Consider the following 71,874-nt stretch of genomic DNA (forward strand, 5'->3'; position numbering starts at 1 on the left):
CTCACCAGCCCAACAGCAGCCTTTAATGGCTTCATCCTTCCCACCAAGAAGTAAGGATCTTTGTGTTCTCTTATTCCTCCTCTCCGCCGTCTCCACCCCCACCCTTGCACTGCTGCTGAGACAGGCTCTCACTCACTGAGTAGCCTAGGCCGGGAACTGAACTCTGATCCTCTGCAAGAGTGACAAGCATCCTTAAGCAAAGAGCCAACCCTACATGGCCTTCATCCCGGTTTTAAAGTGCAGTAATAGACCTAGGTGGTGTTCCGTTAGTATAAGCTCTCCACATTGTATGCTGGCAGCCTATCTCTGAGTCACAAATACTTTAAAAGCAAAAAAAAAACAAAACAGGAGCTTGCTATATCGATCAGGCTGGCCTAGAACTCACAACCATCCTGCCTCCACCTCTCAACTAATGTAATCACAGATGTGTGTTATCATGCCTGGCTTTCTTACCGAATTTTCACACACACGTGCGCGCACGCATACACACACACACACACCCCTCTGGAAGCAAAATCAAATGGATGTTTTCTGCTGCTGAGTTGCTGGGAAGTCCATTTTGTAACAATATCACTCATTTCTGTTAGAAGTAGAGGTTGAAAGTCCTGGTCGCCTTCAAAGGCCTAGCAAAGGCCTCCCCATCCTCCACTGCACACCCTGGACTCCAGATCTGATTTGGGTAATTTGTAGCCACGTGGTTCTCCAGCCCCTCCCAAACCCCCCACCCCGGTCCATTCTTAAGACCTAACAGCTGGTGTGCACCTCAGCTGATGGGCAAACCCCCACAGACTAGGACTTCAGATTTTTTTGGTAGTAACTCAGGTTAGCGTACAGTGGGAAGGTGCCTGCCTAGACGGAGGCCCTCACTTTCATCTCAACAGTGAAAGCAAGTTTGCTGAATCATATTTCTTAGTTTTATTAAGGTGCCCTCAGGAGAGGGCCACGGGCAAGGGTGAACGTGATGTAAGTATTCACTGTGTCACAGCACCTGCAGGATGCCAGGGCACACACCTGTGACTCTAGCACCCAGGAGGCAGAGGCAGGTGGATCTCTTCGAAGTTGAGGCCAAGTAGGGGTACACAGTGAGACCCTGTCTCCGTGGATGGATGGATGGATAGAATTTTTAAATTAGAAACTAACTTAACAATTGTAGATTTTTATTTTATTTATTTATTTATTTATTTATTTATTTTTTGGTTTTTCAAGACAGGGTTTCTCTGTGTAGCCCTGGCTGTCCTGGAACTCACTCTGTAGACCAGGCTGGCCTCGAACTCAGAAATCCATCTGCCTTTGTCTCCCAAGTGCTGGGATTAAAGGTATGCACTACCACTGCCCAGCTGCATTTTCTTTTCTTTTTCTACCTTTTGTAGACAGGATCTCACTATGGCACCCTGACTGGCCTGGATTTCCTTACTTATGTAGAACATCAGTGGTCTCTGCCTTCTAAGCACTGGGACTAGATGTGTGCACCACTATGCCTGGCTCTTCTTCTTAGCATTCTCAATGAAATCCACTTCTGTTAAAGTCACAGCTCTTCAGGCAGCTTGTGTGTGTGTGTGTGTGTGTGTGTGTGTGTGTGTGTGTGTGTGTGTAGGATGGGGACGAAAGAGGCCTTTCTTGTTCTGTGCCCAAGATTTAAAAAAAAAAAAAAGTAACTACTCTCCACCCCTCCACCCACTCAGTGAATACCACACATCAAATGGGTGGGGCATGGGACATGCTACTATCCTCAGAAGATCCCTTGTGCGTCTCACAAAGCCGAAACACTGTATGGCTACTCACCACACATGTCTCAGGCCGAGAGTCCAATACCCAATGCTGCAGGCCAGGGATGGTGGCCTATAATTCTAGCACATAGGAGGGAGAAGCAGGAGTTCAAGGCCAGTCTCGGCTACATAGCAAGTTTGAAGCCAATCTAGGCTACAGGAGACCACATTTCAAAACAAAACAAACAGTATAGAGATAGCTCAGCAAGGAAGAGTGCTTGCTGCACAAACATGAGGAGATGAGTTCAAATCCCCAGCACCCAGGTACAACGTGTGACCACATGCTCACATAACCTAGCACTGTAGAGGGCCTTGGGAGAATTGTTGGATATTGCTGGATACCAGCTTAGCTCTAAGAGAGCCTGTACTGGTTAGTTTTATATTAACTTAACACATGCTATAGTCATCCCAGAGGAGGGTACCCTGGTTAAGAAAATGCCTCCATAAGATCTGGCTGCAGGCAAGTCTGTAGAGTATTTTCTTTTCTTTTACTTTTGTGTTTGTTTGTTTGTTTTGTTTTTTGGTTTTGTTTGTTTGTTTGGTTGGTTGGTTGGTTTTTCGAGACAGGGTTTCTCTGTATAGCCCTGGCAGTCTGGAACTCACTCTGTAGACCAAGCTGGCCTGGAACTCAGAAATCCACCTGCCTCTGCCTCTCAAGTGCCGGGATTAAAGGGGTGTGCCACCACTGCCTGGCTACTTTTTTTTTTTTTTTAAGATTTGTTTATTTTGCCGGGCGGTGGTGGTGCACGCCTTTAATCCCAGCACTTAGGAGGCAGAGGCAGGCAGATTTCTGAGGTCGAGAGTTCAAGGCTAGCCTGGTCTACAGAGTGAGTTCCAGGACAGCCAGGGCTACACAGAGAAACCCTGTCTCAAAAAACAAAAAAACAAACAAACAAAAAGATTTGTTTATTTTATGTATGTGAGTACACTGTATGTCTTCAGACACATCAGAAGAGGGCATCAGATCCCATTACAGAAGGTTGTGAGCCACCATGTAGTTGCTAGGAATTGAACTCAGGACCACTGGAAGAGTAGTCAGTGCTCTTAACTGCTGAGCCATCTCTCCAGCCCCAAGCATTTTCTTGATTAGTGATTGATGGGGATGGGTCCAGCCCATTCCTGGTTGAGCCATCCCTGGGCTGGTGGTCCTAGGTTCTATAAGAAATCAGGCTGAGCAAGCCATAAGGGGATAGCCAGTAGGCAGCACTCCTCCATGGTCTCTGCATCAGCTCCTGCCTCCAGGTTCTTGTCCTGCTAGAATTCCTGTCCTGACTTCCTTCAGTAATGGGCTATGTTGTGCATGTGTAAGCTGAATAGATATTTTCCTTCCCAAGTTGTTTTTGGTCATGGTGTTTCATCATAGCAATAGTAGTAACCCTGACTAAGACAGACCCTGGTCTCCTCTGGCCTCCTTATGCACACTGCTGTATTCACACACATACACACGTACATACATACAATAATAATAATAAATTAAACATATACACATTTAACATAGAACTCCACTACGTGGCTAATGGCAGCAGTCACAAAGCTCTAAAGCACAATCAGTTCCTCTAAGTGTAACAAGTCTCCAGGCCTTAGCACAACTGACGCCATAATCAAAGTACCTTTCGGGCCTTAAAACTCAGCACCACCTGCTGAAACCAAAACAAAGGCCTGGTCCATCCAAGTCCATAGAGTTCTGGGAAAGTCTCTAAATGTACTAACCTTGTTTTTTTTTTTTTTTTTTTTTTTTTTTTAGCTTCTGAAATTCTGCTTCTGGCTAACTGATCTTGTTAACAGAAGTATGTCAACCCAGAATATGGAGTTTTGTACTTGAAAGCTTACCCTGAGAAAGGCTCAGGACTACACTGGGATATCCAATACTGTTAACGACTTTCTACTGCCTTAAACCTGTGTCCAAGCAGTCTTCTCTGGTCTGGTGGAAACTTCATAGCATAACCACCACACAGGGTGCTTCCAACTGACTTTCCCTTCTCCAGCCCGATTTCTCAACTCTCAGCCTCTGCTCTGACTGACTGAGACGTCAAAGGTCCAGAGTAGTTGTCACCCTGCATTTGTCGGTTACTTTCCTTGCTGTGGCCAAATGCCTGATGAGAAGCAATGTAACGGAGGAGGATGTCTTCGTGTGCACAGAGAGGGTCAGACACGTGGCTGGCACATGTGTCTCAAATCTAGGACCCGAAAACTACAACCTGTGAAAAGGACACAATCCATAGCCAAGATAATTGCTGGGGGTTTGGGGGTTTTGATTTTTTTTTTAGCTGTTTTGTAGTGATGGAACACTATTCAAATAGTTCATGGTGTCATTAGGAGGTTAAAACCAATGACATTCAAAACTCATCAGATAATGCTTTTCTAACTTTTTAAAAAATGTAATTATGATCATGTGTGCCAAGACACATGCGCAGAGGTCAGAGTACAGCTTAATGGCGGTGGTTCTCTCCTTCCAGCTCACGTGTGTTCTGAAGCTCAAACTCAGATCCTCAGGCTTGCTCGGCAAGTGTCTCTAACTGCTGAGCCGTCTTCCTGGCCCCTGAGAGCTTGGCACTTGAGGAGACCCTGAATCTTGTGTGGAATGCTAGCTATCTAAATATTAGCAAACTTTAAGGTCACTGGGGATGGACCCCTCCCTTGTAATCGTCTTGAAAATCAAGGATTGGAAACTAGAAGACTCTGATTGTCTGTCTGGAGCATGGGGTCTGAGTTGTGTCTCTGACCCTGGGTGAGGACATGACCTTCTGAATTGCCTGGAAATTTATTAAGAACTATGAAAAAAAAAAAAACCCTGATAAGATGGTGATCTAAGAACTGGAAGATACAAGTCTGATATGCAAGCATCTGACTGGAGTTCTATTCCCCGTAGCCACCAAGCCTCTACTCCTAGCTCTGAAGATGGATCAGACAGAAGGTCAGAAGTTTAAGGTCATTCTCAGCTACAAAGTGAATTTGAGGCCAGCCTGGTCTACAAGACCAACCGAACCATTGTAACTGCCGTATGTCTGACTTTATTTTCTGGATGGGGGATTTTATCCCACCTGTTTTGCTGTGAAGAAAAGGCGTCATCGCTCGGGGCCAGACGTCACAGTGAGGTCCTCACGTGGAGACACACTACCAAGAAACAAGGCCTTTGATATCTCTTTCCATAGGACAAGGAATCAATCTACAAGGCCTCTCCCCTCAGACTCTATTTCCTTCCAGATCTCCAAGCACCACCCGCTCAGGGAGCCCACCTTAGGAGTTCTAGGGCTCATCTGCCAAGACAGCAGTGGTGGCATTTATGTTAGTTTGTGTTTTGAGCCAGCTTCCTCCTGCTTTATCATCCAGGCTAGACTCGAACTCAGCCTCCCGGGGTTGAGATGGCAACTGTGCATTGCCATGCCAGGTTCCTGATTAATTCTCTTCATAACTGACACCAGCATGGTGCCGAACACTGCAGTCATGATTTATGGGCGCCATTAGTGTGGCTGGATGCCTGGGGACACACTAAGCATTTGCTGCCCGGTCCTTTCCATCTAGTTCCAGAGCAGAAGTGATATATGTCACTTCTTGTTGAAAACATCGAAGGGGCCAGTAACTGTGTTTTGTTGGGTGGGGAAGATGGCTCAGTGGGAAAGGGGGCTTGCCACCAAGCATAACAACCTGAGTTCAACCCCCACAAGCCACCTGGCGGAAGAACTGATTCTCGAAAGCTGTTCTCTGACTTCCACGTGTGCACCGTGACACAAACTGTTGATAAAATTCCTTCCCTGGGAGAGACATAAACAACGTCTACCCCTCTGCCTACGGTCTCAAGTCAAACAGAGGCAGGATCCCATCAACGGTGCATTCTGGTGAACCCAGGAGTTTATGGGGCTTCCTTACAGAGTGGGGGTGACCCTCACAAGAGGCCATGCCCAAGCAGAGATGATGATTTTCCTATGGCAGTATAGGTGGGGCCCCTCACCCTACAAGTGGCCTACACACGCTAGCCCCTCCCTGAGACCCTGAGCAGTTAGCTAGGCAGCGCTGCTTTTCAAGGGTGGGAGGGAGTGGCTGGAGACTGAATTGAGGGTGTCATGAACCATGAGGGACATAAATAGTCATCAAGTTCCCCTGGAATGTTCCTTTGCCAGTGAGCACAGCTGAATGACCCAAGGCGTTTGGCTGAGAGGATGGTCCTACCACACCATTCCTCAATAAAGAGTGTAATTTTTTAAAAAGTTTTATTGATTTGTCCTCCTCCCTCGACCCTTTCCCAGCATTGCAAAACCAAGTTTGCCGATCCTGGATGAGGGAAACCAAATCCACAGCAGCCTTCAATGCTTTGGTATCATGTGTCCTGGAGCAGCCATTAAAAACTCAGAAGCAGAGGGAGGGGCATCCCTGTGAGTTCCAGGCCAGCCAGAGCTACATAGTGAAAGACAGGAAGGAATGGAGGAAGGAAGGAAGGGAAGGAGGGAGGGAGGGAGGAAGGTTATCCTGCAAAGTAAAATATTTCATTATGATTCTTTTTAGTTGTTCTTGTTTCTTCTTTTTTGTTTTTTCGTGACAGAGTTTCTCTGTGTGGCCCTGGCTGTCCTGGAACTCACTCTACAGACCAGGCTGGCCTCGAACTCAGAGATCCACCCTGCCTCTGCCTCCTAATGCTGGGATTAAAGGCCATGGCACTACCACCCGGCTCTCATTATGACAAAAGTACGTGTATCAAGTACTTTTCTAATATGAAATACCCTCTGCTGCCATTAATCACCTTCTGTGTCACACCCCACCCCACCATGCCAGGACCACCACTCCCCCATTTGCTTTGCTTTAGATTTTGCAGCCCCGATTGGCTAGGAATTTATGGTCCTCTTGTGTCAGCATCCAAGATGCTAAGATTATAGGCTGGAGCCACCACCCCTGGCTTTAGGACTTTCTATTTGAAAACCTCCGAATGCATAGCCAAGTATATAGCATGCACCTATAATTCCAGCTTTCAGCTAACCGAGGCAGGAGAAGCATGAATTTAAGGGCAGCCTGGGCTACATAGTAAGAACTTGTCATAGGAATAATAATGACTATAGGAAATGTCAGGAGGATGGTTCAGCATCAACTTGGGGGGTTGCAGAAGCAGGAGCCAGCAGATTTCTGAGAGATGGAGGGAGTTGGGTCCCCTAGACTCAAGTTAGGGATGGTAGGTGATTGTGACCCACCATGTAGATGCTGAGAATCAAACCCTCTGCAAGAGCAACAAGTGCTCTTAACCACTGAGCATCTCTCAGTGGAGTCTAAATGCCTACTTCATGGCTAAGAAAACCTGTGTTCACAATTGTAATCCCAGCTCTTGGAAAGTAAAACCTGGAGGATCAGAAATTCAGGTCATCCTTCACTACTTCATGGGTTCCAGGCCACCCTAGGTAACAAGAGGTTCTGATAGATAGATAGATAGATAGATAGATAGATAGATAGATAGATAGATAGATAGATATTGTAATGGTAGATTGTTTTGTTGTTGCTTTTGTTGGTTACTGTGGTTTGTTTGTTTGTTTGTTTGTTTTGGTTGGTTGGTTGGTTGGTTGGTTTTTCGAGACAGGGTTTCTCTGTGTAGCCCTGGCTGTCCTGGAACTCACTCTGTAGACCAGGCTGGCCTCGAACTCAGAAATCTGCCTGCCTCTACCTCCCAAGTGCTGGGATTATAGGTGTGTGCCACCACTGTCTGGCTGTTTGTTTCTTAAGACAGAGTGTCACTGTATAGCCCTGGCTGACATGGAAATTACTATGTGAACACTCTGTAAACTCAGACTGCCTCTGCCTCCCAATGGTGGATTTTTAAAAGCGACTTATTTTATGATTATCTGTAGTAATGGGGACTGAACCTCGTGTCTCCCACTTGCTCTATCTTTGAGCTCTCTCCTCAGCCCTCAAGTTCGATTTTACTTATTATTATTTACATTTTTATTATGTTTATTTATTTCGTGGGGGGACACAAATATGCCATAGAACTCATGCGGAGTTCAAAGGACAACTCTCAGAAGTCCATTCTACCATGTAGGTCCTGGGGATTGAGCTCAGGTCATTAGGCTTAGCAGCAAGCCCCTTTCCCTCTGTGCCGTCTTGCCGGCCCCTGGCTTTTTATTTTGTGATCCAATCTCTTTAGATCTTTGTGCTAGCCTTGAACTCACTCTTTAGCCCAGGAAGCTCTTGGACTTGCCACTCTCCTGACACTCCTCCAAGTTGCTGGGATCCAGGCACTTCATTGGGCCTGGCTCATGTGAGGTTCTTTTTGATGCTTAGTTTCTCAAGATGTAAGTTTCTCTTACAGCCTGGGCTGGTGTCATAGCGCAAGCTGACCTTTAACTTTTTTTTTTTCTTCTTTTTTTCGAGACAGGGTTTCTCTGTGTAGCCCTGGCTGTCCTGGAACTCACTCTGTAGACCAGGCTGCCCTCGAACTCAGAAATCCGCCTGCCTCTGCCTCCCAAGTGCTAGGATTAAAGGCGTGCGCCACCACTGCCCGGCTAACTTTCTTTAAAAAAAAACAAAACTTATTTATGTTTATTTCATGTACGTTTGGTGTCCTGCTTCCATGTCTGTGTGAGGCTATCAGATCCCCTCCAACTCGAGCCACAGACAGCTGAGAGCCACCATGTGGGTGCGGGGAATTGAACCTAGTCCATTAGAAGAGCAGCCATGCTTTTAATGGCTGAGCCGTCTCTCTAGCCTCGACCTGGGATTTTCAATCCTCCTGCCCACATCTCCCAAATGCTGGAATTGCAGGCATGTGTCACCAGGACCCACGGTGTAATGGTATGGTTTTTACGTGAGTGTAGCTGTGGTGCATGTATGCATGCATGTGGGGCATGTACATACGTGTATGAATGCATGCTCAGAGTATGCCCATATGCATAGAGACTGGAGGTCAACATCCGGTGTCTTCCTGAATTGTATTCCACTTTTTGTTTATTTGTTTTGGGGGTTTTTTGTTTCGAGACAGGGTTTCTCTGTGTAGCCCTGGCTGTCCTGGAACTCACTCTGTAGACCAGGCTAGCCTCGAACTCTTGAACTCAGAAATCCTCCTGCCTCTGCCTCCCAAGTGCTGGGATTAAAGGTGTGTGCAACCACTGCCCGGCTGTATTCCACTTTATTATATTTTTAGACAGGATTTCTCACTGAACATGAGCTCACTGATTTGGCTAGAGTGGCCACTGACCTAGCCTGCTCTATCCTCAACGCTGGGGTACAGGCCATTGAGCAAGCCTGCTCTATCCCCCAACGCTGGGGCACAGGTGCACCTGACAGTTGTGCCTCATCTTTCACAGGTTGTAGGGATCTGAACTCAGGTCCAGATTCTTGTGCATCAGACACTTAACCCTCCTAGTCATGTCTTCAGCCTCAAGATATGAAATATTAGCTTTGTATTTTAAATCTCCCTCTCGTGTTAATGGATAAAACCCGAGACACAAACCACTTTGATAACTTAATGAATCTTGATGTCTGCAAACGAGAGTTGACACACTCTCCTGTTAAGTGTCCAAAGCTCTATTTGGTTCTCGTGCGTTGACAAAGCTACCTTTCATCCATTGCGTCTGTATTTCCCTCATGAAGAGAGATAAAAGCTCTTTAGATGTTTCTAGGCATTGTCGCTTCGGCCAAAAAGTATGTAATTGCTCATTGGACTGTCAAGAGCGATATTGAAGATGGCCAATTCCACATGTAGCCTGCTGTACCAAGAACGGAGATCATACCTCAGAGGCTGTACTATGGGGATGGGGGAAACACACTATGGCAAAAAGCGGTGGTGGGCTTGCAGCACTGAGAGTGCATCAAAGCTTCATAGTGAGACCTTGTCAGTCAGTCAATCAATCAATCAATCAATAAAAGTCAAGGGGTTGGACAGGTGCTCAGCAGCTAAGAGCACTTGCTGCTCTTTCACAGGATAGTTAGTTTCCTGTGCCCATGTCTGTAGGCCCACAACCACCTATAACTCCAGCTCCAGGGGATCTGTCGCCCTCTTCTGGTTTTCATGGATACTGCATGCGAATGAAGTATATACACACACACATAGACATAGACATGAGAATAATATAAACCTTAAAGGGGGAAAAATACTGCTAGGGCAATGGCTCAGTTGGTAAAGTGCTTGCTCTGCAAACCTGAGGACACAAGTTCAGATCCCCCACAGCCACTTAAAAAGCCAAAGGCCACAGCATGAGTCTGTAGTCCCTGTGCTTTGGAGTTCGAGGCAGGAAGTTCCTTACCAGCCAGCGAGCCTGATCAAACTCCAGGTTAAGTGAAAGACTTTGTCTCAAAACCTAGAGATGGAGAGAGGAAGGCACCTAATAACAACCTCAGGCCTGTACGTGCACATGCACAAGGGCACACACATGCACATACCCACATGCACACAAACACCAAAGCCAGAAAATAAATTAAAATAAGCAAATACTTTAGAGTGGGCTGAGAGCCTGGCATGATAGCACATGCCTGTATCCCTAACACCATGGAGACAGAGACAGAGGGGTCATGAATTCCAGGTCAGAGTGGGCTGTTTATGAAAGGCCCTAAGCGATTTATCAAGAGGTTGTCACAAAATAAGAAAGGGATGGCTACATAGCTAAGTGATAGAACTCCTATCTTCTAACACACAGACAGACAGGCAGACACACACACACACACACACACACACACACGGCCTAGCTAGGATGGAACCCCAACACCACTGAAAAACAAAGAAAGAGCCATGCTTCTAATAATTCTGACCTTATGAAGAGCCCTTCCCACTCTGCAGTTTGAGTCCCAGGGGCCAATCTCCCTTCTTTGCTGTCTCTTTATATCAACACCTTCTGGAAGCTAAACTCACACCCACTCCTGAACTGACAAGGAAATGGACCGAAATGAGCAACACGGAGGGCTGAGGCTAGCCCATACAGTGCTTTCTCCTCTCCATGACAATCCTTTTCATCTCTTAGAAAATGGTCACTTAGGTCACCAATGGTGCTGGCCTCCACAGTTGTTTGGGAAGCACCCTGAACCCAGTGGGGAGACCTCCTCTTCTATGGCCTCTGTTCTGTTTCAGTTATTTGTGGGTCCACTCTCCAGCTCCCCAGAAACCTTCCCTTCTCAATGCAGGGCCACCTTGCTGAGAGCTCCTTTCTCAACCACTGGAGCTGTGGGAGGAGGAATAGGGTCTCCTGTTCCCCCTTTTCCCCCTCCAGGCAGGTCTGGAACTCATTATGCAGCCGAGATGACCTTCTGACCTTCCTGCCTCCACATCCCAGCCACTGAGATTACAGTCTCTATGCACCACAAGTAACCTTTGAACTTTAAAAACTCTAAACTTACATCCCACCTGGTCCCTGGAGACTCTGATATAATTGGTTGGAGGTGTTGCCTAGACTCAGGATTAAAGGTTAACATGTAGCAGTTTGAGAATTCTAAGTTTGTTCTTCTATTTTTCTTTTCTTCTCTTTTCTTCCTTCCTTCCTTTCTTTCTTTTTCTTTCTTTCTTCCTTCTTTCTTTCCCGTTTTTAGGGCAGAACCTCACCGTGTAGTCAGGCTATACAGATCAGGATGGCCTCCAACTCACAGGGACCTGCTCATTTGGGGATTAAAGGCATACTTTACCACACACAGTTTGACTTGGATTTTTGAAATGATCCCACTGTTTGGCCTTGGCTGACCTGAAACTTGCTGTGTAGACCAGGTTGGCCTCATGACTCACAGAGACTAATTTGCCTCTGCCTTCAGGGTGCTAAAAATAAACCTATTCTACTTTTAAATTAAATTTATTTTAAGCCAAACATTAATTTAGTAAATTGAATTTAATCCAGGTAATTGCCTTTAATCTCAGCATGTGAGAGGCAGAGGCAGGCAGATCTCTTGCGAGTTTGAGGCCAGCCTGGTACTAAAATGAACTCTAGGCCAGCCTGGCTTTTAGCATGTTTCAGACTAGCCGGGGTTACACAGCCAGGGTTACATTGTGAGACCCTGTCTCAACAAACGAATGAATTAAAATGATTTTGCTTACTGTTGTTATGTTGTATGAGGCAGAGGGCACTTATATGAAACAGCACAGGTAGCCCGGGCAGTGGTGGTGCACGTCTTTAATCCCAGCACTTGGGAGGCAGAGACATGGCCAGTCTGGTCTACAGAGTGAGTTCCAGGACAGCCAGGGCTACACAGAGAAACTGTGCCTCAAAAAACCAAAAAAAAAAAAAAAAAGAAAAGAAAAGAAAGAAGAGAAGAGAAGAGAAGAGAAGAGAAGAGAAGAGAAGAGAAGAGAAGAGAAGAGAAGAGAAGAGAAACAGCACAGGTTGCTCTTCCGGGGACAGTACTTAGAGGCACTCAAGATGGTCCAGCGTTTGACATACCGTCTTAGGCTTTCCTACAACACAGCCTCTAACAAAACCAGGATGTCTCGAACCTCTGGCAACAGGATAGTTTACCTTTACACCAAGAAGGTTGGGAAGGCCCCTAAATCTGCATGTGGTGTGTGCCCAGGCAGACTTCGAGGGGTTCGTGCTGTGAGACCCAAAGTCCTCATGAGATTGTCTAAGATAAAGAAGCACGTCAGCAGGGCCTATGGTGATTCCGTGTGTGCCAAGTGTGTCCGCGACAGGATCAAGCGGGCTTTCCTTATTGAGGAGCAGAAAATCACTGTGAAAGTGTTGAAGGCACAAGCACAGAGTCAGAAAGCAAAATAAATATGCATTTTTTTAAGTAATAAAAAAAAAAGAAACAGCACCGGTAAGGTCTGAGGGCAACTGCTGAGAGTTGATTCTTTCCCTCCTCCCTGGGCTCTGAAGATCTGACCTCGGTTGTTACAATGACAGTTGTTAGGGTTACACATTTCCTTGCTAAACTAGCCCGCCCTCCCTATTCTTGCTTTGTGATGGGGTCTCATGTGACCCAGGTAGGCCTCAAACTCACTGTGTAGCTAAGGATGACTTTGAACCGCCGATCCTCCTGACTCTACCTCCTGGGCGCTGAGATTACAACACATTCCACCATCACTGTTTTCTGTAGCCTCGGCATGCCCACCAGCAGTACAACAGCTTGGATGGACATTTTGTGAGCAGAGGTCAGTGAAGCTCTGGCAGAGACAGAAAAGGGGCATGTCCTGCCCTATCAGTAACTATATGAGAGGACAGTTCAAGTTTCTGTTTTGTCCCTGTGTAGACAAGTTTTCCCTCCTGAAATGCAAGGGTGCTTGCTTGTTTGAGACAAGGCGACAAGGTGGCCTTCCATTTTTATGCGGCCAAGGATAACCAGGGACTTCAGATTCTCCTTCCTCTGTCTCCCAGGTGCTGTGATTACAGGCCAGAGCCATCATTCACGCAGAACTGAACGTCCTGTGTTCAATCTAGCCCTCTACCAACTGAACTACGAGGTCACACTTGTAGAGCAGATACTGCCAGATCAAAGGCAAAAGACATTCGATTAAAACTCCAAGATCGCTAGGAAATTCATGGGTGTCTGGACCTGTCCTGTTTATACGAATTTGGCAGCCGTTGTTAAAGTTAAAGCAGGCGCAGGCTCCGAGCCCAAATCTGGGTGAATTCACAGTCAACTACTTAGGCTGTCTGGGCTCCACCCTTAAGTGATAGCTGTCCCAGCGGACTCAGAGATCCACCTGCCTCTGCCTCCCAAGGGCTGGATTAAAGGCGTGCGCCGCCACCACCCGGTGAAAGCTTCTTAGTGTTTGGTTTGTTTTTTTTTTTGTTTTTGTTTTTGTTTATTTCGAGACAGGGTTTCTCTGTGTAGCCCTGGCTGTCCTGGAACTCACTCTGTAGACCAGGCTAGCCTCGAACTCAGAAATCCGCCCGTCTCTGGTGGATCCCAGAATCCCTCCCAAGTGCTGGGATTAAAGGTGTGTGCCACCACCGCCCGGCTGCTTAGGTGACACTTCTATAGGTTGGGTCGGGCTTGTTCTGTCTGGGATAGCGACACATAGCAGCAGGAGCTCGGAGCTCCAGTCAGCGCAATAACATTGGCCTGCACGTGGCGCGCCTGGAACTGAAAGGGACCCCGCAGGGAGGTGGACTACACATCCCAACATTCCTCGGGCAGGGGTGGGGCGACACCGGAGGCTGACCAGGCCACCAGCCCCGACCAGGCGTGCGCAGTGGTTCTTGGGAGTGGTGGGGCGGGTCCACCCGGCTGTCAGCTGTGGCCCTAGGCGCCTAGGCGGGGTGGCAGTGGCCATTGGCGGATAGGAGGGCGGGGCGGGCTCGCCGGGAGCGGCTATACTAGGCCGTTCCAGTGGAGGTGAGCAATCGGCCTGAGAGGCACAGTGTGTGTTGCAGCGATCCGGCTTGCAGCAGCGGTCCGGCTTGCAGCAACGATCCGGCTTGACCCTGGGAGGAAGGCTGTGTGCAACAGCGATCCGGCTTGGCCATGGCAGCGGCGCCTCTGAAAGTGTGCATCGTGGGCTCGGGAAACTGGTGAGCAGTGGCGGCGGGTGGGCGGTGCGTCTCCGCCTCCAGGAAGCCCCGGTTCCGGGCGAGCCAGGGCTGCTCCCTCGCTCCTTCAGCGTGGACACCAGGACACCGCGGGTAGGCAGAGAGGCAGGCCTGCGATCGCCTATCCCGGTTGGGCACTGCACGCACAGAGGCCACGCCGAGGCACCAGCGCGCGAGGTGCCTGGCCAAGCTGGCCCGGGTGGCAGCGCTCACAGCGCCCGCGGGCACCTGTCTGCGCACTGGTAACCCTGCGGTTACGGCCACCTGCTTGCCACGCCCGGGTACTTGACAAACAAGCCAAGGGCGTTCTCCATTCTTCCCCTGCGGATCACCCCCAGGAGGAATTTGCAGAGGCTCAGTTGTTCTTACTGCAGTTTTGGGGTTGGGAAACCAAGGCACAGAGAGTGAAAAGGGTCCTTGCTACCTGGGGCAGTGCTGTCCTTCAAGAGACAGATCCCCCTTCCTGTGGCGAGTAGTTCCCAGTCATGCTAACGTGGTATCGAGAAGGGGGACCAAGTCTCCACCGGCCTGGCTGCCAGGGTGTGAGGGTCCTAGGGAAAGGTGTTTGCAGAGCTTCGTGTCACCACTGGGCTGGATTTGACTTCACTTGCAAAGCGCTTGGTGCTTGGAGGGCTTTCAATTTCTTCCAGTAGTTTCCATGCCTTGGTGATCCTTAACACAGGAGAAGTTAGGGTCGCCGTGAGAAAGAGGCAGACTGTAGTGTGTTCCAGAAGTTTCCCGCGGCCCAGGGAGTGGGGTTGGAACAGTTGAGGGCCACTCTCTTGGCTCCTGTCCCCTTCTGTTTTCCTGTAGTCTGACTCACGCCACACGGCTCAGGCTTCTAGAAGCGGTACTGTACAGGAGTTGTAGGAGCCACCTGACTGGTCTTTGAAGACTTGGCTCTGAAAGTACTTTTGGAGGAAACCTTAGCTGGCTGTTCTTTTCCATTGCGGCTGGACCGGTGGCCTCTCCCCGGCCTCCTATTGCTGACCTCTACCCTGGCGTTGGCCTCATCCTTTGGTTGTCTGTCTCTGGGAAGCTCTCCCCTCCGGCCAAGTTCGTTACCTGGTGCCTGGCATATGCTAAAGTTTTTTTTTTTTTTTTTTTTTTTTTTTTTTTTTTTTTTTGAAACAGGTCTTCAGCTCTGGCCTGGTACTTGTGTAGATCACGTGATCTACTCACAGAGATTTGATTGCTGCTATTAAAGGCGATGCAAGGGCCACGTTGGCCAGCTTTTTTCTTTTTCTTCCTTTTGGTAATGGATATCGAACCCAGGGCCTCTTGAGTAATAATGAATGCTCTATCATGGAGGAGAGTCCCTGCATCACCCACACTCAATTAATGTAAAACTACTCTGTTGCTAACTTAGTACATATACTCTGTGTGTTGCTATAGATTAAACCCTGGGGCCTTGCCCTAGAAAGAAGCTCCACTCCTGGCCAGACTGCCATGTGTTTTAAAAGCCATGAGATGTAGTAACACCTGCCTGGAATTCAAAGTCATGCTTTTTATTTTTATTACAATTTGTTTAATTTGTATTTGTATGGGTCTGAGTGTTTTGCCTGCATATATAAGTGCTCACCTGTGCCTGGTGCCTGCAGAGGTCAGAACAGAGCAGACACGATTTCCTGAAACTAAGTTACTAGTGAACCACCATGCAGGTGCTGGGAAAAGAGGCCTTCTGCGAACACAACAAGTGCTCTTAACCACTGAGCCTTCTCTCCAGCCTGGCTTTTGTTTTTTTTGAGACGGGGTTTCTTTCTCTTTATCTCTGGCTGTTCTGAACTCACTCTATAGACCAGGTTGGTCTCGAACTCAGAATTCCGCCTGTCTCTGCCTCCCAAGTGCTGGGATTAAAGGCGTTCGCCACCACCGCCCAGCTCCAGCCTGTTTATTTTGATACTGGGTCTTAGTACTTGGCTAAGTAGAACAGGCTGTCCTTGAACTCACAGAGATCTGCCAGCCTCTGCTTCCAGAGTGCTGGTATTAAAGGTGTGTGCCACCACACCTATCTATTCCTACTTTTTATTTTGTGTGTGTGAGAGAGTGAGAATTGCTGCAGAAGTCAGAGGACAACTTCTGGGAGTTCTTCCCTTCTGTAAACTCTGGGGATCCAACTCAGGTCATCAGGCTTGTGTAGCAAGCACTTTTACCTGCTGCCCCACTATGTGCTTTTAGTGTGCTATTTGGGGCAATAACAGAAAGCTCTGTGCCCCATTAAACAGGACCCTTATCTGTCCTTCAGAGCTTCACATAGACCTTCAACTTGGTTTTACCACTTAGGGACACCAAGGTCACTGCAGAGAAATGGCAGCTGCCTTGCTGGCTCTGCCAGCACTCACTGAGCACATTTTGTTGTTGTTTTGAGATAGGGTCTCATTTAGCCCAGGTTGCCCTTGTCCTAGTTGATGGTTTTCAACTCCTGCTCCCCGCACCTCCAACCCCCTGGTGCTAGGCTCACAGACAGCCGTTCCCTCTTGTGTACAGCTCCATAGAGGGTAGGCCTTCTGCAAGTTTGTCAGGTGCAGGCAGAAGTGGCCCAGCTCTCCCATGCTAGACTGAATTGGAACAAGAGCTGTCAAGAGAACTTCTCTTGGCCTTTCATGGAGGCTTGGCTGCTAGCCCGAAGCATCTTCATTCTGATATATTTGGCTGCATTCTTGGTCCGATCCGGCTCTGGGAGTGAGTAGAACTTGGCCTGTGGCACTGTGATTGAGAAATGTTTGGAAGGTTTGGGCTGGCTGGCTGCCTCCGTTAAAGTACGGGATCAGACAGACAGTTGTTGGCTTCAGTCCATCGCCTTGGGTACAGAGTCAGTACAGTCCTAGACAGAGAATCCCGGCTTTCCGAGAACTTCCCAATTGCAGGGACTGAAGACAACAAGGAGGGGCCAGAAGGAGGCAGAATGGCTCATGTCTGTAATTGCTGCACAGGAGGAGATGAGACAGGAGGTTCACTACAATTAAGGGACTAACCTGGGCTACATAGTAAGTTCTAGACCAGCCAGAATATAATAAAATCCTGTCTCAAAAAAATAATCGGGGTGGAGATGGAGTGTTCTGTTCTGGATTGTATATACTCCAGTGTTTGCCTCTTGTGGGCGCTGTTTTCCTTAGGGCTTCATGCCCTCATGATCTTTAGGGGACTGTGTCCTTTTCAGGTACAGGACATGGTCTCTACTATTAAGTGACTCAGGTGTGAGATAAATAAGGGCTTAGAAGATGAGATTCAAAGATACAAACGAGAACTGGGGTCTGGCATAAGCCTACATGTTACATTTTAAACAGGATGGATTTTTTTCCCTTTTTTTTTCTTGAGGGGTCTTTTATTGCCCAGGCTGGCTATAAACTCAATGCAAAGGATAACTTTGAACTATTTTTAAATATATCCTGTAGAGTTTTATTTATATAACTTTTAAAAAAGAGATTTATGCTGAGTTCGAGGCTAGCCTGGTCTACAGAGTGAGTTCCAGGACACCCAGGGCTACACAGAGAAACCCTGTCTCGAAAAAACAAAAAACCAACCAACCAAACAAACAAACAAAAACCAAAAACAAAAAACCAAACAAACCTATGTCCTTTGGAAGATTAACAATGTTCTTAACCTCCTGAGTCATTTCTCCAGTCCCAGCTTTGAACTTTTGATCTTTTTGCTTCTACTTCCCCAGTGCTAAGATTACAGGGAAGCCACACCACGTGGGGGTTTTGTTGGTTTGTTTTTGTGAGACAAGGATTCACTATGAAGACCAGGCTCGACTTGAATTCAGAGATCTGCCTCTGCTCCCCACTGCAGCATGTGGTCCCGAGACTCCTTACACCAGGGTCACCTCTGCAGCTAGTCTTGGTGAATCACTCTAGAAAAGGGCAGATTTTTTACCCTGAAAGGACTGCAGCCTTTTGCTCATTTTCAAATATGAGTCAACCCTTCCGTCCAAATCTGGTCCTCGACTACAGGAATGTAAATATTGCTCAAGCAATCTTTACAACCAGCAATTTGAGTATTTAGGTAAACAGAGGTGCAGTCACTTATACGATGTAGCCATACCTCCCAGGCCCAAGTGTCTTCCCCCACGCCACCTGACACTAGTGGCTGTGAAGATAGGCTAGGTAAGGTACTCTTGTCCTGGATGTGGGGACTAGGGGTTGGAGGTGTGAGTCAACTAGACTGGTAACAGAGAGGCGAGAGGATCCTTGAACATCCATTGGAACGCTCACACGCACATGCACGCAGCATGATAGCATACTCATTTGTAGTCCCAGCATTTGGGGGTGGGGTGGAGGCTGGAGGATCCTACTGAGGCAGTTCAAGGCCAGGCTGAGCTACACACTGAGACCCTGTCTCAACATTTCAAGGGCTGGGGGTATATTACCTTGGTAGTACAAGCTAGTACCTGAGCTTACTCCATAATTGTTTATTTTATTGATCATTGGTATTTTAACCTGTTTATTGTTGGGGTGTGTTTCCGCCCTTAGCACACACCTTTAATCCCTCTGGCTAGAATACAGATGCGCCCTTAGTATGGACCTTCAGTCCCAAACAGTGAAGATAAAGTTAGTTTGTAGAAGGAAGCACCTATGTTTGAACTGAGGGCCAGAAAAAAGTGATGAATCAGAAAGATTTGACAGAATAGGATCTGCCCAACTCTCAAAGAGAGCGAGGAAAGGGAAGCTACTTAAGGGAGAGACAGACAGTACAGGAGAAGAGAGGACAGGACCAGAATACAGAGGAGTTCCTGGAGACTGAACAGGAGAGAGGGAGAGTTGAGCAGCAGAGAGGGAGGAGGCAGGGTTACAGGAGAGTTTCACAGAGACAGATTGAAGAGAGAACAAGCTAGACACAGATAAAGACAGAAAGATCCAGAGAAGGAGAAGGAGCCAGAAGATTAGAACAGATTGCTAGAGTTAGTTTGAGGCCACGCAGAGCAATTCAGAGGCTGAGAGAAAAGCCAGATTGAGTCAGTCAGCTGGGGGAGGAGTTTGAACCAGAACAGCTGAGATGATCCAGCCAGAGAGAAGTCAGAAAGAACTAGGAAGGGGTGAGTGTATTCAGCAATAAGTCTTAGTGACTGAAAACATTCTAGACCTAGATTAGATTGTATGGAGGGTAGAAGCTTCCAGAACTAGCCCCAGGTTAGCAGACAGATGCAGTAAACCTCCAGACAACAATTAAACAACAGGAGAATAAAAGTTACCTTTACACACAATACAGCAAAAAGTAAAGGAGGAGGAGGTAGGCAGAAAAACAATTAATAGTGAAATTTATAATCCCAGCACTGGAGAGATGTAGGTAGGGGGACCGCCTAGAGTTTGAAGCCAACCTGGGCTACATAGTCTACAGAGTGATTACCAGGCAAGCCTGGACTATATAACATTGTTTTTAAAAAAAATCCAAAACCAAACAACAAAACATGCATTTGGTCCAAGCCATCTGGAAGCAGGGCCATTGATCTGTGAGTTCAAGGCCATTCAGGGCTGCATAGAGAGACACTCAGTCCTGTAATGCACTGTATAGGCAAGACAAGCTTCCAATTCTTGTTGATCCTCCTGCCTCTGCCTCCCCACTTGTGGGGGTGACAAGCATGAGTCACTATAACTGACTTGGACATGACCTTTAACTGCTGATATTGGGCAGATTCCTCTGATCAGTTAAGGGACTTCAGGATGGCCCTGGTCAAGGGTGTCGAACCGAGTGTCCTGGCTGCTGACACTGAGGGCTGGGACGCCATGCTCTCTCCCCTGTCCCTCCCTAATTTCAGACATACCTCAGGATACCTTTGGAATTCCAAGCAAGGATTTATAGATGCATTTTGTCCACAGACTGCTGCAAACCAGGGGTCTGAGATAAGAGGCCCAGGGAGCCGTCTCCCAAGCCGCTCCTTAGGCTACAGCCCTACCCTTCTTGCATGGGAGGATGGGGTGTGTATCCCCTTCTGCAGTGCCCTGAGGTCTGTATTTTACACTGTTCCTGAGTGATCTTCCCAAGGTGCTGGGGGACCTGGGAAGCTGGCTTTTGTTGGCAGTTGCCTCTTAATATTTTTAATTACATTAACCTGTGTGAATGTATGTGTGCGTGTGTCTGTCAGTCTGTCCTTGGCTGTCTTTTAAAACAGTGTTTAGCTTTGTGGTGTTTTAGGTTTTTTTTGTTTTGTTTTTTCGAGACAGGGTTTCTCTGTATAGCCCTGGCTGTCCTGGAGCTCACTCTGTAGACCAGGCTGGCCTCGAACTCAGAAATCCGCCTGCCTCTGCCTCCCAAGTGCTGAGATTAAAGGTGTGTGCCACCACCGCCCGGCAGAAGATAGCTTTTTGGGAATTGATTCTCTCCTACCTTGTGGATTCGGGGGATCCACCTCGGATAGTCAGGCTTTGGCCCCAAGTGCCTTCACCTAATGAACCATCTTGATGGCTTCTCTTTTCCTCCTCCTTGTGTTTGTTGACTTGTTCTGGGCCTATAGCTCACCAAATAGGTCCAGGCTGCCTGGGTAGCAAGTCTCAGGAACCTCCCTGCCTCCACCTTTCCAGTCCTGGGATTACACATCTCCTCCACCATGCCCAGCTTTTTAGTGCGAGTTTTAGGGTTCAAGGTAAGCACATTACCAGACTGAGCCATTGCCCCAGACCACTTTGCTTGTTTTTTATGCTTGGAGTTTTGTTGTCCGTGTTTCCGGGGAATGGAGGTTGTCTCACTGTATCAGAGCCTGGCTCTGATCTTCCAGCCTTTTCTCCTGTGTGTGCTGGATTACAGACATGCTACACTGTGTCAGTTTATGGACTCAGCTTTTCCGGGGTTCGTGGCAGGCACCATTCCACCAACCTAGCCCTGTCCTAAACTCTTGGTTTATAACTAACTAGCATCCAATGGCATCACACCCAGGAGCGTAACATACAACTGGAAACAAATTTCTTGCAGCTAGTGTGAATGGGATGGAGGAACTGGGCCCCCATTTCCCCTCCTGCCAAGCTTGAGAAACGGTGAATTCGCTTCTCCTTCTCATCCTCTGGTTGCTTCTTCTACCTGCTTTTCCCCCCAGTTCTAGAAAAAGGAAGCGGTTTGCATGGGTTATAGGCAACAAAACCAAAGAGTGTATTTCTTCAAGAACTCTGACCTAACAGCCTGAGCTCTGGCCATGTGCTCAGAAACGCCTGAGCGCTGTCCTACCACCCTAACCTCCTTCCTTTCAGATTAGAGGGAACCTCTGTAACTCATGGGGCCTTTTCCCTCCTCTATGTATGTGGGGTGTGTGTGTGTGTGTGTGCACACGCGAGCATCTGTATTTGCATGTTTGCATGTGTGTACACTTGCATGTGGGATTCTGAAGCTGTGTGTCATGTGGTCACCTCTCCTTCCTGGCTTTACCTGGGTCCTGGGGATCTGAACTCCAGTCCTCACACTGTGTGGCAAGTTCTTCATCCATGAGCTGTCTCCCATCTCCTCAGCCCTTCACTGGGCCTTTAGATGGCTTGATGCAGCCATAGGAAGCTATCTTACAAGAGCTGGGTCTCTGTTCTCTCCACACTGTAAGTATCTGCTTAAGTGTGAGCGTCTGTGTAGATGACACTCACCTGGTGGAGGACTTGTCTAGTGAGCAGGAAATCGTGGCACAAACCTGTGATCTTATTGAGGAGGAGGTTCAAGCTCACCATCAAGTCCTCGGCTCCACAAGGAGTTAGAGAGCAGCCTGGACCACATGATACACTGTTGCAAAGGGACGGAACGGAGGCTTAGCAGGTAAAGCAACTTGTTGCCTAGAAGCCCAGTTTATGTTGTGCTGGGGTTTGGAACTAGGGCTTCATGATAGGGTGAACTCTACCAACTGAGCCACACCCCCAGTCACGTGCTGCCTTTTGTAGAGGATACCCTTGTATGGTACACTGTGAGCCCTGTTCTCAGCAGTCACCACAAGCCCTGTCGTCTCCTTCCCGTCCTTCAAGTGAAGTGCACACATTGATTTCTTTTTTTCGCCTGTCTCTGCGGTCCCCTTTTTTAGTTTTAAACTTGGATAGCTTCTGTACACAGAGATCAAATAAACATCGCACAGAGTTGAATCTAGTCTCAAAATCTTTGGCTTTTCACATTTGTATTTGAGTCTCTGGCACTCCATTGTACTTTAAAGGCCCTTTAACTGCAGAGAATCAACACGCAAGGTTAATCATGGCTCTGCCCGCTTTCGAGATGGGATTATTCATGGTGCTTTGAATTCTTTCATGTATTGCTGTTAGGGCTGAAGGCTAGACATTGTTTAATAGAAAACTCACCAACATCCCCCATTGTCCCTTGAACCTCAGCTCAGAGCAGCCCTGGGAGGGGCAGGGGCTCAGGCCATAGAAAGCTTGGCCATGTGTTATTCTCTCTGCACCCTTTCCTGGTTAAAGGAGAGAGCACGAGGCTGGGGGATGGCTCAGTTGGTAAAAGTGCCTACCCTGCAAGCAGGAGGGCCCCGAGTTATATCTCTGAGCCCAGTAGTAAATCCAGAGTGTTCTATACCCCCCTTTATATTTACATAAATTTAAATTGCATTAAAAATTGCATAAAAGATGGCCCTCTGGCCATTAAATTACATTTATTTAAGGTGGGGAGGAGAACACATCCCTCATTGGAGGTCAGCGAACGGCTTAGGAGTCAGTCATTTCTCTCCTTCCACCACGTGGGTCCTGGAGACAGAGCTAAGATCACCATACTTGCACATCGAGCCATCTGCCCCACCTGTAATAAGTCCCTTTTAGATGAAAAAGTGAAGCCAAAGATCTGCCCTGTCAGATTCACACCCAGGGGTGATAGATGGGGAATCCTTCTGTAGACCAGGCTGGCCTCGAACTCAGAAATCCGCCTGTCTCTGCTCCCAAGTGCTGGGATTCAAGGCGTGAGCCACCACTGCCAGGCTGAATTGTTCTATTCCACTGTGATCTCAGATGTCCTTATCTCCAGCTGGGAAAACCCCAACCACCCCCTTCTGTCCCTGCTTCGAGATGGGTAGTGATAAGTGAGACCCTTGTTCATCTGCCAAGCCTTGGGCTGGCACACCCTGACCTCCTAGCTGCCTTCCCTACATGCCCTGAAAGTCCAACCTTTCTTCTGCTTCTTTCTTTGAGATAGGGCATCAATCTGTCCTTTAACTTAATAAAATGGCCATGAACTCCTTATCCTTCTGCCTTCCAAGTGCTAGGGTTACAAGTGTGTGTCGCTGTACCTGACTTAGTGGTACTGAGGATGAAACCCAGGGCTTCTTACATGTTAGGTAAGATGTCTACCAACTGGATGGTTGCTCCAGCCACCTAGTTCTTCAGTCTCAGAAATCAAGCACAGAGCTTTGGGTTTTTGGGTTTTTTGTTGTTGTTCTTTTTTTTTTTAATGTATTTATTACTGTGTTTATGTGTGTGCTTGCACATGTGAGTATGCCAAAGAGAGTGTGCCATGACACACATGTGGAGGTCAAAGGACATTTTTCACTGTCGGTTCTGGAAGCCAGGCTCTGGCCACCAGGCTAGCGTGATTAGCACTTTTACCCGCTGAGCCATCCCCCACCCACACTCAACACCCCGAGAGCACCAGGAGGCCAGAGTTCTAACCCAGATGTTTCCCAAAAGCTTTTTCCTGTTCCATCCCATTTGTCTTGGTCTCAAGAAGACAATATTCACAGGGTGGAAGGTTTACCTAGTGGAAGACTCTCTGCCAGCAGTGGGGAGTCTGTCATTCATGCTGGGGTGAGACTTTGTCACCTGTGCTTCCATGATTAGCTCCTCACTCATGAGGCCAGGAAACTCTTTGCCTCCCCCAGCCCCAGGGTTGAGCCCTAGAATCTGCTTTGGTTTGTCACTGGGGAGCAGCTGTTCAGATCTCCTCAGGAAAAGAAAGGCTTCACATAACAACCACCATCCTGGGCATCACCCTTCACCATTTCCCAGGATCCGATCTCCAGGAGGGCACAGACAGACCTGTGGCTTCCCCTCCCTTGCACCCCCTGCACACAGCCTGGGGCCTATGCAGGTATTGTCAGGAAGCATGTACTTAAGGATTAAATGGGCAAGGGTTCTCGGGAAACAGGTCTGGGCTCTTAGTGCTCACAGGGTCTCTGGGCCACACTTGAACTTTCTTAGCTTCCTCTCTGTTCATCTGTGAAGTGATGACAATGTCTCTCCTATGGACTAGTATATAAAGACTGAGGCCTTATATCAAGAATCCACCCACATCCCACTTGATTATTTTAATTTTCACAATCCTTCACATGTGAGTGTTTTCCCTGCATCCATGTCTGCACTACATGTGAAAGGGTCTCACAGCCTAGCAGTGGTGGCACACACGTTAAATTCCAGCACTTTGGAAGCAGAGGTAGGTGGATCTCTGAAATCAGAGCCCAGCCAGGGCTACACAGAGAAACCCTATCTTGAAAAACCTAAAAGGAGGAGAAGGAGGGAAAGAGAAAGAGAGAAGAAAGGGTCTCACTGTAGCTCTGGCTTGCCTTGGCCTCACGGAGGTCCTTCTGCCTCTGTCTCACATTTGTTTTTTGTTTTTGTTTGCCCCTCCATCCTTCCCCCCCCCCCCATTGTTTCTCTGTGTAGCCCTGGCTGTCCTGGAACTCCCTTTGTAGACCAGGCTGGCCTTGAACTCAGAGACCCGCCTGCTTCTGCTTCCCAAGTGCTGGGATTAAAGGCGTAGACTTCATTTTTTCAAAAGAAGTCTCCCATAGCCCAGGCTAGCCTCCAACTCTGGATGTAGCCAAGGATGACCTCAGTGCCTAATTTCCCCCCTAGCTCCACTTCCCTGTACTGGAATTACAAGTTTCATTTGCATAGCATTGCCGAGTTGATTGATTTAGTGTGTGTTTTGATGCCTAAGGCTTTAGTTAATTCTTGTTTGCGAGTCGGGAATTGGATTTCATGCTTCCGTAAACTCTCTGGACTGGATTGGTTCCATGGACTTTCCTGGGAAGCTGCTCAGCCCCTTCCCAGGTAAAGCCTATCTGGAGCCTCTCCCAAAGCAAGTAAATGAACAAGGCCTCTGCCCACCACCTGTCTGTCTCTCACCAGCAGCACTGCTGGTACTCGAATGTACGCGTGTGCGTGCACGCACGGAGACACACACACCTTTTAAGTGCTGGAATCCTTGGGTTTTTTTGAGAACTCTCCATCACCTTTGCTTGTTTGAGTTTGAGATAGGGTCTCAACCAAGTCAATCAATCCAGGTTGTTCTGGAACCCACTTGTTTTGGTGACGGACATCCTTCTGCCTCAGCCTCCTAAATGCCGGAGTTACAGGAAAGAATTACTACACCTACTTTCTTTACCAATTCCTATACCTGAGCCCACACCAGGGCTTTGTGCTACTCAAGCACAGTACTGAATGTGTACACAGTACAAGCCAGCCTCCTGACTTATTTTTAAACTTTGTACCAAATGCTGCCATTTTCCCCCCATAACAGGATAGGTTGGGGTTTGGGGGGAGTATTTCCTATAAAATACTCTGCTGAGGGTGTGGAGGCTGAGGCCTCTCACCCTGAGTGGACTTGTACAGACTCAGAATCAAAATGCGAGACTTCTGCATTTTTTCTCAAATGAGTTTATCGGGGTTTTTTTTTTGCCCTCCTCATCCCAGGGGCTCAGCTGTGGCAAAGATCATTGGAAGCAACGTGAAGAACCTGCAGAAGTTCTCCTCCACCGTCAAGATGTGGGTCTTCGAGGAGACCGTGAATGGGAGGAAGCTGACGGACATCATCAACAATGACCATGAGAACGTGAAATATCTCCCAGGACACAAGCTGCCGGAGAATGTGGTAAGACTCGGCAGAGGGCCAGGGGGGCACATTCGGTTCCGTCTCCAGGCTGGGATCTTCTGAGTGGCACCAGGTCCTGGGTGTGGTAAAGCAACCTTTGGCTGGCACTGATTTTCTTGAATTCAGGTTGGTTTGTTCTTTGAGACAGAGTCTGTGTTTCTTCTGTGGATACTGTTGGTACTACCTCTTAAAATGTGTGTTCATGTGCTTGGAGTTCAGACATTGGATGCCTAGGAGCTGGAGTTACGGGAGGTTGTGCTAGGAACCAAACTCTGGTCCTCCTGGAGGAGCCGCAAGCCCTCAACCAGCTAGCCACCCCTCCCACCCTCATCACTGCCTCTTCCAAGGACAACAACCATATTGGATTAGGGCCCACCCACCCTATCTTTAGTTAGCTGACAGTCTTTTCTTTTGAATTTTTAGGCCTCCCACCTCCACCCCCAAGACAGCGTTGCCTGCATGTAGCCCAGGCTGGCCTCAAGCACACATGAATGTCGGGGTCTTCTTGCTCTTACCTCTCAAGCATTAGTTACCACAGCTTTAGGTCATGCAAGGTGGAGAATCAACCTGGGCTTCACCCGGCTTATTGGGGCAGTGGAGCTAGGAGGTCACTGTCCTTTGTGTCAGTAACAAGGAACTTGCTTCCTCTGTCTTCCCCGTGCCTGGAACTCTGGCTTTCTGATTGTTAACTTGCTAGGCACGAAGAGTACCTACCCTGGTGCTTTTCCTTTTTATTTTGAGACATGATCTCCCTAGGTTGCCTAGGTAGGGCTTAAACTTGTGATCCTGCTGCCTCAGCCCCCTGAGGAGCTGAGATTATAAATCTGTGCACCGGGGCCAGGCAGCTTAATACTGGGGACCATGAATCTGCCAGGCGGCTCTAAAAGGCAAGAGCCTGTGCCCTGAGGGGGGAAGGGAGGAAGCTCGTGTGTGTGTGTGTGTGTGTGTGTGTGTGTGTGTGTGTGTCCTCCACACTCACCACCTCCCTCCCCAGGCTGAATGTAGACAGGAGGAAAAGCCTACTCTCCGACTCTGTTCATGCCTCAGCCTTGAGGTTCCATCCAAATGTACATCTGCTCTCTGGAGTGGATATTTATGTGACCTCTCTTTTGGATAGAGCTCCCAGAAGCCATCTGTATCTGAGACTGGAACCCCAAGGTCACAACACATGTACAGCCCTCCCCTCTATAGCCCTCTCTTCCCTAGCTTCTCAGTTTTAGCATTTGTCTTCTTGTGAATTTGAGAGGATACAACACAGAAGCATGTAGCGGAGGATGATTCAACTCCTCATCTTCCTGCCCCCATCTCCCTGTCCAACTACACCTGGTTTATGGTTTTGGGGATCTAACTCAGGGCTTCATGCAGCCTAAGAAGGCTCTCTACCAACTGCGCCCTGTTTCCAGCCCAGCATTGCTATGTCTGTCTGTCAGTGAGGCTGAGACGTCAGAGTCCAAGTCGACTTTGCTTGGATCTTACCTAAACCGCCGCATGCCTAACCCTGCCTGAGTTCCCCCGCTCAGGAACCTTCTGTGACAGTGACCACCGTTTCTGAGTACCACTTTCTCCACTGGCTCTCTAAAAGCTGGCAAGTCGGAGTGTGTGGTTTTCATGGACCTGAATGGAGAAGACAGAAGTTGTTTCCTGTCCTTCCAAGAGCAGTGGCCCATCTGGCTTTAGTGCTCTTCACCAGGAGCTCATGTTTGGAGCTCAGCCAGGTGGAGAAGGCTATTCTGCTGTGGCGCTCTGACTTCAGCTGGCCCCAGTGTGACATGGGAGCCACTGATCACAGCTCCCTCTGGGATTAGTCTCATTGTCTCTCTCATCCTTGTCTGCTGAGCTCTGGCAGGTTTTCAAAAACACTGTTCTTGTTAAATCTGCACATACACTTGAGTGGGGTTTGTTTTTTGGCCTTTTGAGGCAGTCTTGTGTAGCCAGGGCTGGGCTCAAACTTGCTGTGTGGCCCAAGATAACCTTGGACTCCTGAACCTCTGCCTTAAGCATCTTGGTATCCAGGATGAAAGAGCAGCTGAGGGAGAAAGAAGGATGGCGACTTTGAGGCCAGCATGGACTACATGGTGACTTCCAGGACAGCCTGGGCAGTAAAGGGCAATCCTATCTCAAAAAGCAGTAATAAGAGCAACAGTAGAGCAGGTGAGATGGGTCAGTGGCTAAAGGCATCTTCACACAAGCCTGATGACCTGAGTTTGACCCCCAGGACCTACATAGAGAAGGAGAGAGCTGAGCTGCCCTCTGACGACATGCATGCTGCACACACACACACACACACACCAATCAAGCAATAAAATTAAGACATAATTTATAAAATTTAGAAATAATTGATTCACAGGACATGTCAGGGTCCTTCTAGAAAGAGTAGGCGGTACCTCATGGCAATGTATATTCTGAAGGGGCAAAGGTACAGACTGCTGGAATTTCTGCAAGTGTTATCTGTCTCTCCACTTCATTGCAGGTCGCTGTCCCAAATCTCAGTGAAGCTGTGCAGGATGCAGACCTGCTGGTGTTTGTCATCCCCCACCAGTTCATTCACAAGATCTGCGACGAGATCACAGGCAGGGTGCCCAAGAAGGCGCTGGGGATCACCCTCATCAAGGCAAGTACACACGCAGAGGGACTAGGCAGGTCCCTGGACCCTGGTTCCTCCTGAGTTTGTGCCCTCTTTCCTCTGCTTGAGGAGGTATATCGGGCACCTTTCTCACCAGCCATGACTAAACACCTGACAGAAAGCAACAGCAGTGGGAAGAGGTTTCTTTTGGCTCACTGTTTGAGACAAGATGGTCCATTATGGCCAGGGAGAGCAGGCAGGCCTGGATGTGGTTAGCTGCCTGGAGGCAGCAGCATAAGCAGCTGCTAGCTGACAGACCATGAGGCAGAGACTGTGGAATCCAGCATCATCTGGCTTGCTGCATTTTTATTGTTTCGTTTTGAGCTGTGGTGTTGGGGCTGATCACCTTGTACATGTCTGGCAAGCACTGAGCACAGAGCTTTTTCTTTCTTGTTTTTGTTTTTTGTTTTTTCGAGACAGGGTTTCTCTTATAGCCCTGGCTGTCCTGGAACTCACTCTGTAGACCAGGCTGGCCTCAAACTCAGAAATCCGCCTGCCTCTGCCTCCCAAGTGCTAGGATTAAAGGCGTGCACCACCACTGCCTGACAAGCTTTTTCTTTCTTATTGAGTCTGGGACTCTGGCCCAGGAGATGGTGCCACCGTTTTCAGGACAGGTCATTTCTCTCTTAGTTAATCTTCTCCGACACTCAGGTGGGCATTACCAGTGGCTAGTCCAATCAAGGTGACAGTTGAAATTAACCATCCACAGTGGGTGAGATGGCTTGGTGGGTCAAGGTGTTTGCTATGAGTCTTGAAGATCTGAGTTCGATCCCCTGGTACCATGCCCGGAAAGGATGTAGTATTTTTTTTTTAACTCATTTTCATTTCCAACTGAAAAGTTTCTTCCCTTCACTTAATTGATTTTCTAGGTATTATAGGTATATGTTTTCCTCATCTAGACCTCCAAAAACAAGTCCACAAACTTTAGCACACAGCTAGTGGTGGGGTCTGTCATAATGAATTCTGAACACTTCATTTTGGAAGACCATGCATCAGGGAACAGAGAAGAATCAACATATATGCCTCCATGTATTTGAGTTTCTAACCTAGTTAGGTAGCACCCACCAGAACAGTGTAGATGAACATTGTAGTGCCAACTTTCAAAGATGGATACACTGGCATCACATTATGGTGGGACAGTTACATGTGATAAAATGATCAAGAGTTGAGGGGCGCACTGGAGAGGTAGCTCAGTGGCTAAGAGCACCCACTGCTCTTGTAGAGGACTAAAGGTTTGTTCCTAGCACCCACCAGGAGGCTCCTGTCTTTAACTCCAATTCCAGGGGGGCCTGATGCCCTCTTCTGGCCCTCTTGGGAACTGCACACATATGGAGGACAGACATACCCACAGGCAAAGCACTAATACATGATAAATAAAAATTAATTTAATAAAAGAAAAATGTGTGAGGCAGTGAATATATTCAGGAAGGCTGTTCTGTCAGATGGGAAAATGGTGGGGAGAAGAAGAGGAACATGGAGAAAGGACCCCCCCCCCCACACACACACACACACCTTACAGGAGGAGGCAATGCAGTGTTTAGCCAAGATTTATTTTAGTATGTGTGCAGTGTGGTGGTGGAGTGTGTGTGTCTGTCTCAGATCTATCTCCTCAGCCCTAGAGAAAAAAATCTTTGTCACTTTCTGAATGGGCCAGCTGGTGTGGCACCAGCTTGTACTGGGCTCCACGCTCTCTGCAGCTAAGCCAGAGCCAAATGACAGTGTCGCTGTCCCTCCTCACAGATGCCACCCACTATTCACTGCTGATAATGGATGAAACTAAACTAGGGTCTTCCTTGGTGCCTGAAGCTGACTTTGGGGGTCGTTTAAAATAGCAGTTGTGATCTCTCTGCCATCCCAGTACCTGCTCCTTATCAGTGGGAGCCACCAGAAGCCCTGGAGGTTGCCACTGGGCCTATGTGCTCTCAGGACCTCCCAGGCCAGAGCTCCCATTCTGCAAAGTAACCTTAACAGTCTTGTGGGGTGTGTGTGTGTGGGGGGGGTCTCTGCAAACACTATGGCCAGCTGAGTACCGTAGTCTGACCCCAAGTGGTTTATTTTAGGCATACTTAAGCACAGCACGATTTGGTGGGGAGAAAAACAAGCAAACAAAACAAAACCTCCCTGGTGATAATGACCTCAATCCCATGTGCACAACAAAGACTTGACTGTTAAACACGTGTGACATCTTCTATAAAGATGGGTTCTATAGATTGAGAAAAACAAGCATGGTAAGGCTGTGGGAGAGGATCTGGTGTCTCACCACAGACAATACAAAGGTCGCCAGGCTATTAACCACATCTGTTCCCGGCCTTCTGGATGGAAAACAGGTCATATGTCTCTCCCTTTGAGACAACCCTGTGCGTTTAATATTCCTGGTCCACCTAGTGCTTATCAGTGAGCAAAAGCACCTCTGTGTCCCCTCCCCCACAAGTTGTTTACAGACAACTTACAGTTACAGTCTCACGCTGTAGCCCAGGCTGACTTCCAACTTCTGTGTTGGAATCCATGCAGTCCTCCTGGATTACAGGTATGGTGGGATCACAGGCGCGAGCCACCACATCCAGCTAAGATTACTTAGAACAACTGTCTCTTCCTCTTTCATTTGCAAGTCCCCCCCAACTCTTCTGAATCCTTCTAGGGCATAGACGAGGGCCCCGACGGGTTGAAGCTCATCTCCGACATCATCCGAGAGAAGATGGGAATTGATATCAGCGTGCTGATGGGAGCCAACATTGCCAGTGAGGTTGCTGCGGAGAAGTTCTGTGAGACCACCATTGGTGAGGCTGCAGAGGGCCCCGGAAGTGCTGGGGTGCTATTCCTGCCTCTACGTGGCTCTTCCCTGCTCTGGCTGGGGGCTCAGGGCCTCATGTGCTACACATGGCCTACCTATAAGGTAGCAGAGGCAGGAGGATAGGGAATTCAAGGCCAGCCTTGGCTACATAAGGCGCTGGGTTCAATAGATGTAGTGTCTGTATGAGGACCTGAGTCCAGATCCCTAGATCCCATGAAAAAGCTGGCATGGCTTTACAGGCATCGGTTGCCTGTAATCCCAGTGGTGGGAGGTGGCGACTGGAGGATGTCTACCCAGTCAGGGAGCTGCAGGTTCCATGAGAGACCCTGCTTCTAAAAACACTGGAGACGCTGGAGAGATGGCTCAGCACTTGTTCAAGAGTACAAGAGCCAGGTTTAATTCTCAGCATCTATATGGTGACTCAGAAATGCCTGTAACTTCAGTTCCAGGGGATCCATTGCCCTTTACTGGCCTCCATGGGCACTAGGTACATACATGGTACACATAGGCAAAACACTCATATACATTTATAAATGAAGAAAACAAATGTAAAAATAGTAATGAAGAAACCCAATATTGACTTCTGTCCTCCATGGCTTTACAGATTCATTGTATCTATATGTACGTAGGATACCTCTGGAGCTGGATTTAGGGGCAGTTTTAAACCACCTGACATGGCTCTTGGGAACTGAACTCAGTCCTCAGTAAGTGTTCACAAGGCCATTCTTTCAGCTCACGTTATTTGACCAGCTGCTGTGAAGTCGGAAGTCTCTTGTCCCTAGTGTGAATTCTCTGGAGGGGAAAAATCAGCATAATTTAGAGCACCAGATGGAAACTCTGTCGGCTCGAATCTGCTGCCCCCTTGTGGCGAGCGTGCCTTTCGTGCTCCTGATTTTACAAAACCGGTGTTAAGTCATAGTACTTTCTTAAGCAAATATGATTCCACATTCATTCACAGAAGTCCTACAAGGGCCTAACACCTAGATATCTAACATTGTTCCTGACACATATGTGACATGAAAAATAATATGGGGGGGGATTGGCATCGATGACCACCTCCACATGCACAAGTAAGCACCTTGCACAGACAGCACACACACATTCATACACTCATTCCTGTGAGCACACAGGCACATGCGCGCGCGCACACACACACACACACACACACACACACACACACACACACACACACCAGGAAACGTCAGCCGACTTCGTCCTGTTCCCACCAAGACTGTTTTCTTTCTGATTCTTACTTAACTTTGCAGCCATCCTGGGAGGGCCAAGTGTTTTTTTTTCTCGGGAGGGAGCTGGAGGAGGTTAAATCAAAGATCTACAAACTTGGCTGCTCTCCGAATCACCTGGGGAGCCTCAAAAACTAGCCACGCTGTTCCACTCCAGAGCTGTGGTTTAATAGGTCTGGGCTGTGGCCTGGTTTGAGTGTTTTTAAAGCTCCCGGGTGGTAGCATGTGCAGGCAATCGTGGGAACAGCTGGCCTCCCACCTGGAGACAGGCAGAGCCTGGGGCTAGAGTCCCCAGGGACTTTCTGGTGTCCTGATAGTTGCTGTTGGCTTGTAGGAAGGATTTATCTAGAAAGTCTGAGTTTAGAACCCAGGGTGGGGTTCACCTAACCCACCTGCACCCCATGGGCCACAACAGATTTCATGTCAGGCGTTATGGGTAAGACTTTGCTTTGCTCTTTCTTGCTTGCTATTGTTGTGTCTGGTATTTCCGTGTAGTCCAGGCTAACCTGGAGCTTGGGTCTCTTGTCCTAGCCTCACAGATACTGTGGTTACATGCATCACCAACACTGAATTCTGGTCTGGTTGCTGTGAACCATGACCAAGGCAACTCTTATAAAGGACAACATTTAATTGGGGCTGGCTTACAGGTTCAGAGGTTCAGTCCATTATCATCAAGGTGGGAGCATGGCAGCATCCAGGCAGACATGGTGCAGGAGGAGCTGAGCTTCATCTGAAGGCTGCTAGCAGAATACTGGCTTGCAGGCAGCTAGGATGAGGGTCTTAAAGCCCACACCCACAGTGACACACCTACTCCAACAGGGCCACAGTGCCACTCCCTGAGCCAAGCATACTCAAACCATCACATCTGGCTTATTTCATTTTTTGAGACAGGGTCTCGCTATATAGATCAGGCTGGCCTCCAATTCATAGAGAGGTCTGCCTGCCTCTGCCTCCAGGCTGCTGGGATTAAAGGTGTGTCATCATACCTGCCAGCTTCTACCGTTTATTCAAAGGTATCCAAATCACACAAAAGAATAAAAGCCAAGGGGCGTCCAGCACACCCCAGCCTGCTGCAGGGGAGGGGACATGGCTGTGGACAACACAAATCTACAGCATCTGCGGACAGCACACACATGCAGCTTACATTCTGGCTCGAGAAAACCTTTTCGTGTTTAATAAATTTAAAATGTATGGCTTAATTTTCTTTTTTTTTCCAAAATTACCTAATAATTATTGTGTGGAGTTGTGCCAAGCACACGTGTTGAGGTCAGAGGGCAACTCTGAGGGGCTGGTTCCCTCCACATGTTCATGGCTCTATTTCCGCTGTCTGAACTGAGGTTTACCCTGTAAAAATCACACCTGTGTTAAAGATTCCACAAGGCTGACTGACTTGATTGAACTCTGTGGAGAGTTGGGGTGTTACAGGTCCCAATTATCTTGGTCTATCTTTAGCCCCCTTTATAGCGGACCGCTAGCCTCCTCTAACATCCTGTGAAACCTTTTGAAATGCATCAATTTAATAGACCGCTGGTATTTACCAACCCAAAAGCCAGGTGGCACCCGGAACCTGTAGCGAAGCTTTTCCCGACTGTTGTAGCCCCTCCTGATGCTCCCACCAGTGTATTTGGAAAATGCTTCAACTCTTGGCTATAAAAGGCTCACGAGCCTCTTGCCATGGTGGAGCATGGTATTTGGGGCAGCCTGAATCTGTGTTACAGGTCGTATGTAGTCACTCATCTAAAAACTCACTTAGAGAGATGAGGCAAGAGCTGAGGTTTTGGGTTCATAGGCTTCCCCCCCATGTGAGTGTGTGTGTGTGTGTGTGTGTAGCTCCCATGCTTTGTTACAAAAAGTAACACTTTAAACCTCTGCTAAGTGTAGAAGTGGACGCAGGGGACATCACTAATCTTTTGCTCTCCTACAGGCAGCAAAGTGATTCAGAACGGCCTTCTCTTCAAAGAGCTGCTGCAGACGCCCAACTTTAGAATCACTGTGGTAGACGATGCAGACACCGTGGAGCTTTGCGGTGCTCTTAAGGTATCCTACCCAGGGGAGGAGTGTCTGAGGCTAGACCAATGTTAGCAGTCTGACATAGGAGAGAGGGCTCTGTGTTTCGACTGTCTGGTGTGTTGGTTCATCTGTGTGTGCACACACTCAGGTGTGTGTGCAGAAGTCAGAGGCCCGTCTCCAGTGTATGCCTTTGACTTCCACTTTGAGACAGGGTCTCTTTGTCGATCACCCTCAGGTACACCAGGCTAACCTACAGCTTTCTGGGATTCTTTTTCAGCACACCTCTCCTGGTTATGGCTTTGTCCTGCTGTGTCTAGTTTGACCTGGGTTCTGAGGCTAAATTCAGTTGTCAGGTTCGCATGACAGGTGCTTTGCCACTGGGCCATCTCCATAGCCATGCTCTGTGCACTTGGCATAGGCTCCTGTGAAAAAGAGCAAGCCTTGTTCTTAGGTGCCTGGTTGCCCCTTCCTAGGTGGGGACTCTCTTTTATTTATAAATATCAGTGAATTGTGATTTTTTAAAATTTGCTTTCAGATCATATTTGTGTGCATGCTTTGCTTGCATGTATACACATGCACCACATGCATGCTTGTTCCCCAGAGAGGTCAGAAGATAGCATCAGACCTTCTTGAACAGGAGTTGAGGGTAGTTGTGAATTGTCGTGTTGGAGATTGGTTCTAATGCTTTGAATCTGCGTGTCCAAATGCTAAAGGTCCTTGTCTCCAGTTGGTTTTTGATTGATCGATAAAGGTGCCAGCAGCCAATGGCTGGCCAAAGGGAGATCGGCAGGACCCCCTAGATTTGCTCAGGCTAGGACGCAGTGGGGGGAGGTGAAGGAGAAATCTCCACGATCAATGGGATGGACATAGAGCTACAGGTGACAAAGTTGAGCCATGTAGGAATTCTGGGTAATTCTTAACCACTGGCCACTTCCCAGAGGGGCCTGGGGTAGCAGGGGAGTGCCCAGCCTTTGAGGTAGCCAAGGCATTTTAAAATTAACTGGCATGTGTGAGTGCGTGTGTGTGACTGCGTGCATACCTCTGTGTGTGTGTGTGCACATGCACGCAGACACACGCACGCACACACGCATGCGTGTCTGTCTTGTATTTGGGAATCCACATGGCTCCTGTGCAGGTGTGGGAGCCAAAGCAGTATAACACAAACTCACTGCTACAGTCGTGTTTGTGCTAGGAACTGAACTCGGGTCCTGTGCTATCGCAGCTGCTGCTTAGCGCTTAGTCATCATCTCTTTAGCCCCAGATTGTAGTTTATTTGATAATTTTTCAGATTTTGTTCTTCACGTGTGTCAGTCTGAGTATGGACACTTGGGTACACATGCTCATGGAAGCCAGAAGGCAGCCACCTGACTCGGGTGCTGGGAATCAAACTCAGTCCTTTGGAAGAGTAGCAAAGTGCTCATAACCACTGAGATGTCCCTCCAGTCCCCATTTGATTTTTATGTGTATGTGTGTGCCTGCAAGCTTGTCTGTGTGCCATATGGGTACAGTGCCCTGGGAGTCCAGAAGACGACATTGGACGCCTTGAAACTAGAGTATGGAAGGCTGTGAGCTGCTTCATGTGAGCTGGGAATGGACCCTGGGTCCTCTGCAAAAGCAGCCAGTGCTCCTAACCCTGGGCTGTCCCTGTAGCTCTGTCTTGTTCTGGGAGATGAGGGCTTGGCAGCCTCTGTGTTTGGCTTCTCTGGCTCTCCTTCCTCACCCAGGTGTTACCTTGAGTGGGAATCTGTTTCCTCTCCCCCCACACCACTGGTTCCTTTTCATGTGGAATAGTTGTCTCCTGCTGATGAGGTTTCTTCAAAGAACAGTTTATCTTTGTTCCCCAGGGTGAAAAGAAGCAGTTTCGATTGGCAAGTGGCCAGGGATTGCCAGGAGACAAATCACAACAAATTTAATTACTTGGTCAATCCGCCTCTAGCCCCAACTGTGCAGAAGGCGGCTTGTATCTACCAAGGGGAACTGTGGGGGGGGGGGGAGGTCTGAGGATTCAGTAAGGAGAGAAGCAAGGAAACAGCAATGGAGAAAAGTTGATCCAGGTTACTTAGGGGTCACTTCAAAACGGGCAGCTGGGTTTTGGGTGTTTGTTGGATTGTTGGTTGATTGGTTGAGATTGGACATCAAGTAGCCCTGTCTGGGCTCCAACTCAATATGTAGTTGAGGATGCCTTGATATTCTGATCCTCCTGCCTCTACCTTCTAAGCACTGGAATTACAGGCGTGTGCCATCTTGTCTGCTTTATGTGGTGCTGGGGACCAAACCCAGTCTTCATGCCTGCCAGGCAAACACTCTACCCACTGAGCCATACCCCCAGCCTTTTTCCCTTTGCTGAATGCAGGGCCTTGCACAAATCCAAGACAGGCACTTTGCCACTGAGATACAACCCCAGCCTTTTAGGCTTTATTTTGAAATACCATCCAACTAAAGTTCCCAGAGTGGCTTTCAACTTTTTATGTAGCCTAGACTGACCGAAGCTCCCTAGCACTTTCTGTCAGGATGGACTCCTGTTTCTGGGAGAAGCGTTGGGATCTGATGCTTTTCCTGATGGTCAGTCTGATGTTGCCACACTTGGCTGAATGACCCCATTATGTATGGTAAGACTGTGGTTTCTGGGTTCTCATATAGCAGTGTGCCCCAAAGCAGGGTCCCCTCACGGGAAATGTTTCTGTACTTGTCCATCTCTCCTGAGGGAGGAAACTGAGGAAGCCGGCTACAACAGCTACTTCCATGACCTCTCTTCCCAGGAGTCAGGACTTGTTGACTCTGAGTATTTGGGGGCGCAAAATGGAGGATGGGCCAGTAAGATGACTCTGGGTAAAGCCACCTCCCACCAAGTCTGGCATCCTCAATTCAGTCCCTGTGATCCGTGGGGTGGGAGAACTCTTAGTGACCCTCTGACCTGCACACGTCCTGTAGGGGGTGGTAGTGATGTAGAGCTCTTTTGGTAGAATGCTTGCTCGGCAGGCAGGAAGCCCTGGGTTCAATCTCCAGCACCACATAAACAAGATATAATGGAGCACACTTGCAATTCACCACTGGACAGGTGGAGGCAGGAGGATCGGAAATCCAAGGTCATCCTTGGCTACATAGCCAGCCTCCTCCCTCTCCAACCCTGCCTCCTTGGGAATTCAGTGTGAATTCCCTGTTTAATCCAAAACTGCTTCTGGAGTTGGGGCAGCTGGGAAGGGAGCCAGGCAGCTGACATCCGACTGCCTGTTTCCACTGTGATCTGCTGAGGAAGCACGGACAGGAAGAGGAGAACCTAACCCCTCTTCCTCAGGAAGTCCCCATCTTTTCTTCTAGTCAGAATTAAAAATCAGCTTTTAAATTTAACACTGTGCAGTCACAAAATACAATGCACATTTAAAAACTTTGAACCAGCTAAAGACTTTGGCTGCCAGCCGGCATGTATCTGCATCTCTGTGCATGGGGGACCCTTTTCCAGCTCTGTGTTGGCAGGCCTCTTTCCACAGTCAACAAGGCCCTGGCTTTGGCATTATGTTGAGTGAGGTTTTTATGGCTTTTAATAGTCGTCTATTAAAGTAATGACTGCTCAACAGCAGGGGATGTCGTGAACGCCTAATTGTCCAGTATTAGCCATAAGCTGCACAAAGCTGTAAGTGACTGGCTATTTTGGGTTACCAGTGGGGAGATGGTGTGAAATCCCACTCAGAACGAAAGGTGCTGGGTGAGAGGATTCTGGTTGGATGGTTCCAGAAAGCTTCTGTTAGGAGTTGGTGTGCGCCTGGCAGGGCCTGTGGTTGGATTTGTGCCTGTGGCAGGACAGAAAGTGTGAGAGAGACAGGTGGAGGCAGAACGGATACCGAAGGCTCCTCGTTATCCTTCCCCGGGGCTACCCATCATTCCTTGAGCCTGAATCAGGACTAGAGATTTCAAAAACTGAGCTGTGGGCCTATTCACTGTTGAGTCTGGCCATGGTATCCCATCCCACAGATAAGGAGACAGGAATCCAGAGTGAGTGACCCAGGTGTCCTTTCTCTGTCCCCACCTCTGCCTCGAAGCCCTGGGTGGGGGCCCCTCCTCCTGGTGTTCACCCTTCCCCTTTGGTAGAAGGGCCAAGGCTCAGACTCAATCAGTGGGACCCATCCCCAGTTTTCTATTTTCCTGTGAGGGGAAGAGTGGAAGAATTGAGCCCTGTCACCTGGCTCAAGGCACCATCGAAGACATAGCCGCTCCAGGTGGAGGGCTACTTCTGGGCCCTGCTGGGACCGGGGGAAGCATTTAACACACCCGTCTACCCAAAACCATAGCAGGTTTAGTTGTGGCTAGTTTATAGCAGATTTGCCTGAACTGGGGGATAATGACTTTTGTAGCTGAGCAGACTGCTATTCAAGCATGCTCTACCTGGAACGCTGCTTTTTAGCCCAAGGTCCTATTAGAAGAGAGTTCACTTGCCCAAGGCCCCCTGGTGGGGAGGTTAGCACCATGGAAGCTTTGAGGTAGCCCAGACCCCAGGGTCCTGGGAAGGAATCGCAGCTCTGCCCTCCTCTACCTCTTCTTGTCTGTCTTTTCTCTAAGTGCTGAACTGGAAGAGCCGGGCTAGAGCTTGAGGCCTGCTCCTGCTGCCCTGCTTAGCCTGGTGACAGAGAACTCATGCCAGATCTTTATGGTTGAGCAGTTCTTACCATGAGAAAGCCCTTGCCTAGACTCTGAGGGAGCTTCTCTGTGTCTTTTGCTCACTGGGTCTATAGGCATGGTGTTTCTCCTGGCCAGCTGCTTACCGCTTCCTTATCCTTCACTGTTCGTGATAAAGGGGCTGTCATATGAGACTCTGTGGGGTGAAAATTTATTTTTCGTTTTTTGTAGCAGGGCAGCTGCTGGGCAAGCCCTCTAGCACTGACTTAGGTTAGCCATTGCCGTTGGCGTTCTTCTCCACCTGCCCTTTGACTCCCTCTGTCCCTAGGAAGGCATGCCCCCATGACACAGAAGTGCAAGGGTGTGAGAAAGCCTCTATAACCTAGACGTTGGGTCAGTGACCCATGGGACACACACACACACACCATGTCTGTGGGTGCAGCCTCAGGGTGAGTCTGCTTCTTCCTTCTCTCAGCCAGGGGAGGAGGGTAAGCCCAGACTTCAGAGTCATGACTACAGAGGATCTGGTGTGGCCCCACCTTCATCTGCAGGAACCCCCGCAGCAGGAAAGAGCCTGTTCTCCCCATTCAGTCATGGATAACTCCTAGGATTGGTTCACCATGACATCATCCAAGAGATAGCAGAGAGGTTCAGAATTCCAGTTATTTAGCCATGAATCCCCTGTAAGCCTCCATTCATTGACACGAGTTCAAGAGAACCAATGGCCTGCTCATCCAAGCTGAACTTTACAGAGAAAGGCTTAGTGACCACGAGGGAACCATTGCATTAGATGGGACAGATATGAAACATCAGGATGTCCCAGCTTAGTGTCCTGAGCATGGGTCTAACCTTGGTCTTCCTAGACTCTTTAGCCAGTTCTCTGATACAGGTCTTGACCTGCAGGCAGAATGTAGCACCTTTGAGGTTTGGTCTTGCTATGTTTTTAATGCTAAATGCTGCCCCCCCCCAAGGTTTGGTTGCTCCCAGGGTCAAGAGACTCTGAACGTACAATGTGACCTTGCTCCTATTGGCTAAATGAAGATGTTGGCAGCCAATAGTTGGGCAGAAGAGACCTGGGTGGGGTTTTGGGTTCCCAGGCTTGGGGTTCTAGGAGAGCCGAGAGGAGAGAGAAAGGTGCAGAGAGGAGGAAGCTGCCATGGGGTAGGTGAGTCATGAAGACATGGCCATGAGGGGTGGCCGGTTGGAGTTGCCTGGAAGGAACATGGCAAAATTCTAAAATGGGGTTATTGGTGGGGAAGTAGATTCTCATAGCATAGAGGGTGGATATCTGCACAGCTCTAGTGGTGAATAAGGCTTTTATAAAAATAAAAGTTGTATGTTTTTTGGTCTTGGAACTGAAGAGACAAAGGAGGGGTAGAAACCTCGGATTGAGATGAAATGTTTTCTACAGCCCTTGTCTTTGAGCCCACTCTTCAGACAGCATCATTTGAGATCAAGTCCATCAAGAGGTATCCTCAGGAATCAGACAGGCTGTTGGGTCTCCAGAAAGAAGGGGACTGTCATTTGCACATATTTTATTTTCCCTGTTATAGCTGGCAAGCATTTTCCACAAGGATAGTAAGTGCCTTGGGTCTGTGGCCCACAAAGGCCATCTTAGTCATTCAGCCTGTGATACTTGAGTCATCTACCATCAGTAGGTGGTGGGGACTGGGTCCCTTAGACTGTGACTGACAGACTCAAGCCTTAAGTTGGTACCCTCTATCCCAGCTTATCCCCTGTGGAAAAGGAGTTCCGTATGTGATTTGCCCACGCTTAGAGTGGATCCAATACAGTGCACAGAGCAGGAGCCCCATGGATACTCATTTTTAGAGATATTTAAATGAAACAAGTGGCTAAGACTAATTGTACATATGCTTACCTCTCGGCCCTGCAAGCCAGCTCCTAGATCATGCCCAAGAGAACTGCCCACATGCTCTCACGACACCAACCAGACGCTCACAGTGATCTACTAGCTGCTGAACTATTCCGATTTACCCTCCTTCCTGTCACTTTGCACTGGGGTGAATCTCAGTGTGGGGACTTTTATAAAAACAGGAGTTCTGAGGATCGAACTCAGATACAAAGCATCTGATGTGCCAGTGGTGCTTGTAGGGTGGTGGAGTGGGGGTAGCACAGCGTGGTGCTGGTGCTCGTTTGGGGTGGGGTTTGTAACTCTGACAGAACTAAAACTCACTGTGTAGACCAAGCTGGCCTCAGACTTGCAGTAACCCATCTGTCTCTGCCTCCTGAATTCTGGAATTTAAAGGCATAGAGCACCAAGCCCAGCCTAGCACACAGTTTTGATTTAAAAAAATCGCATGTGCTCCAGTGTCAGTTCCTGCTTTTTGTGGTCTCTGCAGAACATTGTTGCAGTGGGAGCTGGCTTCTGCGATGGCCTCCGCTGTGGGGACAACACGAAGGCGGCCGTCATCCGCCTGGGCCTCATGGAAATGATCGCTTTCGCCAAGATCTTCTGTAAGGGCCAGGTGTCCACGGCCACCTTCTTGGAGAGCTGTGGGGTGGCTGACCTCATCACCACCTGCTATGGAGGGCGGAACCGCAGGGTGGCAGAGGCCTTCGCCAGGACTGGGAAGGTACCCTGAACCCCAACCTGCTCTACTTGATACTGAAACCCTCTTCATCTGAGACCTCAGACTGGGGGGAATGAGGCCTGACCCCACATAGATTTCCTATAATGTTGATGCCCGTTCTGTCTGCCCGGGCTGTGCTCACCTGACTGTTCTGGCCCTTAAATGCCCTTATCTTTCTTTTAATAAGTTAGCATACAAAGTAACAGGCTTGCAATAGCATTTTCATAATACTTAGGTTGATTCTCCCCCAACTCTTCTGCCTCCCAGCTTCCCTCTCCCCGCCCCGTCTCTCATTGCACCCTTCTGCTGAAATTCCCCCTCCATCTTTATATCACACGCCTTCTCCCTCTGCCCTCTGGGGTCCCTTTCTGGTCTCTGGCCTCTTCTCATACCACCCCAACATAAATATACAGATATACAGATATGAAACCTAGGCACTAGGAGGCTGGGGAGATGACTCAGCCACACAAATGTGAGGACCATCGTGTTGGATTAGATCACCAGCACCCATATAAAAGAACTGGGTACAGTCATATGAACCTGTGGTGTCAGTGCTCGGGAGGCTGAGACTGAAGGATACCCGGCAGCTTCCTGGTCAGTGAGCCTAGCTAAGTCAGTGAGCTTTGGGTTCATGGAGGAAGGTGACTGAGAAGACACATGGCATCAACCTCTGACCTCTCCATGCATGCATACCATATGGGCGTAGACACGCACATGCACGCAGGCATACACATATACATGCATGCACACATGCATATACACACGTGTACACAGGAGGTACGAGCCTCAGATGAGAGATCACACACTCTTCGTCTTTCTGGGCCCGAGTAACTTCATTTACTATGACACTTTCCAGTCCCATTTGTCTGTGTCATGGTTTCGTGCTTCCTCAAGAATGTACTTTCCTTGACTGGAGACAGGACATCTCAGCTCTCCTCTGCCTCTCTCAGATGGAACAGCTCTCAAGCGGATGCTTTCTCTGTCCTTTGCTCCTCAGACCATCGAAGAGCTGGAGAAGGAGCTGCTGAATGGACAGAAGCTTCAGGGACCTCAGACGTCGGCGGAAGTGTACCGCATCCTCAAGCAGAAGGGGCTGTTGGACAAGTGAGTCCCCTGCTGTCTGGGCTGCTGCTCCTCAGACAGTCGCAGCGGGCGGATGAGGGAAGCTGCCCAGCCAGGGTACTTAGGACATGACAGGATCTGTTTAGACTTCTATGTGATATGGACATCTCTGGTGGGAAACATACAAAACCAATTTGAACTTGATAGATTAAACATGCTATAGAATATGAAATTTTAATCAAGCATGCCCAACATTTTCATGTGTGACATGACCTTGTTGTCTGTAAGGCTCACGCTTGAACCTTGCAGTTCAGTAACAAAACAAAACAAAAAGCCTCAATGTTGTAAGTCATGGAAGGTGCTGTAGACACACCTGATAGGTTCTGGTTTGTTCTACAGATAATTACCTTTCTGGCTGCTTTGCTTTTGAAAAGACTTCACAACATAACCCTAGCCTGATACTCACTATATAGACCAGGGTGGCCTTGAACTTACAGAAATCTGACTGCTTCTGCCTCCCAACTGTTAGGATTTAAAGTGTGTGCCACCACACCCAGCTACTTTTAGTTCTTATGAAGAGATAGAAGTGTAAACTGGGTGTGGTGGTTCATGCCTGGAATTCCAGCATTGGGGAAACTGAGTCAGGAGGATTGCTACAAGTTTGAGGCTAGGTTAGGCTACAAAGAGAGAGTTCAAAGTCAGCCTTAGCTATATAGTAAGACCATGTATTTTTAAAAGGGCAAGGAGGATGGTCTATGCATGGTAGCACTTGTCTGAAACCTTAGCACTCACCAGACTCAGCTGGGAGGATCAGGAGTCTGTTGTCAGAATTCGGAGCTAGCATAGGAAGTTCAGGATCCCCGTGCAGCCCTGAGCCTTTCTCAGCATGACTGATCTTTGAGCACAAAAAACAGATCCTGGGTTGATATGGCTCCGTTAGCAAGAAAAATTAGCCAGAAGTGCAATTACAGAAGCCAAAAGGCAAGGCTAGTATATCTGGGGACTTTGTCAGAACTATGGACTTTGAAGGATTGGGTCTATGTTCTTGTTTTGGCAGGTTAGACTGTGTACATCCCAGGTTATAAGGCCTGAATAATCATGGCATTGGTTATGCTACTGTCTGTGGGCCTGTTACAACACACGCCAACACACGCACACACACAAATGAACCTACTCCAAGAGGCATGGTGCACAATCTAACCTGTCCTTCCCCCTTCCCACTCCTCTAGGTTTCCCCTCTTCACTGCAGTGTATCAGATCTGCTATGAAGGCAAGCCTGTCACACAGATGCTGTCCTGCCTGCAGAGCCATCCGGAGCACATCTGAAGGAAATCATGCAGACATAAGGAACAGCTCTGCCTTGCCCATTGTAGGACCACCAGAAAACCAGGGTTTGGCAGTGAGATCCTGCTGAACTGTACTCTGATCTGAACACATACAAATTGTTACAGCTTTGTCTCTGTGCCAGGAGAGGCACTCTACCGGCTAACATGTGTCGGGTAACAGCTACAGACACACACGCACATGAGTGAGTGTGTGTGAGAGTGTGTGTGTGTCTTTGTGTGTGTGTGTGTATATGTGTACAAGTGTGCACTTTTCTCATTCTGAGTGTTCCTCTGAACCCAAACCAGGTGTCTATTTTAATGATCACATTTTAAACTTCCCCTCCAGGGCAGCTTGTGAGATTAGAACTAACTCAGCTAAATTTTATGGCTGTGACTGGTTTATATGCGAGTGAAGGGAGTCAGTGATTTGTTTTTTCCTCTGAAACAGTCATCCAACGTTAAAAAGGTCTGCATATATGTGCGTTTAAAGACCACCACACTTTAAACAGCATCTCAGAGCCAGCAGCACAAGCTCCTTAGATTGTGAATTGATGGCTTATAATCAGGTGTTTTAATTAGATACTCCACGTACACATTTCTTGATACAGATACCACATTTCTCTCCTCTTTCCTCTTCACTCGCTGCTAGAATGGGTTTTTATACAGACCCAGCGAGGCAGAGGAAGGAGACATCCCTGCAGTAGCTGGCATTTCCTCCCGGGGACACTTTATCATGTTCTTTGTTAGGTGAGACTTTTCTACAGCTGGGTCTCTTCAGGCTCATGGAGTCTTCAAGGGGGCCACTGTCACTTCTCATGCATGTAAGAAGCCATAGCTGTATTTGGTCACCCAGGGACATGGACACATCCCTCTATCCCTCCAGGATGGGACCTGCTAGGATGTCACTGGGCCTCTCTGACCTGGCTGTTTGTAGGAATGATATGTTCAGCCTTTCCTGAGGCCACAGAAGGGCTTCCTGCCTTGGAGATCTGTGTGGCAAAGAGTTGGAAAGTCACCACTCCAAATGATGTCCCCAATCTAGGGGACATCCAGCTGATGATTACACTCTTAAGAAAGATAGTTCCCAGGTCTCAAAAATAGCCCCTGCACTTGGGAGGCAGAGGCAGGCAGATTTCTGAGTTCGAGAGTTTGAGGCTAGCCTGGTCTACAGAGTGAGTTCCAGGACAGCCAGGGCTACACAGAGAAACCCTGTCTCGTAAAACCAAACCAAGAAAAAAAAATAGCCCCTGTGTTTCCACATTGCCTTCCATGTACTTCTGATGCTCACTACAGTTTGAGAGCCACTGCATTAGAGAATTTACAGCCTTTGCCGAACAATGTTCTATAAGAGACAAGTGCCCTCGAGTCTCCTAGAGGGGGAGGGAACCTGGATGCTCGGAACCTGCTAAGAAGTCCCAAACATATTAGACTATGAGATTTTTTACTAGAATATTAACAATTTCTAGAGAATACTGCTATAGGGTGAGGTGACCCTCACTCTTCATGGGGAATCAGGATGACTAACTTCCTGTGAGAGTTTGTTCTATGTAGTAGCCTGGGCTGGCCTTGAACTTGTCACCTTCTTGCTTCTGTCTCCTGAGTGGCCTGGGTTTTGCAGTTTCTGACCTTTCTGAATCCCTGAAGAAGTTTTTAGGAGACAGGGTCAGGCACAGACAAGTCTATGTTGACTCACTGAAACGCACACTATCTGGAATGAGTGCTTTGGATGCTAGAATTAGAACACAGATGATTTTATCTTTATTTAAAAACCGGGTGTCCGGGATGGGGGGTGGGGAAGAGCATACAGACGCCATTGTCCTGTGCTTTTAGCTTATGAGAGTTTCCACTTCCTCCCCCTCATTCTGGGTTTGTTAGCCCCCACCCTTGTATAACTGAAAATGATTGTAAAATAAATTTTTATGGGAATTTTTAAAACTATCCAAGAAGACTTTTAGAGCATTGTAAAGTCCCATACCTAAAGCATTGTAAAGTCCCATACCTAAAGCGCACAGCAGGGTGAAGACTTCCGTTTTCATAATGATGTTGTCAATCAATTTTTTTCTTGCCTCCTGGTCTTTTTTGTTTTTGTTTTTTTTAAACTCTGTACATATGTAACAAGGAGTTACTTTTTAAGATATCCAAAGGGCTGAGAGCTACCATGGTGTCTACAAAGTAGCACAGTGCAGAATTGTTAACCTTTGTGTTTTGTGTCCTTATTTACATTCACCCTCTCTCTGGTCTTGTGTCCCTTCCTTCCCTCATGAATGACCCTTACTGACTGACATCCCCCTGAAGTCAGCTGATGTGCTTATCATCATCCACCCATGATGGAAACAGGTCAATTTCTTGTTCGTGCTCTGATGGCCCGAGGTGTTACTCTGAGTTAGCTATTTTGTAACCTTGTAACCACCTGCTGATTGGTGTTTCTTGTGGTGATTGGGTCAGGGACATCTAGAAACTTCACCTGTGAATGTAAAACTAAGCTCTTGCATTGATACTTTCTCCACCGCAGTTTTGGACAAACCTCTGGAAATCCACCCCTGGGGCTAAGCCTGCCTTCTGGTGTTTTCACAGGTGGCCTAAGGAGGGTGCTGTGTGAGATTGCAGTGTCTAAACAGAATTGTTTCTTCACCACGTCTGACTGGCTGCCTCATACTTCCATAAGTACTGTATTTGTTTACGGACTGTAGGTGGATGTGAAGTGTAAAGGCTTGGTTTAATAAACACAACTCTCAAACCGGTACCACGGAGCCTACCTTTCCTTTCTTGTCTTTATAAGTTATTTTATGGCATTCTTTATAAATTATTTAAGGCATTCTTTGATTGGTTTTAATAAAAAAAAAAATCAGATGGCCGGTTAGCTGAGCAGGAAGTGGAAGATGGGACTTACTGTGAATGAGAAAGGAAATCTGGGAAGGAGGGGGCATGAGAGGAGACAGACATGATTATGGAACTAAGTAGTTGGATGGAGCTAGGTGGTTGGATTAACTTAGACGAGCTAGTTGACCAGCTAAGGCCTAAAGCTTTGAAATATTAAAGGGTCTCTGTGTGGTTATTTGGGGGAAAATTGGATAAGGAATAATTGCCACTAATTTCCAGAATTAATAAATATAGAATTTTAATAATCATTTGTTTTACATTAAAACCTTATTGTATTTTATGTGTATGGATGTGTTTGGCCTGCATGTATATATGTATACTATGAGTGCTTGGTACCCACAAAGGCTAGAAGAGGGCACTGGATCCCTGGGAACTAGAGTTACAGATGGTTTCAAACTTAGGTCTTCTGGAAGAACAGCCAATGCTCTTAATTGCTGAGCCATCTCTCTGATCTCTTTAATTTTATGAGTCAGTGTTTCATGTAGCTCAGGCTAGTCTCAAACTTGCTACATGGCTACAGGTGGCTTCCACCTGCTGGTCCTCCCGTCTCTACCTCCCAGGCAGTTAGGCATACAGGCGTGCACCACCATGCCTGGCTCTGTTTTCTTATTTCTCCTTTTCCTCCTTTTCAGAAGCCAGCTTGTAGAAGTAGCTCTCACTTCCATTGTGAGTTCTAAGGATTGAACTCAAGTTGTGAGGCTTAAGTACTTTAGTCCACTGAGACATCTCCATAGCCCCCATTTTCCTCCCTCCCTCCCTTCCTCCCTCCCTCCTCTTCCCCTCCCCTCCTGATATAAGGTCTATGTATACAGGGTTTCTCTGTGTAGCCCTGGCTGTCCTGGAACTCACTCTGTAGACCAGGCTGGCCTTTCTGGACTCAGAAATCCGCCTGCCTCTGCCTCCCAAGTGCTGGGATTAAAGGCGTGTGCCACCACTGCCCGGCTAGGTCAGCTCTTTTAAAAAGCTAAATTGTGTTGCATTTCTAAAAATTAAGAAATAGCTCAGCCGAGCATGGTGGCTTATGCCTGTAACCCCCTAACTCAGGAGGGTGATGTCAGCCTAGGAATCAGTTTTCTCCTTCCACCATGTGTTTTAGGAATCAAACTTATGTCTCTCACCCAAACCTTCATGATTCATTTCCTACCAGGCTGTGTTCTACTTGAATCTGGCCCCACACGTGGAAAACTATTGGATTGGGTCAGTTAATTCATGTATTACACAGAGACAGCACTTTGCAAGGGTCATTACACACACACACACACACACACACACACACACACACACACACAATCTAATAATAAACCTTTAGAAAAATGGGGCATGTCTAAGAGATTTCTAGGCTGGGTTAGTTAAGGTAGAAAGGCTGACCCTGAGTGGTCAGCACCATGCCATGGCTAGGGCTTGGACTGACTAGAAAGAAAAGTCTACTGAGCACCAGCGAGCATTTTCCTGCTTCCCAGGGATGCCACGTGACTAGCTGCCTGCTGACAAGTCTCCCCTGCCTCAATGGACTGCATCCCCTAGACTACAAGCTGAAATAAACGCTTTCTCCCCAAAGTCACTTTTTGTGGAGTCAGCCAGAAGGTAACCACTTCAGGGAGATGAGTGAACGGGGGAGAAAGCCCTGTTTCAAGGAAGGTGAATAAAGCATGGCAGGGCTTGCAAGGGCAAAATCCAGCCAGCCAGGAAGGAAGGACGGACACAGTGAGTGTGAGGGGAGATGGGGACTAGAACCGTTCCTAGTTTCTGTTGACTTCCACAGCAAGGTCATACCAACCACCTTCCCAGAACTAGCCAACGTATCTTACCATTCCTCTCCTCTACCAGGTAGATGGGGCCTCTTCAAGTGTCATTTTCTTGCTTATTTTGTTTGCACATGTCCAGACCTCCCAGATGGAGTGGGTCTCTCAGAACAGAGGCTCCGCCCATCCCTCACTGTGTCCTTTGTACCCAACCACTGCGCCCCCCCTCAATGGGCTGGGCTCTCTGTCATCAATCCCTAATTTTATAAAGTGCCCTACAGGCTTGCTTGCCCCTGATCTCACAGAGGCATTTTTCCTAACTGAGGCTCCCTCCTCTCCAATGACTCTAGCGTGTGTCAAGCTGATGTAAAAATAGTCAGCACAGCACCTTCTTAGAACATTTTCCCAACCTCAAAAAAATAATAATAATAAAAAAAAGAGGCTTCGTGCCCTCTGCTACCCACTCATCAGTTTCAGAAATATCAATTTAAAAAAATGTAACTTAAATTGCATTTTTTTAAAGACAAGGTCTCACTATGTACATAGCCCTAGTTGGCCTAGAACCTGCTATCTAGAATGGGGTGGGCTCACAGACATCTGCCTGTCTCTGCTTCCTGAGTCCTGAGATTAAAGTCATGAACCCCACAACCTGCAAAATTGGTAGTATTGGCGCTTACACGTGGTGCCTGGTGCATGGCAGACACATTCCACCACTGAATTCACTCCGAGCCTTCTCCCTCCCCTCCTGCTGATCTTTTATTATTTTTTTAACTAATTTTTCTGAGATGGGTTTACTAAGTCATCAAGCTGGCTCTGACCTGTTTATCCTGCCTCAGTTTCCTGTGATGCTGGGATTACAGGCCCAACTTCTTTTTCATGACAGAATATCACTCTATATCCCAGGCTGATCTGTAGGGAGCAGAGGAAGCCCTGAATATGTCCTCCTGAATGAATGTATACTTTTTTTTTTTTTTTGATTTTTGGTTTTTCGAGACAGGGTTTCTCTGTGTAGCCCTGGCTGTCCTGGAACTCACTCTGTAGACCAGGCTGGCCTCGAACTCAGAAATCCGCCTGCCTCTGTCTCCCAAGTGCCGGGATCAAAGGCGTGCGACACCACTGCCCAGCTGAATGTACACTATTGATAGGAGCTGGCTATGTCCAGGAGCCCAGCCTAAGCCACATGGGAAAACAGCAAAGCCTTCCTTCCCTTCTGGTCCACATGTGGATGTTGATGGTGTGTGTAGGGACTGTCCACCATATCTGTCTACTGAAGTTTACAGCTCAGGAATGCTCCCCTACAGAGATCCATACGAGATTAGCTAAGCCCGTCTCCTTGCTCAACTGTATATAATAACCCTATTTCCTTGTTTATCTGTGTGTAATAACCCTGGCTCCTTGTTCAGATATGCCATGACCCTGACTCTATTCGATTCCATATAACAAATGTGATAAGCTGGGATACTGAAGTTCACATCACTTCCCAGCTATTTCTTTGTATCCTTCTACCTGTCTGTCTTTTCTTCATTCCTTTGCTGCCCAGTTAAGACTGTCCCTGGAGCCAAGCTGGATGTGTCAAAGATCCCCCTGCCTCAGCCTCCTTAAATGCTAATATTATAGGCAAGTACCACCACACCACCTAGGAAGACACTGTTTTCATCCCAATGATCAAAAAGCTTTGAACTACACTCTACTGCTGAGGCCCTGTTCCAACCAGTCCCCGGAACTACAGAAGTCAACCCAAGACCCTGCCTGCTATGCCAAAGTTTCCTGTCTAGGTCTAAACCATGCAGTCCAGATACACAGACTGAAACCAATGCTCACACCCGTTCCAGGATGGCCACTGATCTCTAAGACATCTCTGGCTCAGTCCACTTGGAAGACCTGTTTTTTATCACCATTTCACACACACACACACACACACACACACACACACACACACATACACACACACACACACTGCTCCATACAAAAGTCACCTAGGAGAATTTGTGAACATGATCAATGGTCAGTCAACGCCTTAGTCTTTTCTGTTGCTATGATAAAATACCCTGACAAAAGCAATTTAAGGGAGAAAGGATTTATTTCCATTCATAGTTCCAGGTTACAGTCCATTAGAGCAGAGGAGTGACGGTGGCAGAAACCTGAGAGAGCTGGTCATGTCTGATCCACAGTCAAGAGCTGAGAGCACAGTTCAGAACTCCTGCATAGGGAATGGTGCCACCTTCAGTGGGCAACTCTTCTTGTCTCAATTAGCACAACTAAAACAATCTATAGAGATGCCCACAGGCCAACCTGATCAATTCTTCACTAAGACCCTCGGGTGATTCTAGATTGTGGCAAGCTGGCAATTAAAACTAAATATCATGCTGGTTAGTGGTGGCTCACACTTTTAATCCCTTAGGCACTTAGGAGACAGAGGCAGGCAGATCTCTGTGAGTTTGAGGCCAGCCTCTCTACAGAGCAAGTTCCAGAACAGCTAGGCTGTTACATACAAAAACCCTGTCTCAAAAAAGAAAAACAAACAAAAAGACTATTTAGTCTTTGTGTGTTAATTCATTGCCTCTAGAATTTATTTATCAAAGCTAACTATCCAAGCAAGGCAAGCAGGGCATGGTGCATTCCTGTAATCCCAGCATTCAGGAAACTGAGGCAGGGGGACCAGTGTAAATTTGAGAGCAACCTAGGCTACATAGCTAGATACAGTCTCAGAAACCCAAGCTGAGGATAACTCATTTGGTAGAGTACTTGTTTGGCATGCATGGACCCTGGATTTTATTCTCAGAACCACATAAGCCACTCAGTAATGTGTGCCTGTAATCCCATCAAGAGGGACAGAAATTCAAGGTCAAGGTAAAAGACTGCTCAGTGGGTAAGATCACATGACCTGAGATTAATTTCCCAGAACCCACCCACTCAAATTATCTTCTGATCTCCACAGACTTGCACACAATATAGAAATAAAAGCTTCTCTGTGGTGTAGAGCAAGTCCAAGACCAGCCTGGGCTGTGACGCTATCTCAAAACATGAAATAAAAGACCTTTAGTCAGGAGCCAGAGTGAATGTACTCCTCTGCCTTCCCACCCTGACCTCTGCTGGTGAATGGGTGCCTGGAGTTCTGTTGACAAATATCCCTGCGTTTCCAAGAAAATACAGCTGGGACCTTGGACCAGCAGCTTGCTGAAGACATGCTAGGATTTTTGTTTTGGGGGTTTGTTGTTGTTGTTGTTGTTGCTGTATTTTCAGTATCTAGTTCACATATGTGCTCTGTCAGGTATGGCTACTACATGTAGCAATGTTCATCCAAAACAACTTCCTTGTTCCCGCCAATAGATCACACACAATAAGAACAAACATCTTAGGTAGACTCCTCAGTTTGTCTCTTTAAATAACCCCCAGACTGATTTTATCTCCACTAAGGGAAGGATTGCAGCCACCAGCTGTCTATCAGTCTATTTCCTGCCCTTCTCATTGGTTGCCAGACTTTTTTTTTTTTACCTTTTTTTGTTTTGTTTTTGTTTTTTTGTTTGTTTTTGTTCTTCGAGACAGGGTTTCTCTGTGTAGTCCTGGCTGTCCTGGAACTCACTCTGTAGACCAGGCTGGCCTCGAACTCAGAAATCCGCCTGCCTCTGCCTCCCAAGTGCTGGGATTAAAGGCGTGCGCCACCACTGCCTGGCATTTATTTTCATTTTATGTGTATGTGTTTGCCATTGAATCTAGAGCCTCTGGATAGCAGCCAGTGCTTTTAACTGCTGAGCCATCTCTCCAGTCTGATATATTTCTATATAATGTTTTTTTGAGCAGGATTTCTCTGTTGTCTTGAAACTCACCCTATAGACCAGGCTGGCCTCAAACTCCCAGTGAGTCCCCTGCCTTTGCCTCCTGATTGCTTCAAGTAAAGATTTAAAACTGTTTTTAGATTTGTTTTATTTTATGTGTGTAAGCATTTTCTTGCAAGTACATATATGCACTGTGTGTGTGTTAGAGGAGGTCACAAGGGTGTCAGCCCCTGGAACTGAAGGTATAAATGGTTGTGAGCCACCATGTGGGTGCTGGGGACTGAACCCTGGTCCTCAGTAAAAGCAACATCTGCTCTTATCTTCTGACCATACCTCAAGGGTATTTTTTTTAAGATTTATTTATTTATTATGTATACAACATTCTGCCTGCATATATGCCTGCAGGCCAGAAGAGGGCACCAGATCACATTATAGGTGGGTTGTGAGCCACCATGTGGTTGCTGGGAACTGAACTCAGGACCTGAGTGCTCTAGACCTCTGAGCCATCTCTCCAGACTCTCAAGGGTGCATTTTTAAAGCATTCAATAAATATGACCAAATTCTTACCAGTCAAATGCAAGAACCTGTTTCCTGCCCATAATACCTATCATGGAACTATGCTGAAAAATAACATTTTGCCTGATTAATAAATGAAAGTGCTATCTTAAATTTTTTGTTTTGTTTTTGTTTGTTTGTTTGTTTGGTTGGTTGGTTGGTTTTGTTTTTGAGACAGGGTCTTTCTACATAGCTTTGGCTGTTCTGGAACTCACTATGTAGACCAGGCTGGACTTGAACTCACAGAGATCTGCCTGCCTCTGCCTCCCAAGTGCTAAGATAAAGACATGTGCCACCATGCTCAGATTGATATTTGAATTTGAATTTAATTATCAGCGTGTTGGAGGTTCAAAGCTAATAGCGGTTCAAAGAGTTTCTTACTAGTAAAAAGTGAGAGCTTTGAAATGAATTGCTCATCAAATTAAAAACACACCAGGTTATTAAAGCCAAATGCCACAGAATGCCTGAGGTAACTGAAGTCATGGCACACGTGCTGAAGCCTTTATAGCCAGCAGTCCTCCTACTGAGTGACCCTCTGTGCTCAGCGTTCGGCTGGCTTCAGACAGCACAGTCCCTAAAGCCAGGGGTTGATCTGCAGACACTGCCCCAGATTCTTTACCTAGGGACCTAGAGACTCGGAGTGTCTGTTTTCCTCTTGTGTAGAATTTAAAGGAGGCAGGAGGTAGTACAGCCCAAGACTGCTATGTAGACTTCTTTTTATATGTGTCTTTTTTTCTGGCTTTATAGTTGTTTTGTTTTTTTTTTTCATGATTTTGCTTGTTTGCTTGCTTGTTTTTTTTTTTTTAAGATTTATTTATTTTATGTATGTGAGTACATTGTGGTTCTCCTCAGACACCAGAGGAGGGCATGGGATCCTATTACAGATGGTTGTGATCTACCATGTAGTTGCTGGGAATTGAACTCAGGACCTCTGGAAGAAGAGCCAGTTCTCTTAACCACTGAGCCATCTCTCCAGCCCTTTATAGGTATTTTTAATTAGTCTATTTTTTTATGTGCGTATGGTGTTTTGCTTGCATGTATGTTTGTGTACTATGAGCCCAGTATTCATGTAGGCCAGAAGAAGGCACTGGATCCCCTGGAACTGGAGGGTTTTTTTTGTTTTGTTTTGTTTTGTTTTTTGTTTTGTTTTGTTTGTTTTGTTTTTCAAGACATGGTTTGGAACTGGAGTTATAGACAGTTATGAGCCACCACATGGGTGCTGGGCATTAAGCCTGGCTCTTCGGAAGAACAGCCAGCACCCTTAGGCTCTGAGCCAGCTCTCCAGTCCCTGCTTTTGCTTTGTTCTGGCTGGCTGGGTGCTTGGTTTTGATTTTTTGTTTGTTCTGTTTTTTGCTTTTTTTTTTTTTCGAGACAGGGTTTCTCTGTGTAGCCCTGGCTGTCCTGGAACTCACTCTGTAGACCAGGCTAGCCTCAAACTCTCTAACTCAGAAATCTATCTGCCTCTGCCTCCCAAGTGCTGGGATTAAAGGTGTGCCGTTTAGTTGGTTTTTAAAACAATATCTCACTCTATAAACCTGTTTGGCCTAGAACTTTTATACCCCAGGCTGGCCTCAAATTCTCCTGCCTCAGCTTTCTCAGTCCTGGAATTAAAGGTGTGTACTACCACGCCTAGTCCAAAAATATTTTCAAAACATATAACTGTTAAAAGATTATACCTGGGGCTGGAGAGATGGCTCAGTGGTTAAAAGCACCAGCTGCTCTTCCAGAGGACCTGAGTTCTGTTCCCAGCAACCACATGGTGGCTCACAACCCTGATGGGGATCTGATGCCTTCTTCTGGCATGTAGGTATACATGCAGATAGAGCATTCATACATAAAATAAATATATCTTTAAAAAAAATACCTTAAGTACTGGGCGGTGGTGGCGCACGCCTTTAATCCCAGCACTTGGGAGGCAGAGGCAGGTGGATTTCTGAGTTCGAGGCCAGCCTGATCTACAGAGTGAGTTCCAGGACAGCCAGGGCTACACAGAGAAACCCTATCTCGAAAAACAAAAAAAAAAAAAAAAAAAAAAAAAAACTTCTTAAATAAGATTATACATGATATCTATAAAGCACTCCTACAATCTGGTAACAAAAAACAAAAACGGCCCAAGTTATAAATGAAGAAATACTTGAAACATGTTTCTCTAGAGATATAAGGATGGCCAGGAAACACAAGAGAATATACTCAACACTATGAGAAACATAAGTCAAAATTACAATAAAATAGCACATCACACCCATTAGAAGGGGTTTGTCTGTTTTCTCTAAAGCCGTATTAATGAGCGAGGTGGCTCATGCTTGTAATCACAGCACGGGAGGCTGAGGCAGGAGGCAAGGCATGAATTCGAGGCCAGCCTGGGCTACATAGTGAGTTCCAGACTAAACTGGCAGTGTGAGAGTGTGTTTCAAAAACTCAAAATGGGGCCAGTGAGATGGCTCAGTGGGCAAAGGTGCTTGGTGTCAAGCCTGATGACCTGAGTTCAATCCCCAGAAACTACATGGCAGAAGGAGAAAACCAACTCCCACGAATTGTCCTCTGACCCTTCCCATGTCGACTGGGACATGTGTGCTCCTACACACACATATTCATAAGCTCAAATTTGAATTAAAGAAATAAACAAATATAAAAAACTGTAATAACAAATGTTGGTGAAGATATGAAGAAATTAAAGCTGCTGTACCCTGCTGGCAGAACACAATGCAGCCACCGTGGAAAATGTTCATTGTTCCTCCAACAACAAAAAAAGAATACCAGGGAGGGGGCTAGGCCTTAAAGGGGCCAGGGAGGGTAGAACAGCTGTGTGTGAGAGTAGAGGGGGGTGGTATAGGGAGGTGAGGACGATGGGAAGGCAAGCAGGGATGGGGGGGAAACAGAAAAAAAAGAGGAGCAGCAAAGAGAATCAGCCAAAAGTAATGATGTATTAAAAGTTTTATTGAAATCCACCACTCTATGATATAACTTAAAAATATATAATTTGATCTGGTGTGGTGGTGCATATCTTTAACCTCTGTGCATGGAAGAGAGAAACAGGCAGTTCCCTGTAAGTTCCAGGCCAGCCAGGACTACACAGAGAGACCCTGCCTCAAACAAACAAGTTATACATGTGTGTTTGTGCGTTATACATATATGCATATAAATTGTATATATATATAATTTATGTACACTTTTTAGAGGCATTAAAGAGAGGTGTCCCCCAAGGGAGGATAATGATGTTCCCAGAAGCCATAGTGCCAAGTGTGTGATATCTCCCTGTGAGTTGTTGAAGGGAGCCTCCAGAGGCCCCCCAAAAGAACACAGACTACTGCCATTACTCTGGGTGCCTCCCAGAACCAGGTGGTAAGACCCTATTGCTAGAGACACCACACACTTTGGGTGCAAGGCATTGAGCAATCAAGGTGCATCTGTCTGGGGTCATCACAGTGGGAATCTGTGTGCTACAATACTCAACTGTCAGGCAAGATGTACCTACGGGTGCCATAGTACCGTGACAGTTACAGGGGCAACTGATTGTTTTCTTCTATTTGTGTATTTGTTTGTTTACTGTTTTAAGACAGGGTTTCTCTATATAGTTCTGACTGTCCTGCAACTTGCTAGATACAGCAGACTAGCTGTGAACTCAGAGATCCGCCTGTCCCTGACTCCTAAATTCTGAAATGTACCACCATGCCAGGCTTCCTTCTTTTATTATTATTATTATTATTATTAATTATTTGAGACAGGATTTCTCTCTGTAGCTCTGGCTGTCCTGGCACTCACTATGTAGACCAGGCTGACCTTAAACTCATAGAAATCCACCTGCCTCAGGCTCCCAAGTGCAGGGAATAAAGGCGTGTGGCACCACATGCAGCTTCTTTTCATTTTTATTAATTGAGCTTTTGGGTTTTTTTTATGTGTACGAGTGTTTTATGAATGTGTATCCTCACGTCACATGCACGTAGTACCTGTGTAGGCCAAAAGAGAACACTGTATCCCCTGAAACTGAAATTATAGACTGTGGTGAGTCACCATGTGAGTGTTAGGAATTGAACCTGGGTCCTCTGGAAGAGCAGCCAGGCTCTTAATTGTTGAGACATCTCTCTATCCCCCTTTTTCTTTCAAAAAAATGTAATGATAATAAAATAAAGTTTCGAGGCCAGCCTGGTCTACAGAGAGAGTTCCAGGACAGCCAGGGCTACACAGAGAAACCCTGTCTCGAAAAACCTAAATAAATAAATAAATAAATAAATAAATAATAGTTATGAAGGGTAGCCATAGGGGCACACAGCTTTAATTCCAGCACTCAAGAGACAGAGGCTGTAAGTCTGAGGTCAGCCTGGTCTACGCAGCTCTCAGGATGTGGAGGCAGGAAAAGGGGGAGTTCCAGGTTATCCTTAGTTACTTCATTGCAAACTTAGTGCAAGCTGGAATACAGCCTGGGCTACAGGAGACCACATCTTAAGAATGAAACAAAATAAATACTCAAATAAAGCATGGGATTTGAGTTAGGAAATCTAGAATGTAAGGGGGACGGACAGTGGTCTGCAAATCGTCCTGGCTCTGTCTCCTCAGTATTCTTTCATCCTTTTCCCCATCAGCCTCGGCTCCTCCCACCACTGGCCTGGGACAACATTGTAATTTGTCCAGCCAATCCTCAGCTGCCCCAGGAGTGGCTGTCAGGCTTGGCTCCTTTTCCTCACAATGGTCCAATCAGCCGGAGGAGGAGCTGGCACAAACTGGAGGCGGGTGGGGGAGGGAGGCAGTCCTTGGGCCACAGTGGCAGCTCACACACCTGTGCACACATCTGGGTCACCTAGCAGGTTTTTGTTTTTACAGTGCTCACAGCTGGGTCTCTCCCCCACAGTCATTGGTTCAGGGTTTGGGAATGAGGAGGACTTTTACTTTCCAGGCAGCTTGTGCCTTCTTTCTTCTCACAGGCAGGGTCACCCACTGCTTGCTGCCTGTGACGCCCTGGGAATGGCCAGGAGGTGTGGGCAGCCAGCTTGCCCAGGGAATATCAGTTACCAGGCAGGGAAAGAAAAACAGGCTTTTCTTGTTCTGGGTTTTGAGTGTGCAGTGTTGTTTGTCTTTTCCACAAACCTCAAAGAATCTGAGAGTTAGAAGAGACCTGGGCAAAGACCTGACTGCCACATTCATCAGGAAACATGAACGAGACGGCCCATTCACCTGCTTGGCCTCAAAGTCCCATAGTGCCCAAGGGAAATCCACTCTTTCAGGCAACAGGGGGTGGTTACCCTACAGAAACACACACACTCACTCTCTCTCCGTCTCTCTCTCACACACATATATACCAGATATCACATAAACACACACACCACACTCACACATACCACACTCACACACACCACACTCACACACCACACACACACACACACACACTAACACACATACTCACACTCTCCCATATAGCATACATATATCATACACACACCACACTATACATGTATACATACCACATATACTCACACACATAACACACACACTCACTTTCACATATACTATACACACACCATACATCACACACACACACCACACTCACATAATACACACTCACACACATAACACACTCTCACATACACCATACACACACCATACAGACACCACATCACACACACACACACTCACACATACATACCACACATTCTCACACACACACACATTCACACACTACACACACACACATTCACACACTACACACACACACATTCACACACACACACACACACACACACCACTCCCCTCTGCAGCTATGGATATGCAGACTCTGGAGAGTTCTCATGAATGAAATCAAACAGCACCTGTACATGCGTGTAGAGGACAGAGGGGGACGTGGGGCATCCTGCTGTATCGTACCCCTTACCTTAGTCCTTTGAGACAGAATTCTGTCTCGCTGACTATTCTCTGAACCTGGGGCTAGGATGGCAGACAGCAAGACCCTCCCTCCAGTCCTGGGGTTCAGACATGTACAGCCTTGCCCAGCTTCTTACCCAGCTGTCAAGCCATCTCCCCTAGCCCTCTTTGTTTTCTTTTCAAACAGTTTCTCTCTACAGCCCTGGCTAGGTAGAAATGTAAACCGGGCTGGCTTCAAACTCAGAGCCTCCTGCGTGCTGGATTAAACCCATGTGCCACCATGTCTAGATTATTGTTTTACTCCATGGGGTCAACCTTCTGCCACCTCTTCATCTCCTTTTCTGTTCCCCTTCCATACGTCTCCCCATCAGTACTCCCTGCAGGACAGAATTTCCTTAAATATAAACTCACCCTGAAAAATTTAGAGAACCATTTAATGTAGGTATGTAGGCAAGATGCATGCAACTGGCATCCAACGTATAGCTGCACAGGAAACACTTTGGTTCTCTGGGGTTGCTATGGCTTCCGGTCTTGTGACCTAAGGAGTAACATGATTTAAAGTATGTTTTCATGATCTGTCCAGATTATTACCTGCCTTTAATCCACAGCTTCTGGCTGCCCCAAGACTCCCAGGACCTATCTTGGCACCAGACACATAGGTTGTTCCGGAGCCCTCTTCTATGCAGGATGCAGCATCAGTGTTCTTCTCCATGTGTGCTCAGGGCTCTGGGAGTGTTTCTCTGCAGCACACATGTAGTGGGGAGTGCTGGGCTGACAGACACATGTTTGATGTCTCTCAGCATTTTCTTCTTCTCTCCTTGCCACCTCCTGTTTTTCCTTCTTCTTTTTAATGATAGAAACAAACAAACCACCTAAAAGTGAATCTTCAGGAAGAGTCACTTGTTCTCCCCTGTCTGGTTGTATCTCAAACTTGACCTTGGCCTCTGTGGTGGTTTGGATAAGAATGGCCCTCATAGGCTCCGATGTTTGAATGCTTATGTTTGAGAGTGGCACTACTTGAGAAGGATTAGGAGGTGTGGCCTTGTTGGAGTGGGTGTGGCCTTGTTGGAGTGGGTGTGGCCTTGTTGGAGTGGGTGTGGCCTTGTTGGAGTGAGTATGGCCTTGTTGGAGGAGGTGTGTCACTATGGAGGCTGGCTTTGAGGTTTTAAAAGCCCAAGTCAGGCCCAGTGTCATCCCTCCCTTTCTGGGCCACTGGATCAGGATGCAGGTCTCAGCTACTGTTATAGGGACATGTGAGCCACCACACTCCTGCCATGATGATTGTGGACTAAAGCAAATCTCCAATTAAATGATCTTGGTGTGTGTGTGTGTGTGTGACTGTGGTCATGATCTCTCCTCACAGCAATAGAACAGTGACTAAGACAGGGTCCCATCAGACCTTGCACATGAGAGCTGGTTCTCTAAGGACACCTTTATTGGGGACAGTTTTGTTCAAGTTCCATGAGGAGATTGTAATTTTCATAAAAGAGATGAACTTTGACCTCTCCATGATTGCCCTGGCCACGGCAGCTGTTACTATGCAGGACAGCAGACAATTCTGGCCACCAGAACTCTGTTATAGGGATAGTCTGGGGTGCCATCTATCACTGATGTTCTTCAAGATAGCTTTGTATCCAGAGTAGCACCCAGTCAGGATCAACACCATTTCTCAAGCTTGGAGAACTTGTCCGTTTGTTGATAACCAGCAGACACACAGCAGAAAACCTCTCAGTATTTCCAGACTGTCTGCACTCCAAGCCGCTGAACCAAATCTACTTCCTTGACAACTGCGTGTGAGGGACCCATAAACTTCCTGAGAGATATGAAGGGCCTTTCATCCAAGCAACAAGATAAATCTTTAGCCAGTGGAGGTGCACACCTTTAATCTCAGCATTCAAAGGCAGAGGCAGGCAGATCTCTGTGAGCTTGAGGCCAGCCTGGTCCACAGAGAAAGTTCCAAGACAGTCAGGGCTGTTATATAGAGAAAGCATATCTTGGTATAGATAGATGATTGATAGATAGATAGATAGATAGATAGATAGATAGATAGATAGAGCATCAAGATGCATATTTGGATTCAGAATTTTACCTGGCCAACCCACCTGCCACACACACATTGGGCAGGAGGTATGGGCCAGTGAGAGTGCACAGGAATGCATAATGCTTGTCATGATGTGTGTAACTCACACACAGTTACAGGAGCACACTCCTCAGCACTAGCAAGAACTATTCTGTTCTATTTGACTCCACTCTACCCTACCTGACCCGGCACTACCCTACCCTATCTGGTCCTATTGCCATGGTGTCTGGTTTATTCAGGGCTGGGGATCAAACCCAGGGCTTCATACATTTTGCGCAAGCATTCTGCCAACTGAGATATGCTCCTGCCCAGCAAGAACATTTATCTATCTGTCTGTCTGTTTCACTGGATGCCATCCCATCCCAGGCCTCTGGTGTGTTTCAGAGTTCTGTTCTGTTAGCTGCTGTCTGGAGCCAGAAGTTGCCCTTGTTGAGAAGAGATTTCTGACTCCCTTCAGGCCTAAGAAGGAATTTGGTGTCTGTGGTAGACGGCCTCATTGTCTGCTGATATCTGATCACAGTAGGATTTGTTTTCCTGTTACCTGATTCTCTCAACAAAGGACATAAAAATAGAAATTCCTGACTATCCTAGGCTACAAAGTTACCAACAAAATGATTTATGTCTTTGTTGACCTCGGAAAAATTTGTTCTCACAGCGAGACTTTTTTTTTTTTTTTGACATCACTGAAATTAAGTTGTATATTCAAAGGACCTGATTTCCCTTCCTGAAGGGTGAGAGTTCATACCATGTGCTAGTTCAAGGAGCCTTCCTTACAAAGGATCTGGGTAGGTGTGCATGCATTGTTGTAAGGTGTGTGTGTGTGTTAGCATGCACGTGTGCATGCACATGGATGTGTAATTATGAATTAATGTAACTGTAGTCAGACTAGTTCTACTTGATATCAAAAACTGAAAAGCCAAAAATTGATTTGGACAGTAGCAAAGTTTATACCAGATGTGGTGGTACACACCTACAACCTAGAACTTAGGAAGAAGAAGAACAGATCCTTGGGGCTCACCAACCAGCCAGCTCAGCCTACTTGGTGAGTTCCACAACAAGAAAACCTGTTATAATAAAGTGGATGGTGTCTGAGGAATACCAGCCAAGGCAGCCAAGGTTGTCTCCAGCCTCCACACAAGCATACACATACATATAGGTGCCTTTTCACACACACACACACACACACACACAGAGGAGGAATCACTACATATCTATCATATTATTTTTTTTAAAAAAAGTTGAATATGCCATGTGTGCTTTAGTCTCCTGCTAGGAAGACAGAGACAGTTAGATCCCTGGGGCTCAAGCTCCAAGCAGAATGAGAGAGCCTGTTTCAAAACAAGCAGGACGGCTCCTGAGGAACTAGGCTAAGAAAATGGGTTGGTGGGTAAGCATTTGCCACTCAAGCATGATGATCTGAGTTCAATACTGGGGCAGGACCCACATGGTAGAAGGAGAGAACAAACTCCTACAAGTTGGTCTCTCTCCTCCACATGCATGTTGTAGTATGTACCCCAACCCTCAACCCCCCCACAGAATATATACACACACACACACACACACACACACACGTGTGTGTGTGTATAGTATTGCTGTATATTCTGCATATATTGTATATATGCTGTGTGTATATATAGGCTATATACAGTATATTTTGTATATGCTATAATAGTGTGTGTGAATATATATACTGTGTGTGTGTGTATATACACACACACATACACTCTGAGTGTATGTGTTTGTGTTATGTGTTTGCACAGGCAGAGGTAGGCACTTGTGAATCCAGAACATTGAACTCAGGTTACAAGACCTGGTAGCAAGCACCATCTCTCACTGAGCCATTTAGATGTCCCTTCCCTTTGATTGTTGTTGTTGTTGTTGTTGTTGTTGTTGTTGTTTAAGACAGAGTAAAATATAGCTAGGGCTGGCCTTGAACACACTGTATAATTGAAGATGTGAGGATGGACTTGAACTCCTAATCCTCCTGCCTCCAGCTTCCATTTGCTGGTCTTACAAGAATGCATGATGATACTTACATTTTCCAGCCTTCTTGAAATATACAATACAGGGCTGGAGAGATGACTCGGTAGTTAAGAGCCTGGCTAATCTTCTAGAGGACCTGGGTTCAATTCCCAGTACCCACATGACAGCTCACAACCTTCTCTAATTCTAGTTCCAGGGGATCTGATCCTCTTCTGGCCTCCACGGACACCAGGCAGGCATCTGGTGCACAGAGGTGCATGCAGATAACACACTCAAGCACATAAAGGAAATGAATTGTAAAAAGGCATGGATGGTATACACTGTTTTCTACATAGGCACCCACCATGCAACAGCACGTGTTCTTGTTCGTACCTCACTGACACGCCTCTTCTTGTCCCTTCAGCTTCACTGACCACCCAACCTCCAGTCACCGCCATTCCACTGTCTACCTGAATGCTGCTCTACCCAGCAGAGGGCTGGCAGACTGGGAGTGGGCGGGTCCTGTGATGATTAAGGAAGGTGACAGACAGCTTGAGCTAAATGTGAGGGAAGACCTTAAGACAGCCTGAGGGCGGGTCACCAGAAGGAACAGAATCATGCTTCTTGGTCCAGTGCCCAGAAGGGCACACAGGGGTGAGAGGAAGGTGAGGCTGGGTCTCATGTGAGCACTCCTCATGGAAATAGCTTTGTGGACATGGAAGACAATGGCAGGAAATGGTCTCCCACAAAGTGTTCCTGCAAACTTGATGGGGGTTAGTATACCTGTATTGACTGGTGAATTTTATGTTCCCTAAGATAATCCTTGGAGGGCTTTCTCACACAGAGAAAAGTATTAGATAGGGAAAAAATGGGGCGCAACATTACCTACGAGACCACCACAGGAGAAAATAAAAATAACGGGAAGTGTCTAAGCTGTGCAACTAATGCACACTGTAAGTGCCTGGAAGCACTGGGGGAGCTGAGGCAGGAGGATTGAGAATTCAAAGACAGCCAGGACTGTGTAGGAAGAGCTGGTCGAAAAGACAAACAAACAAAAACAGAATTTAGGAAACCATTTCAGGCAAGTGAGGTGACTCGCAGGGAAAGGCACTTGCCAACCAATCGTGACATCCTCGTTTCCGTTCCTGGGGCCGACATGGTAGACGGTTATGTGTCAACTGAATGAGTGAGTGTTTAAAACAGGGTTGGCTTTCTTATGAAAACTTATTTTACTGTTTGTCTTATTTTTAGAGTTTATGTGCATGAGTATTTTACAAGCATATATATATATATATATATATATATATATATATATATATATATATGTGTGTGTGTGTGTGTGTGTGTGTGTGTGTGTGTGTGTGTACATATGTATATGTATGCAAATCATGTTCATGCCTAGTGATCATGGAGGTCAGAAGAGGGCATCATATCTCCTGGGACTGGAGTTACAGGCAGTTTTAAGCCTCTATATGGGTATTGGGAACTGAACGTAGGTCCACTGCAAGAACAGCAAGTGCTTTAACTGCTGAGCCATCTCTCCAGCTTCTATACTTTTGTTCCATTTTCTTACATTTATGTTGTGTGTGTGTGTCTGTCTGTCTGTGTGTGTGTGTGTGTGTGTTTCTAAGGTACACATGTAAAAGTCAGAAGCAACTAAAAGGAGCCCATTCTCCAGTGGGCCTCAGGGATCAAATTCAGGTGGCCAGACATGGCAGCAAGCATCTTTACCTTCTCAGCTATCCTATCAGACTGATTATTTTAAACCCCACTTCTTGCAGCTTATGCTGACAAGGACAACGACGGCTGCAATAGTCATCTGATCCAGATAATGGAAGGTCTTGAACGCACGGTCTGCAAACCTCCATTTTATTCAGGTGGTCTCAAGTGGTTTTAAGGCTAATGCTGCCATTTGAAATCAGAAAGCAGTGTTGGATGTTGTTCTGAGGAGTACATAGGGCAGGTAGCAGCTGTTGAGCATCAGCGAGCTGGCCAGCGAATGCCTTCCCAGGGCAGTCTCCACAAAGAAACGGATCCTCTGTGCGGCTAAACCTGCTGAGCTTGTTTCTTAATACAAATCCCTACCACTTCCACCTTCACTGGCTAGCTGTATTGTCCAGTCGGATCTATAAAGTAAAACAAGGTCTTCCTTCCTCAGGGAGCAAGTGGGAGCTCATTTAGCAGGCAGCAGGCAGCAGGCAGAGTAGAGGAAGAGCAGCCAGGCCTCTGGAGCAGGCTGCCATTATACCTTCTTCCTTTGGCATTTGGCAGAGAGCAGTGCTCCAGGCACCTCCCTGGAGTCTCCTGGCTCTGCTCACTTCTCAGAACTACCCCGAAGCTCTTCTTTCACTTTTTTTGTTTTTTGTTTTTTTTTTTTTGGTTTTTTGAGACAGGGTTTCTCTGTGTAGCCCTGGCTGTCCTGGAACTCACTCTGTAGACAAGGCTGGCCTCGAACTCAGAAATCTGCCTGCCTCTGCCTCCTAAGTGCTGGGATTAAAGGCATGCACCACCATTGCCTGGCTCCTCTTTCACTTCTTTTCTTTGTTTCGTAGGCGTATGTTCACATGTATGCAGATGCATGTGAGTGCGCCTGCGTACGTGGCAGCCAGAGGTCAACTTTGAGTGGCGTTCCACTTCTTTTTGGAGACAGGATTTCTCCTTGGCCTATAACTCCTCAAGGCAGCTAGGCACACTGACCAGCAAGTTCCAAGGATCTACTGGACTGTGGCTTCCGGTACTCGGATTCCAGGACACCTGGGTGTTCCTGAGGACGGAACCTGGGTCTTTGTGTTTACAGAGCGAGCACTGTATCAACTGAGCTGCCCCCTCGCTCCCGACCTCTTCTTTAAAATCAACTTCTTTAAAATCTCACCCCAGAAGCAGCTTTCTAGTCCTTGCTGGCTTCCAGCTCATGTGATATAGAGCAGGGATAAGAGCTGCCCCTGTCCTCCCAAACCTGCCCAAACTGCAGAGCCAGGAGCATCCTAAGAAACTGGTATGCTGTAAGCCAGCATATTCTAAGAGGCTCTGTGTGCAGCAATAGATACTTATTGGACAATGGGGAGCACCTCATACACTCTCTAGTCTGTGCTCCCTTGTCTTTGCAGCTGAGGAAGGGGTGTCCCTTCCATCTACCATCTGTCTGTCACTTGCGACCCGCTCATACTGACAGGTCACTGTCTTAGTCAGGGTTCTCTGGAGAAACAGAACTGCTGGAATCAATCTCTATATAGACAGAAAGAGGACTTATTAGAATGGCTTACAGGCTGTGGTCCAGCTAGTCCAAACAATCCTGTCTACCAATGGACCCGCACAGTCATTAACAAGGAGGAAGGCAGTTGGTTGACACCCTCATGCCCTAGCACATTACACTAACTTCTAGACCCTTCATTTCCAAATGCATAAGACTACCCGGACCCCATTTTCGAAAACTATGCAGTGACAGTCACCATATCTAATTTTGTCTGATCAACACTTTGAGAACCAAGTATATCTGGGTATATTGGTAAACACCTTAATACCAGCACTTGGGATGCAGAAACAGGCAGATTTCCATGAGATTCAGGCTAGCCTGGTCTACATTATGAGTTACAGTCAGTAGGGCTACATAGTCAGATCTTGTCTCAGATAGATGATAGATAGATAGATAGATAGATAGATAGATAGATAGATAGATAGATGGATGATAGGTAGACAGACAGACAGATAGATAGACAAATCGACTGTTCAGCATCTATTTGCCCTCTATCATTGTTCTGTTCCTATAAAGAGAACCATGACCACAGCAACTCTTAGGAAAGAATGCATTTAATTGGGGTCTTGCTTATGGTTTCAGAGGCTTAGTCTGTTTAATTCCATCTAAGAAGACCCAGCTTTCTGATGAGTCACCAGTCTCTCACATCCCATTTCCTATAGAAACGTACTGCCTGCAGTTTGGGTGGATCTTCTCACCCCCAATTAATCTAATCTAGAAACTCCCTCACAGATACTCGTCTCCTTGGTGATTCTAGATCCTGTCAAGTCAATAACCCAACATTAACCACTATACTCCATACGGTGGCACACTGTTTAATCCTAGACAGGAAGACCAGAAGTTTCAGGCCAGCCTCAGCTACATAACAAGGCTAAGGCCAACCTGGGCTACAGGAGACTCTCTACTAAACAAACAACAAAGTCTAATCAAGCACTGCAAACCTATTGTCTAGGACTATCCTCAACCACAAGATGAAGTGCAGAAAATGTTTCTTGAATACACTGTTTTTAAAAATCTTAAAGACACCGTGTGTTTGTACAGTGTGTGATGCATGGTCCCACACAAAGACCAGAGGAGGCATCAGGGGTCCTGCTCTGTCACTCTGCAGTACTCTCTGGAGACCAGGCCTCACACTGAACCTGGAGCTAGGTGGGTGTCCTGTGAGCCCAAACAGTGCTCCTGTCCCCACAGCTCCCCCCAGGGTGTTACAGAAGTGCACATGGCCACACTCCTTCTTATTGGAGCAGGAGAATCTGGTCCTCCGGCCCTCACACTTACATAGCAAGCATTCTTACTCAGGTGGCCATCTCTCCTATCCCTCTTAAAGAGTTTTGACTTTGCAAATGTTTTGATACGAGTCTCTGGTAAGAGTGGTTTATAAAGATATACTGCGATCATGCTTCCTAAGCCCCCACGCCCATTCTTAATAACTAGACAACTGTTTTGGAAACAGACATGTTATATTTATTTGCTTTGATTTTGCTACCTGTAACAAGAGAGAAGGGCATGATGTTTGAGGTGAAGATAATCTCCACATAAATTAGAACATAGTATTTTCAGGAACTGATGTAAATACGGCCCTGAAGGCAGCCGTTTATGTTTGTGCTAGAATACTGGCATATGCATTCTTACGATTGCCAAGGATGCTACTGGCTGCCACTGGAAGCAATGTTCTGAGAGAGATGATGAATTTAAATCATACTTTAAAGAAAATCTTATTTCCAATCTTATTGCCACTAAGTACATATGTGATTTATATGTCAATACTGTCAATACCACTTGCTACTCTAAATTCTTCTCATTTAATTCTTCTGATGGCACTGCACACAAACCAACACGGGGCTCACCAAATGCTTTGGCTTAACATCTCCCCAGGCTTTCGATGTGGTGTCAAGTGGATACATAAAGTTCATGGGCTCTTGCGCTAGACCGGTTGGTAAAGTGCTTGTCATTCAAGCATAAGGGCCTGAGATTGATCCCCAGACCTAGGTAAAAGGCTAGCTGTGGTAGTACATGTTTGACATCCCAGGGCTAGGGAGGCAGAGATAGGTGGACCTCTGGGGCTGTAGCAGTACCGCCAGCCTCACCACTTGGTGAGTTCCAGGCTGGTGAGAGAGCCTGTCTTAAGAAACAAGGTGATGGGGCTGGAGAGATGGCTCAGTGGTTAAGAGCACTGACTGCACTTCCAGAGGTCCTGAGTTCAAATCCCAGCAACCACATGGTGGCTAACAACCATCTGTAATGAGATCTGATGCCCTCTTCTGGTGTGTCTGAAGACAGCTACAGTGTATTCATATAATAAATAAATAAATAAATAAATAAAAAAGAAAGAAACAAGGTGATGGTTCCTAAAGAAAGACACCATGTTTGTACAAGTACACACTCACATATGTGTACACCCACACTCTCAGTGTTTGTAGGTCCTTCTATTAGGAAGACACTTTATAGAATACTTTCACTTATATACAAAGAATTCTTAGTCATAATCATATTTATAGCAGGATTGCTACAAATGACATACTGTTCTGAAAAAGAAGTGATACTACCAGGCAGTGGTGGCACACACCTTTAATCTCAGCACTTGTGAGGCAGAGGCAGGTGGATCTCTGTGAGTTCTAGGCCAGCCTAGTCGCTAGAGCAAGTTCCAGGACAGCCAAGACTACTCAGAGAAACTCTGTCTTGAAAATCAAGCAAAGCAAAGTAAAACAAAACACACAAACGAAAAAAAGAACTGATAGCTTCAGTTTCCCGGTTTGGGTCACGTGATGCAGTATGTCACTGCGGCTCTGGGGTGCAGGGGCCCCAGACTTCATGGACCTTTTTATACCTTCTTTTGAGACCATCATCATTTTAAAATTAAAAGTGTAAAAGAAGCTGGTGAGATGCCCCAGGAGGAGAAGGCACTTTCTCCTAAGCCTGACAATCTGGGTTGTATCCCTGGGACCCAAGTAGCAGAAAGAGAGAACCCTGAAAGTTGTCCTTTGACTTGCACACCGTGGGATATGTGTGCATTCACACATACATAATGAATAAACGAACAAACCTAATAAAAATTTAAAACAGAAAACCTAGGGGGAAAACTTGTAGGAATAATCTCAGTGTACTCTGTGGGGACATCTGCTGTCAACAAAAATCTGATGGCCAGTATGCTAAGGCAGGATTAAAAGATGAGACACCAATGGGAGGGGGGGGGGAACTCTGGGAAAGAGTCAAGTGTGAGAAGATTCTCCCCAGACTTGGAAGAAATCTGACATATGAAACTGAGGAAAGGTAACTAGTCACATGGTAGGCACAGAACAGTTCAAATGGGCTAATATGAGTTCTGAGCTAGTCAGGGAACGAGCCTAGCTTAATGGCTATCTTAGGGTTTTACTGCTGTGAACAGACACCATGACCAAGGCAACTCTTAAAAGGACAACAGTTAATTGGGGCTGGCTTACAGGTTTAGAGGTTCAGTCCATTATCATCAAGGCGGGAACATGGCAGCATCCAGGAAGGCATGATACAGGCAGAGCTGAGAGTTCTACATCTTCATGTGAAGAATGCTAGCAGAATACTGACTTCCAGGCAGCTAGGATGAGGGTTTTAAGGCCCACACTCACAGTGACACACCTACTCCAACAGGGCCATATGGTCTAATAGTGCCACCCCCTGGGCTGAGCACATACAAATCATCACAATGGTCTAGAAATTTACTCATAAATAATAAGCCTCCAAGTCATTATTCAGGAACTGGGGCATGGGAGGAAAAGCCCAAGGTTACAAATGTTATTAAGAAGAAAGGAAAGAAAGAAGGAAGGGAGGGAGAGAAAAAGGGAAGGAGGGAGGAAGAGGAGGGAGGGAGGGACAGACAGCTGGCTGACCATGTACAATGTTATTCTCCTTTAATCTTAGCACGCAGAAGCAGAAACAGGCAATGCATGTGGGTTCACATGCAACCTGATCTGTTCAGTGATTTCTAGCCATATAATGAGACTCTGTCTTTAAAACACAACAACAAAAACAAAACAAACAAACCAAAGCTTTGGATCAATGCATTATGACTGGATGTGATTTATATACCACAAATGAGAAAAGGAAAGTGCCTTTGTGTTTTATGTACATGCGCAAAATACATTCATCTGAGCCATTAAGTCATTCTTTTGTAAAATCCTATTTAATTTTTATAATATAGAGGTTATTTTATTTTTTTGAAACTACATAGCTCAAGGTTGGCCTCGCTATTTCCTCTGAACATGGTCTTGAACTCTTGATCTTCCCACCTCCACCTCCCCAGTCCTGGAATCACAGGCACGCAGCTCTGTGCACAGTTAGTGCTGCAGCCCAAAACCCAAGCTTTGTGTGTGCCTGGCAAGCACTCCCCTGAGCTATCTCCTGGTTGTGAATAATTCTTAGGACTAGAAAGGAGAAGAAGTACGTTTGACTGTTACAGTTTTTGTTTGTTTTGGTTTGAGACAGGGTCTCATGCAGCCAAGGCAACCCTTGAATTTCAGGCTCTTTTTCTATCTTTTACTTATGGGATGCCATGTAAGAGTTACACTGCTTCTTTGAGTTTGAGGGCAAAAGTGTTCATAGCAACATTTCCTTAAACTGTTACAAGATGCCTATTATACAAGGAAATATTCCTGAGTGTTCTTTGTAGTCAGTGAGGAACCTTATTCTGTTGCCAGCAGATCTGAGACTTCTTATTTGAGAATAATTTGAGCATGGGAATACGTTTATAAATCCAAACCACTGTTTCTACTACCATGTTACACAGAAGTGAATGGCACCATGTTAGAGTGAACCATGCCAGCGCCATCCTTTTTTCCCAAGGGTTTGAGACTTCTACATAAAAAATTAGTTACTCTAATTCCACAAAGCACCATGGTTACATTTTAAAGATCAAGTTCATCATTCATACAGCATAAGTAATTTCCAATTTCCAGCACAGGGTATCACAGTATGACTGGGGGGGCCTTGGGTCTGCAAGCACCAGCTCTGATCAGGAAAGTGAGGCCAGGTCCTTGCAGGCTCTGAGACACTCCTGGCCTTTGAGTCAGGACCACTTGCTCGCTATTTTCCTGCTTACAGTAAACCGATTATCACTCAGCCATGCCAAGGACTTCAGTGAAAGTCACATGTATGTCTTCTACCATACAGTCAACCCACTTACTGCTTAGCCAGTAACTTCAATACCCCGCTGTGGCTAGCATGATATTAAGACCAGCCCTACTCAGTGTGGTGCAGGCCTACAGTCCCAGATGAAGGAGAATCTCTGAAAGTCTGGTGTCAGCCTGGGCAATATATAGTGATCTTCAGGCCATACAGGGCTCTATACAGAGACCTTGGGCTTATCCAACACATCTCAATGGGAAGTAGTGTCATTCAGTGGTTGGCCGCGTGTGGACATGAGGACATGAAAATGATGATGATGAAAAAGGAGAAGGAGGAGGAAGAAGGAAGAAGAAGAAGGAAGGAGGAGGAAAAAAGAGGAGAAGGAAGAGGAGGAGGAAGAAGAGGAAGAGAAGGAGAAAAAAAGGAAAGAAAGAAACTCACAGGACTCCATTCCGCAGGGAAACAACCCAC

General features: G+C 47.0%; 1 protein-coding gene and 1 pseudogene across 1 annotated transcript; both read left to right on the plus strand.

The window, feature by feature from the left end:
- The first annotated feature begins 12,076 nt into the window (after positions 1-12,076).
- Positions 12,077-12,455, plus strand: LOC114621187 (annotated as a pseudogene).
- Positions 12,456-13,899: 1,444 nt separating this feature from the next.
- Positions 13,900-46,948, plus strand: Gpd1l (glycerol-3-phosphate dehydrogenase 1 like). The gene is made up of 8 exons (XM_028767298.1): positions 13,900-14,170; positions 25,774-25,951; positions 28,422-28,562; positions 31,213-31,351; positions 34,531-34,643; positions 41,588-41,821; positions 42,816-42,922; positions 44,110-46,948. Exons 1-8 carry the CDS (start codon positions 14,124-14,126, stop codon positions 44,204-44,206), a joined length of 1,056 nt encoding a protein of 351 aa, XP_028623131.1. The 5' UTR covers positions 13,900-14,123; the 3' UTR covers positions 44,207-46,948.
- Positions 46,949-71,874: the final 24,926 nt, after the last annotated feature.

The sequence above is a fragment of the Grammomys surdaster genome, unplaced genomic scaffold, assembly GCF_004785775.1.
Source record: "Grammomys surdaster isolate TR1022 unplaced genomic scaffold, NIH_TR_1.0 172, whole genome shotgun sequence".
Classification (NCBI taxonomy): domain Eukaryota; kingdom Metazoa; phylum Chordata; class Mammalia; order Rodentia; family Muridae; genus Grammomys; species Grammomys surdaster.

Excerpts from the sequence above, each read along its gene's own strand:
- Gpd1l (XM_028767298.1), top strand. The coding sequence starts at position 14,124 with ATGGCAGCGGCGCCTCTGAAAGTGTGCATCGTGGGCTCGGGAAACTG. Across the intron at positions 28,563-31,212 it reads TGGGGATCACCCTCATCAAG|GGCATAGACGAGGGCCCCGA; the intron begins GCAAGTACACAC and ends GAATCCTTCTAG. Across the intron at positions 34,644-41,587 it reads AGCTTTGCGGTGCTCTTAAG|AACATTGTTGCAGTGGGAGC; the intron begins GTATCCTACCCA and ends TGGTCTCTGCAG.